Raw genomic sequence first — 71,768 nt, 5'->3', positions numbered from 1 at the left:
TTCCTTTTCAGAGAGAGACCTCTCTAACCGAAAAATTACGAGTTGTACTGACAAGTGGTTCTCTCATTCAAGATGGTTTTCCACATCACCTACCTACCATTGGCTTTATCTCTGCTGTGCCTTCCATGGTCTTAAATTTTAGGGCTCTATGCTGACATCACTAGCCCATGCTAGGAGGCAGATTTACAAGCCCCTTGCGCCTCTTTTATGCCGCTGTTGTGTCACTTTTGTGATGCAGCGGCGGCGCAAAAGATGCGCAATACTGTGGGGTATTTACAACCTGACGCATCTGGGAGATGCGTCACATTGTAAAGCCCTGCGCCAGAAGGAGGCATTACTGCGAGGGGGGGGGGGGGGGGGGGCTCCGGCACAGGAACTCCTCCTGAAAGTGGCTGAGTGAAATCTACAAGATTTCACTCAGTCACTTTGGAGCCCATGCTGCGTCAAAACCCTGGGCCTGCTTGAAGCATGCATAAGGATTGATGCAGCATTGTAAAAATAGGGCCCCCCAGAGCATTGCTATAGCTGCATTGCACTTGCGACGCAACTCCAGCCTTTCCGGCACAGATGCGTCACGCATTTGTGCCGTTTTTGCCCCATGGTGCGCCGCATCTATGGTGGCGGAGGCATGGAGCACAATAACTGGCGCCTCCCTGTTGATATGCAGGGATGTCCCAGTTATTGTAAATCTGCCCCTAGATGTCTGACTCCATTTTTATCCACAGAAGTGCTGTTTTAAGGCACTCAGCTGTGGTACATTGTTGTGTGCGAAGTGTGCTGTCGATATTAGCTGTTTTCCCAATGAATACAATATGTAGGGCTCTCTCTCTTCTCACTCTTTTTGCTTTGTTCTTTCACTTTCTGTCTGTTTTTATCTCTCTCTCGGTCTTTCTAATTTCTCCTCACCCTACCCTCGTGGGTTATAAAGTTGTCCAAAAAGAAAACATAAAATATTTTCCAACAGCAAGAACACTCAATGCCTACAGAAGTAGCACCAAGGCCGGAGTGAGAACCAAAATCAGGCCCAGCAAATGTTGTGAGACCAGCCCTATTCCTGCATGTAACCAACAAGCGCAGCGAGCGAGCCTCACCACTGCAAGGAGCTTTTTTGGGGGGGCGGGGGGATTCTCCCTCCAAGAAATGTTTGAAACAAATTGCAAATATGATATTTTTAAAACACAATTTTCATTCCAGACCTTGACCGATCATTGAATAGATGAATGGAGATAGGAGACAGGGCTGTATGGCTCTAAGAATGAATAGTTGAATGATGAGGAGTGGCTGAAACAATTCATGAATGGATGACAATAATAAAGATGTTTAGTGATGTGGCGTAAATGGTCTTAATGCACTGACCAAGGGTGGATGCTCTGGTTTCCATTTTAGCTTCTGCATTAAAAAAATCACCCTCCCAAAAAACACTACCACCACCAATCCTTGTGAAACATGCTTAGCCTAGATGTGTTTAACAGAGCGCAGTTCTTTAGTGTCTAGAATAAGGATTCATAAAGAATTAAACTCTGATCTCAAACATAAAGAATGAGAGAACCATATAGTAGCTGAATTACACAATGTAAAACCAGGAAATCTTGCTTCAATACCAACTTCCACTTGACTGTATTAACCCCTTAATTGCTGCGAACGTTCGGCGGCCGACGGCACCACTACCTCCGTAGTGCTGCAGTCGGCCATTGAACGTTCGAACCTCACCTGCACAATGGAACGTCCAGCACTGGAGCTGGACGTTCCATAGCTTCTATGAGGTTAAGTGATACTAGGCAATGACGTGTTTTCACAGTGCTTCCTTTTCCTTCATCCTCACATAAGAGCACCTTGAAACATATCAGGGTCTGTGCCAAAGTCTATAATATTACTCCACCTTAACTAACACCCTAGGCCACCCACAGAGGGGGAAACACAGCTGGCTTACCTCTTGGTTCCTTAATAGCATCGTCCTCAGAGCATCGTCCTCAGAGCATCGTCCTCAGAGCAGTGGTAGTGGAGGCATGAATGTTTCTAAGTTCATGATTTAATACTGTCACTTATAACAGGTGCCACTCAATGCAATGGCGTACTTTAATAAACAGATCACGTTATAAACAGGGCACCAGTCCCAAAAAAGAAGTGGGTGGCTAATTAAGTTACGCAGCATGCAGGTGACATCAAAGCACATGACATCATGGCCCAGGACATAACAGGTGCGTGACATCGCATGTGGCATCACAAGAAGTGACTTCAGAGGAAGTGGTATCATAGCCATGACTTTACAAGAAGTAACGGCACAAGAAGTGACATTATATCTTAAGACATCACACATATCTTTAGCAGGTAAATCATGAGTACATTTAGGCACATTAAGAGAATACACACAAACACTCCTGAATTAGGAAGAGGACTTAAGCTTTTGTAAACTACACATAAAACAATGTTGCCTTTTGTCAGCGTACAGATTCCTTTACCCAAGGATCGAACAAACTAACTCTGCTGCCAGTCTACCCCACCAGGCATAATATTCCATATGTAGCACATTTTTATAGGAATAGGAATAGGATGTGAATTTGTAGAGCGCGAATTGCTGCCCGGAGGCGTCCAAGCACAATGAATACCGTGAGTCCGACCCTGAGGACCCAGAGGGGAGAGAGTGGGAGTTAGTTAGACTGGGTGAAATAGGAATGTTTTCAGCTGTTTACGGAAGACCGTAAGGTTGGAGTTAGATCTTAAATGCAGTGGAAGGGCGTTACAGGCCCTGGGAGCATTGTAGGAAAACGTCCTACCTCCAGATCTAGATCTTTTAATTCTGGGGGTCACTGCGAGAAAGGTCTGATTAGATTGTAGGTTTCTGTTGGGCATGTAGTGGGTGATTAGATCCTGCGTGATCCTGGGGCCAGTGTTCCAGAATGACTGGTGAGCTATGCACATGGCTTTGAACATAACTCTCTGGTGCACCGGTAGCCAGTGAAGGGTTGCTAGTCCGGACCTTACTGACTGTCTGCGGGGAAGGTCAAGTAACATGCGTGCTGCGCAGTTCTGAACTATTTGGAGCCTTCTCAGAGTAGATTCCGGAGCCCCGAGGTAAAATACATTATTAAAATCAAGGCGGGATTGAATCAAACCTTGTACAGCTGTTTGTTTGGCTTCCATGGGAAGGAGAAAGAACATTTTCTTAAGCATCCTATGATGCCGAAGCAAGTAGCTGAAAGTTTTGTGGCTTGTACATTGAAGGACAGAGATCTGTCCATCCAAATTCCAAGGCTTTTAACGCTGATTTTAGGGGTGGTGGAGGGCCCATACTGGGCGGCCACAGGGCGACGGGGAAGCTGGGGTCCGGAAGGCCTAGGACCATGAGCTTGGTTTTGTCCCCATTTAGTTTTAAGGACGATAGGGACATCCAAGTCTTCACTTCCTCCAGACATTCTCTAAGCCCGCCCGCACAGGTAGATTGGCTTCCTGCGTCATGGAGACCACCAGCTGCGTGTCGTCCGCATAGGAGATGATCTTAATCCCGAATGGGCGGACGACATCGGCCAGTGGCCTCATGTACAGGTCACTGGCCGATTAATGTAGATGTGATTGCTTTACCTGCCTGCGCTTTCTGGGGGTGAGATTGCTCTCCTATGCAACTTATGGTTACTCAGCCCTACCCACCACTTAATGTGCCTGTGGTGGGCACCTGCACTCAGAGTGTGTGATACGGGCTCATTTTTCACCAACAGACCATGAACGAAAGCAAGATAGCAAGAGAGAAAGGTAAGAAACAAGAAGGAGGAATAGCAAAACAATGCTTAAGGCAGAAAATAGAACCAGCAAGAATAAGCAAGTGTAGAGTAGTGAAAGAAAAAGGTTATGGCAACATTGGCATTCAGCAATAGGATGCCAAGAGAAAGTTTGGGGCTCTGCATTTATGTTTTTACAAATTGCATTATCTCCCCTTCCCAAATACCACCTCCACATTTAGCAGCAGACATCTCTCATGTTCCTATTGTTGGCATAGCTATATCTAAGACTATAAGTATGATTGAAAAGGAGCACTCACACTGAATAAGATTTAGTCTACTTATGTTTTTTCTACAGGCGTGCTGATGAAGCATGCATACTGTCCCTGTGTGCCTATAAACTGAACAAATATGACTTCAAGTGTTGCCACTTGGCTTCTGCGCACCGTTGCCTATAGGCAAGTGGCAACACTTGAAGTCATATTTGTTCATAACTATATCTAAACCACTCTCATTCACCACCGCAGTCTTACAGCTCACCCTGGAATTATTACCACCAGAATGCCCACACCAAGAATGGACCATAAAGTTCACAGTAAGAGGTATCAACTCATGATCAAAATAAGTGTCTGCCACCCGATATCCAAAGAGGAGAAGAAAATGGTGACAACGAAACTGACAAGGAAAAGGCACATGCAATTCCAATCCTAACTAGCATCTTCAAGAAAATATTGGTCTTCACATGGATATTTTGCTAGTGTGTATAGAAAAACTAAACAAGTCTGGAGATATAGGAAGTGAGAGACACTTAACTATGGCCAGTAATCAGAATCTACACTAGACTACACTCACTAATAAGAACTTGGTATATCATAGACATGTTACACCGCCGAAATAGTGCACTGGAGATGGCTTACTTGACCTACTTGTTTACAATAGCACTAGCCTGTAGTCTCGCCCATTCAATGTAAACTCATCCTGCAGGAGCCAGCCCTAAGTATGCACCCATGATCTTTCATTTCATATATAGCATAACTCCAAATTGCATCAGTTTCCCAAACCTAAGAGCTTCATGACAGCAAAGCTACCTTTTATAAGGCAGTACATCGCAAAACTTTACAGAATCAAAGCAGTAGGTAGGTGTGAGAAGGGCAGAAAACAAGACCACCCATACCCCGGCTGGGTAACAACTAGGGAAAATTTAACACAGCCATATACAGTACTATCAAATTTCCAGAGCTACAAAAAAGCAACTTGTCTTTCTTTCATGGAACACAGCACCTCAACATTTAGTGATTGAAAATGGTAGCTAAAGAACACAATTTTGAATTCTCTCCGCTTCCCTTCCCAGCCAAAGTCATCAAGAAAGGCGTCAGTGCCCAAATCACGGAGTTCATAAAAATGAACCACATTCTGTCCTGGACATCTATCAATCGGCTTCAGAAGCAACCACAGCACAGAGGCCGCTCTCCTCGCCACTACAGATGATATCCGCACCCTCCTCGACCAAGGCAAAAACGCTGCCCTCATTCTATTGAACATCTTAGCCGCCTTGGACATTATCTCCCACTACACCCTTTGCACCAGACTCCACAACGCCGTCATCCACAACAAAACCCTAGAATGGATCCACTCCTTCCTTACCAGCCGAACACAGAGAGTCAGACTTCCAAAGTTCAACTCAGAACCCACAGAAATCAGATGCAGAGTGCTTCAGGAATCCTCCCTGATCCCCACCCTCTTCAACATCTACATGGCCCTGCTGGCAGCCATTGTCGAAGCCATGGACTAAACATAGTCTCCCACACCAATGATACCCAGATGATCCTCTCCCTCACGGACAAACCCACGGCCCCCAAGAGCAACTTTCACAACAGGATGAATGCAGTCACCACCAGGATGAAGGACAGCTGCCTCAAGCTCAACTCAGACAAGACTGAAGTCCTCATCCTGGGATCCACCTCCTTCGCTTGGGCCAACTCCTGGAGGCCTGCCGTGCTGGGAACCCCCACCACACCCATGGACCACGCACTAAACCTCTGCATCATCCTGGACTCATCGCTCTCAATGAACCACCAAATCAACGCCATTCCTTCCTCCTGTTACTGCACACTCCCCCTGCTTTGTAAGATCTTCAAGTGGATCCCCGCCAAATCCAGGAAAAGGGTCACACATGCGCTCATCAGCAGCAGACTCAACTACGGCAACAGACTCTACACCAGCACTTCCCAGAAGCTCCAAAAGAAACTGCAGAACATCCAGACTGTCTCCGCCAGACTCATCCTGAACAACCCATGCCTCAGTTACATCACCAGCCACCTGAGAGTCCTTCACTGGCTACCTAACACCAAAAGAATTACCTTCAAGCTCCTCACGCATGCCTACAATGCCATCCACAATGCTGGACCTGCATTCCCAACCAACGCCTCTCCTTCTACACTCCCACCAGACATATCCGCTCTGCCAAACTTGCCCTGGCTACCATCCCACAGATCCACAAGACCACGGCTGGGGTTAGATCCTTCTCCTACCTCGCTGTAATGACCTGAAACACTCTGCCGCTGTGCCTCAGGGAATCACCATTGCTGCCACAGTTCAAAAAGTACCTCAAGACCTGGCTTTTTGACTGAACCACAGATCCACCCTCCACACCCTCACAACACCTTGAGAACCTGAAGGTGAGTAGTCGTACTTTATAAGAATACAGATTGATTGATAGAAAGTTTGGAAACCATTTTTTGTTGTGGTGTGACAGATTTAGATGTTCTGGAGGAGCAAGCATGGTTATGCAAAGCAGCCCTCATTTGAAGTGAAAAATGCTGTTGCGGCATCTGCCGTCCACCCACGCTCCAACCTCATGTGCCAAGATTTAAAGGCAAAGCATTACCTTTTGATGTAAAACAGGAGACATAAAGAGATGCGCATCTAATGGTTGAAATGAGCAACGTGAAAGCAGAAAACCTTTGATTGATACCAGCTTGACCAAATTGTGTGATCCAAGGCAAATCCCTCTCTTGTGTTTGGCTGTAATGTTGTACCATGTGTAATAAGAATCTAGGCCACATATATGAGGCACTTGACTTTTATGTGGCTTCTACCGCTCAGGCACATTCTAACCTCATGCACAAAGAATTTAAGACAAAACATTAACCTTTGATGTGAAACAGGAGAAATAAAGAGATGCCCTTTTAGTAGCTGAAGTGCACAAAGTAAATGCAGAAAACCTGTCTGCTGCAGATGGATTCCATATGTAAGGTGGAGGCAGCAGTGATGATTGAAGGCTGTCGCCCTGGAGCATTGGTCTATCGAGAAAAAGGTTGTTGCCTTATGGGCGTGGCCAAGCCACGGACCAAGATGGCCACACAACTTTGAAGCTCTGTGCCGTGGACCTGCATTACTCCGTCTATCTCAGCACCAGAGGCTAACTGCGCCGCTAACATGCTGGGAGCTTTATTCCCACTCTACTGCACTCCCATTGTGCCCTTTTGCAGTCCCAGGATCCGACTGCAGCCGGCGACTGGCGGCTCCAGATGAGTAGAGGGCGGGGCTGGCTGCGGCCTGGTTATGCGGCCAGTCGGAACATTTGCGCTGCCGCCCTCCGGACCGTGAAGATTACCCCAGAAGCTGCCTGCCGGAACTCGCCTGGCCTGCCCTGGAGTTGCGGTGAGTCCTTCGCAGACCAACCCTGCTATTGCCTCTGTGCCATTGGAGCTGTTGCAGGACCCCTCCCTGCCATACCTGCGGGGGTGGTGCCCACCCGAGATGCTCCTGCAGGCCACCGGAGGAGACATGGTCTCCGGTGGTGTCAGGGAGGCGGCCCCCCGGCTGCGCGTAGAGACGGTCTGGGAGCGGTGACATCAGACATCCCTGGGCCGAATCAGGACTGAATAGCTGGCCGCAGGGGTAGGGTGAAATAAGAACAATGGGACACCCCCTGCATGCTGACTCCCATCATAGCAGCCCCTTCTGCATTCTTCTGAATCTGCGCCACACCATGAGGAAACAAGGCAGCATTATCCTCCTGCCCCCTGTGGCTGCTGTATCTCCAGGATCCATCCTTTGGCTGCCTGCTGAGGCCTTGTAGGGCCTCATACACCTAGGGCATAGTGCCCACACCGCCATTCACTCCCGCCCGCTTGTACATATACACAATTCCTACCCAATGAAACTCTGGAGACATATTTATGGGAAAGAACTGCTGCAGGTTTATTTCATACAACACACGTATGAAGTTTTAAGGTGGGTCATCTTACGGGCGATCCAAAGCAGGCAGCCCCTCGCTGTCTCGCATGCCTAAGGAGCCATCTAGCATGGCGAGTCGATGCTCTGACGGTGCAGCACATTAGCAACTTCGTTATACTCCCGCCCCCCCTGTCAGGGCGGAGCTGTGTGGCACACCCCCGGTCGGTTCATGCCCCCCGACCGCCCGAAGGACTAACGGGGCGCCGTCGCAGTTTCCCGGTACCAGGGCCGGCCCTAGGCATGTGCAAACTGTGCACCTGCACAGGGCCGCCAAACCCCAGGGGCCGCCACATCTCCAGTCGATGAAGTGGGCCCCTCAGCTGAGCTCTCCGGTAGAGAGCTGTGTCTCTCTCTCTAAAGCAGCTGCTGCTGCCTGCAGCCTGCTCCTCTCCTCGCGCTGCTGACCTTTGACTGAAGAGAAACAAAGTATCAACTTCCAATGTTTCTCTTCAGTCAAAGCCACGAGCCAGGCCCGGAAAGAGGAGGGGGTGGGGGCCCTGAGATAGTGCATTCTCCTCAGGGCACTACTCCTTTGAGAAGGGAGGAGGCCAGGGCTGTGAGGGGTGAGGGGTGGGGGTTCAGGGTTTGGGGGCCTGCATGGGCTGGGGACCTCTTAATGTGATTGTGGCACCCTTAAAAAACTGCTTCCCTGCCACCCCCTACAAGTTATCTAAAGACACAATTACAATGTTGATGCTGCCTCTGTGTTTCCACATCAGCATTTTAAAAGCATGCTCACCTTTTCTGGATGATTTCACCCAGGCTCGACTACGCATGTCTAACATGCGAAAGTGAAAGCGATTTGCACACCCCTCTTGAGTGGGCCTCATGTGGAGAGCTGGCATGCTGGCATGTGGCGAGGGCGCAGTGTTCTGCTGTGTGATTGTGCACAGGTTGGCCCATGGTGAATTATAATCATTAGAAAGAACGCTCCAGAGGCAGAAGCACTTCTTCAGCCACCAAGTTTGGGACAAGGAACGAGACAGTGAGTAAGTGTATTTTTATTGTTGAAAGGTGAGGGATAACGGGCCTGCAAGGAAAGGAAGATTATCTGATCTCTGTTCAGACAGCCTGTAGGTCCTTTCTCCAACATACGTGCCTGTGTAATATAGTTTGTAATCACTCTGACATTTTTAGGAACTTTTATACATAATAGAAACTGTGTTTTTCGACAAGTCATGGTTCTTTTAAACAAAATACAATTTTAATTGCTTGCTTTATCGTAGTCCGTTTCACTCTCACCCTGACATCTGTTTAAGTCCTCCGAGTCATTTGTTATTCTCTCGGTGTACCAAGTCAACCTTCCCTCTGAGTTCGGTAAGCTGAGTTACAGTGACAATCGTTATGTACAGCACATAGAGGTGTCAAAATGGCATTTGTACAAACATTAATTTTATTGTGAGAGAAAAGCATCCTCATTAAAACAAGAATGCATGTGAGGGTGATGTGCTCTCTGCCCACCCTTGTTTGGCCGATATATTGTTGGTAGTTCTTAGTATTTAGTGTGTATCCTTGGCTTGGGATGGTGGCACTTTCCTTGTATAGCCAGAGTACATATGGATACTGGATGGAAACTGCAAACTGATAGTAGAGCACCTGCCATGCATTTACTAAAAATAAAAAGCTTGTCTATTAGGACAAAATTATTTTGTTTGAAGAAAGTGATCAGCTTACGTTTTGGAGTCCAGGCGGAGGGGGAGAAGGGTGGCAAGGCAGAGGGGAGAAGGGTGCAAGGCAGAGGGGAGAAGGGCGGAAGGCAGAGAGGAGAAGGGCGAAAGGCAGAGAGGAGAAGGGCGCAAGGCAGAGAGGAGAAGGGTGCACGGCAGAGAGGAGAAGGGTGCAAGGCAGAGGGGAGAAAGGTGGAAGGCAGAGAGGAGAAGGGTGCAAGGTAGAGAAGGGTGCAAAGTAGAGAAGGGAGCAAGGCGGAGGGGAGAAGGGTGCAAGGCAGAGGGGAGAAGGGTGCAAGGCAGAGGGGAGAAGGGTGCAAGGCAGAGAGTTGAAAGGGTGCACGGTAGAGAAGGGTGCAAGGCAGAGGGGAGAAGGTTGCAAGGCAGAGGGTAGAAGGTTGCAAGGCAGAGAGGAGAAGGGTGCAAGGCAGAGAAGAGAAGGGTGCAAGGCAGAGGGGAGTAGGATGCAAGGCAGAGAGGAGAAGGGTGCAAGGCGGAGGGGAGAAGGGTGCAAGGCAGAGGGGAGAAGGGTGCAAGGCAGAGAGGAGAAGGTGCAAGGCAGAGGGGAGAAGGGTGCAAGGCAGAGAGGAGAAGGGTGCAAGGCAGAGGGGAGACGGGTGCAAGGAAGAGGGGGAGAATGGTGCAACGGGGAGGGGGAGAAGGGTGCAAGGCGGAGGGGAGAAGTTTGCAAGGTGGAGGGGAGAAGGGTGCAAGGCAGAGGGGAGAAGGGTGCAAGGCAGAGAGGAGAAGGGTGCAAGGCAGAGGGGAGAAGGTTGCAAGGCAGAGAGGAGAAGGGTGCAAGGCAGAGAGGAGAAGGGTGCAAGGCAGAGAGGAGAAGGGTGCAAGGCGGAGGGGAGAAGGGTGCAAGGCAGAGGGGAGAAGGGTGCAAGGCAGAGAGGAGAAGGGTGCAAGGTGGAGAGGAGAAGGCTGCAAGGAAGAGGGGAGAATGATGCAACGGGGAGGGGGAGAAGGGTGCAAGGCGGAGGGGAGAAGGGTGCAAGGTGGAGAGGAGAAGGGTGCCACGGGGAGGGGAGAAGGGTGCAAGGCAGAGAGGAGAAGGGTGCAAGGCAGAGAGGAGAAGGGTGCACGGTAGAGAAGGCTGCAAGGCAGAGAGGAGAAGGGTGCAAGGCAGAGGGGAGAAGGGTGCAAGGCAGAGGGGAGAAGTGTGCAAGGAGAGAGGAGAAGGGTGCAAGGCAGAGGGGAGAAGGGTGCAAGGCAGAGGGGAGAAGGGTGCAAGGCAGAGGGGAGAAGGGTGCAAGGCAGAGAGGAGAAGGGTGCAAGGCAGAGGGGAGAAGGGTGCAAGGCAGAGGGGAGAATGGTGCAAGGTAGAAAAGGGTGCAAGGCGGAGGTGGAGAAGGGTGCAAGGGGGAGGGGGAGAAGGGTGCAAGGGGGAGGGCGAGAAGGGTGCTGCAAGGCAGAGGGGAGAAGGGTGCTAGGCAGAGGGGAGAAGGGTGCAAGACAGAGAGGAGAAGGGTGCAAGGCAGAGGGGAGAAGGGTGCAAGGCAGAGGGGAGAATGGTGCAAGGTAGAAAAGGGTGCAGGGCGGAGGTGGAGAAGGGTGCAAGGGGGAGGGGGAGAAGGGTGCAAGGGGCAGGGCGAGAAGGGTGCCTCAAGGCAGAGGGGAGAAGGGTGCAAGGGGGATGGAGATGAAGTTAAAAATGTGCCCCCCCGGAAACATTTCTGCGGATGCCCATGGAACGCACACTACTTTGTGAGAGTGGAGTGGGAGAGAGTGGAGAGAGAGAGAGTGGAGAGAGAGTGTGGAGAGAGAGAGTAGAGAGCGAGAGTAGAGAGCGAGAGTAGAGAGAGAGAGTGGAGAGAGAGTGAGGGTGGAGAGAGAGGGTGGAGAGAGAGAGTGGAGAGGGAGTGGAGAAAGAGTGGAGTGAGGCAGTGGAGAGAGAGTATAGAGAGAGTGGAGAGAGAGAGTAGCGAGAGAGTAGAGAGAGAGAGTCAGTGGAGAGAGAGTAGAGAGAGTGGAGAGAAAGACAGTGGAGAGAGAGTAGAGAGAGAGTGGAGAGAGAGAGTGGAGAGAGAGAGTGGAGAGAGAGTAGAGAGAGAGAGTGGAGGGAGAGAGGGTGGAGAGAGAGAGTGGAGAGAGAGCGTGGAGAGAGAGTATAGAGAGAGAGTGGAGAGAGAGTAGAGAGAGAGAGAGTGGAGCTAGACAGTGGAGAGAGAGAGAGTGGAGAGAGCATGGAGACAGTGGAGAGAGTGAGCAAGAGAGTGGAGAGAGAGAGAGTGGAGGGAGACAGTGGAGAGAGAGTGGAGAGAAAGACAGTGGAGAAAGAGTAGAGAGAGAGTGGAGAGAGAGTAGAGAGAGAGAGAGAGTGGAGGGAGAGAGAGTGGAGGGAGAGAGAGTGGAGGGAGAGAGAGTGGAGCGAGAGAGTGGAGAGAGAGTAGAGAGAGAGAGTGGAGAAAGAGTAGAGAGAGAGTCGGGAGAAAGTGGAGCTAGACAGTGGAGAGAGAGTGGAGAGAGAGAGAGAGAAAGTGGTGAGAGAGACAGTGAAGAGAGAGAGAGTGGAGAGAGAGAGAGAGAGAGAGAGAGAGAGAGAGAGAGAGAGAGAGAGAGAGAGAGAGGAGGGAGTGGAGCTAGACAGTGGAGAGAGAGAAAGTGGAGAGAGAGACAGTGGAGAGAGAGAGTGGAGAGTGGAGAGAGAGATTGGAGAGAGAGAGTGGAGAAAGAGAGTGGAGAGAGAGAGAGAGTGGAGAGAGAGAGAGAGGAGAGAGAGAGAGTGGAGAGAGAGAGAGGAGAGAGAGAGAGGAGATAGAGAGTGGAGAGACAGTGGAGAGAGAGTGGAGAGAGAGTGGAGGGAGACAGTGGAGAGACAGATAGACGAGAGAGAGAGTGGAGAGAGAGAGAAGAGAGAGAGGAGAGAGAGTGCATAGAGAGTGGAGAGAGTGGAGGGAGAGTGGAGGGAGAGAGTGGAGGGAGACAGTGGAGGAGACAGTGCAGAGAGAGAGCGTGGAGAGAGTGGAGAGAGAGTGGAGAGGGAGTGGAGAGAGAGTAGAAAGAGGGTGGAGAGAGTAGATAGAGGGTGGAAAGAGAGTGAGACAGAGAGTGAGAGAGAGAGTGAGAGAGTGGAGTGAGAGAGTGGAGAGAGAGAGGGAGAGGGAGAGAGCGGAGAGAAAGAGAGAGTGGAGAGAAAGTAGAGAGAGAGTGTGAAGGGAGAGAGGGTGGAGCGAGTGGAGAGAGAGAGTGGGGGGAGAGTGGAGAGAGAGTAGAGAGAGTGGAGGGAGACAGTGGAGGGAGATAGTGGAGAGAGAGTGGAGAGAGAGTAGAGAGAGAGAAAGTGGAGAGAGAGACAGTGGAGAGAGAGTGGAGAGACAGTGGAGATGGAGTGGACAGAGTTGAGAGAGAGAATGGAGAGAGAGAGAGAGTTGAGAGAGAGAGAGACTGACTGACTGACTGACTGACTCAGAGACTGAATACTGACTGACTGAGAGACTGACTGGCTAGGAAACTGACAGAGAGAGAGAGCAAGATTGGCTGACTAAGAGAGTGACTGACTGACTAACAGAGAGAGAGAGACTGATTGAGAGTGAGACTGACTGGCAGAGAGAGAGACTGACTGAGGTAGAGAGATACTGACTGACTGAGGTAGAGAGATACTGACTGACAGAGAGAGAGACAGAGAGAGAGGCAGAGACTGACTGACTGAGAGAAATAGACTGATTGACTGCGAGAGAGACTGACTGACTGAGAGAGACTGACTGACTGAGAGAGACTGACAGAGAGAGAGAGAGAGAGACTGATTGAGAGGGGGACTGACAGGGAGAGAGAGAGAGAGACTGACTGAGGTAGAGAGAGAATGACTGACTGAGAGAGACTGACTGACTGGGAGAGAGAGAGACTGACTGGGAGAGAGCGAGACTGGCTGACAGAGAGAGAGACTAAGAGAGAGAGAGAGAGACTGGGAGACTTACTGGCTGAGAGACTGTCAGAGAGAGATAGACTGACAGAGAGAGAGACTGACAGAGAGAGAGACTGACTGAGAGAGAGATTGACTGACAGAGACTGACAGAGAGAGAGACTGACTGACAGAGAGAACAGAAACTAAAGAGGGCCCATGGAGCTTTGTTTACTTTTCTGTTGTCTCCATTTCTTGCTCTTTCCATAACACCTCAAGCAGTAAATAAGAGGCCGTCGAAAGTCCAAGGTTAGACACGCCTGTGATGTCACTGGGTGTGAAAGGGAGTGACATGTCGCTTTTGTCACCCATAACATTTTGGCGAATCGATGTCCGTGAGGGTCCGGACCCCCTCTTCCGGGGCCCCCACCTACGCTCCCTGCACAGGGCCACCATGAGCCTAGAGCCGGCCCTGCCGGAACCTCCTACGGCTCCTGGTCCTTGGCTCAGGCACCCTTACTGTGCCAGGCAGAGGTACCCTTACTGTATCCTTCTGCCGCAGAGGTACCCTTACTGTACCCGTCTGCTTCCAGATCACCCAGTACTCCGCCACAGCTCTGGAGGAGGCCCCCATCGATGACAGAGCCCCCCACCCACTCAGCTACTTCCCGTCGCTGTTTAGTGCCTCTTGTACGTCCAGGAGGGATATGTCCACTCCCAATCTAGACAAGTGTACCCTGTCGTTATCATAGTACCCTTCTCTTGTATTGGTACTTGCCTAATGAAACCCAGGCCTCTCTTCCCATGAACTTCTGCATGGATCTGTTGACCCCCTTTTGGGAATGTTCTACCGCTACCGGTGATCTAGCCCTGCGAGGGACAACCTTTGAGCCTCAAATTGCTTAATTACATAATGGATACAAAGATTTTCGCATGGTAATGACCCCTTCTGAACAACTGCATGCACTTGATTATGCTACAAGAGCAGGTCTCAATTCTCGCAGGACTGGTTACCATCAACATTCATTAAGCTTACAGAAAGGCGGGCTCGACGACCGTGCATAGGAAATAAATTATGTCCTTTTTGCCGGGGTTTAACTGTAAGCTCACCGCCAGGTGCCCAGTATCTTACATTTTCTAAACAGGATCAAATTGCAGGAAGGGAAGGGAACTTGTTAATGCAATAATTTCTACGCACGTGTCTTATCTTACGGGAATCTTCCCCTAAATTGACATTGTTCCCTACTCTATGTCTTGTCTAAATTATTAAGCAATAGCTTAAGCCTGTAAAGCCAGGGTTATTACCCAGACACCTCTTCGGTCTAATCTAAAGTGGCATTCCTCCTAACACCTTTGCGAGTTGGAGTCAATTTTAACCTGTCATTCCCTTCGCCTACCCCCAAAATAATTGGGGTACATTGAAATCCAGTGGTTGCAAGTATTTTCGGTTACCCCGGTCAGAAATCAAACACTCCGAAACTCACTGGCCCACCTAGCGCTAGCTGCCCCTATCCTTAGCTGCCAAGTTTCAACCGCCATGTGTTACCTTTCAATCCTCGCTGTGCACTATGAGCGACCTTTAACAGACTCAGAATGACACATTCTTGCTAGCAATGACCTGGCAACTATCAAAGTCAATTTGAACTGCCTGGCACCGCAAGTACAGGGGATGGGCACATGCAACTACGCCTTAAGCTATACACAAACCCTCCGCCGAGGGAGCTGATTTGTGCCCCAAGTCCAAGTCTCAATTCCCTTATCTAAACCAGTGACAGCAAAACCCAGCCCTGGTCGTGCTGCTGACCCACCGCGGTCTGGGTACCGCGCCCAGTAAGCCTCCTTACAACACTCACCCTGTGCCAATTAGGCCCTGTGTTCCACCCCTAAACACCACTAAAAGGTTTCTTTAGATCAAGAGGACCTCCTATATGCTAGATGTTTGAGTCACCCCTAATTTGATTACTATTTGTTGGCGGCTGCTGTGGAATAAATCCCTGGCCATGCTGGTACCTTTCCTGTAGTTAAATAGTAGGCAGCCTGCACGGAGCTCAAATAGCCAATGTCCACACCGTTTGTGCTTCCACTTACTTGACAGTGGAACCTATATGCTTGACTGTAGGTGTAAGCGTAATATACAATGTGTAGTCAGGATATACGTACCGTATTATGCAACGTACCATTATTTGCCTGAGAAAAAGGGGGGACCAACCCTGTGTTATGCCTGAACCAAATTAAACAGCAGTGCATTTTGGCCTCCGAGGCAGGGTGCCCTTAGTAAGCAAGAGACCCTGAACTAACCGTCCAGGCTCCCACAGGTGGGTCTCAATAACCCAAAAAAGCATTAACATTTCCTACACTGCATGCAGCGGCATAAGGTTGACATAGCATTCTTACAGGAGATGCATTTGTCTCGGTCAGACATCATTTACTATGCAACAAGCTAGGGCGCGCAACGCTACCTCTCTAATGAAAGCAACTATGCATGCGGCACTGCTATCTTAATTCAGAAGCGAATCACATTCTCCTTGACTTGCTCCTACACGGACCAAGAGGATCAATATGCAATAGTAGTGGCAGACTGATGGGTCACATAATTACACTAGCGTGTGTTTATATCCCAAATGTTGACAGTCCAGATTTTTTCTAGGAATTAGACACCACACATACACGTTTGGGCTCTGGCAGTTTTTTACTGGGTGGGGATTTTAATTTTCTCCTGGACTGTAGTGTTGACGAATCCTTCAACGCTGCAGATTCCAAGCCCCGGGCCTGACAGGTATTGTTAGACACGTGTGACTGATTTCAGCTCTATGATATTTGGAGACTTCGCAACCCAACGAACCCGGTTCACACACATTACTCAGCTCCACAAAACACTTGGACCAGGTTGGATTTTTGGCTGCTTTCCCCATGCCCCCTCACCTGGTACACCACAAGTGGGATTCTCCCTAGATCCTATTGTGATCACGCCCCTGTCGTGCTTAAGCTCCACATCCCTAGGCCCGAGGGGCAGGAGCGCCAATGGAGATTCCCAAACAGGGCTCTAAATGACGAGCTCTTTCACTCAAAAATAAGGGAAGCTATTGACGACTACTTTGATCTAAACACAGGATCAGTTGACACTTTGGCGACATTATGGGAAGCCTTCAAAGCGTATATCAGAGGCATAGCTATAGCCAAACACGCTGGGGTCCTGAAGGACTTGAGGAACACTCTTGCCAACATTGAGCAGCAACTACTTGCCTTAGATGCCTCGTTGCAGAGTATATCGGACACCACCGAGGTCACATAGCGCCGGTTGGCACTATTGATCAGAGTTTCGGGAGGCGGCTGATAGAGAAACACACTTCCATAGCAAATACGTTAAGGCACACAGGTATGGTGAGGGCAAGAGGCCAGGATGCACGTTAGCTCAACAACTCAGACCCCGGTATTCTGCAGCGTGCATCACTGAGCTACGGTCTGACGAGGTGCCACGTTAACTGACACATCTGATTTCTGGGATGAATTCCTGGCATATTATGAGCACCTTTATACTTCTAAGCAGAAGCGCAACCAGGTGGAGCCGGAAGGCTATTTTGACGAAATTGCACTGGTATGCTTGGATAAATATAGGCAAGATTTCCTCGCCAAGCCATTTTTGAAGGACAAAAAGACATGCTGGCCCCAAAGCACATAGAAGTCTACCATTAATCTTTAGAACGGAACCAGTTACCTCCTGCACTATGAGAAGCAGTGATAGTTTTATTACCAAAGCCTGGTAAGGATCCCTTGCACTGTGGGTTATATAGACCACTTTCCCTATTAAATCTTGATTATAAAATACTAGAGAAAACAATCTCAGAGCGCCTTGCACTGTTGATGGACAAAAGAATTTCTCTCGCCCAATCGGGATTCGTGCCCCATAGATCCACCTCCCTAAACCTGCGCATGCTTTTTGCAGTCTTTGACAGAATCAACTTCGATATTCCGGCTGCAGCCATCATGCTGGATGCGGAGAAAGCTTTTGATTCTCTGGAGTGGCCATTCTTGTGGACAGTCATGCACAGGATGGGCATGCCCTTCGGGTTCATTAGACTCGCGGCACTGCTATACTCGCTGCTATACTCGCCCCCTACTGCCAGGTTGCACTTAAACGGCACGCTCTCCCGCTCCCAGGGCACAAGGCAGGGATGCCCCCTTACTCTTTATCTTTGCCATGGATCCGCTCGTTCGTCATTTCCAGGAACGCCACCTAAACAGAGGGATAAAATTTAACACAGGCCACTACTGTTATCTCTATATGCGGATTATACTAATTTATATGTTGGGTACCCCAAAACAATTTAGATCCACTTATCCGAGGGATCATTAGATTTGGCGGATTTTCATGCCTTGGCATAAATTGGCATAAATCAGTGATCTTCCCCCTTACTCAGGGTACTCTCAGGTGGGAGGTAAAGTTCCCATTGACCTGGTGCTCAGATTCGGTCAAATATCTGGGAATCACCATACACTTAGACACCACTGAAATCAAAGTCAAAGTCAAAATCTTCTTTATTCGATTTTCGTAGAAAACCATAAAAGTACAGTAAAAACATGTTTTCATTATGTTAAAAATTGATTAAAAAAAGAAGATAGATTCATCAATTTTACACAAAGTTCGATAACTGTAATCATGCGATCTAACTATGGAACGGCGATCCGTGATCAAAATGATTGTACTGCCCAAATTTCTCTATTTATGTCACAATATACCTAAACCGCTGCGAAATCTCTTCTTTCGCACCATAAACTCCCATCTTATTTGCTAGCTTGGGGCGGCAAGTGCCCAATGGTCTGCTGGGAGATCATTGGAATTCCCAATTTACAGATATACTATCTGGTAGCTCAGTGCTGCTATGTGCACGCCTGCTTTCACCCTGACGATAGGGTCCCCTATTTAAGACCTGAAGCTGACTTAGCTCTACCGGACACGCTGAATACGCTGTTACCTCTGGGTTTCCCCGAGATCCTCTGGATATTCAGATGGTCTCAACTACGAGTTTGGCCTTGCTAAAATTGGTCAGGATGATGGGGTCGCTGATTCTATACTCCCCAAGTCTGCAGCTACCAAATCCACGATGGCTTCCCATAACTGGGGAGACAATAGTCCAGTGCACCCTTTCTCGGTTTGACATGGCCATTAAAGGGGACCTCTATGTTGAGGGCCAGGCTTTCTCGGTCTCAGATGAAGGGAAATTCTCTGATGCATCCTTTATGGGTTCGTTTGTGCTCACCCGACTTCGCTCCACCTTGCGTGCCAAGATCTCCGGGTTCCCCCTTGAACCTAGCCAATTCCCTGCCCTGTCCACCGTAATAGATGGTGAAGCAGGAACACATCTGATTTAAAAAATTTACAGATCATGTGCTGGGTTTATTCCAATCAAAGATGCAACCGTACGTGCTGCCTGGGAGGCAGATCTCGGCCACCCAATCACTGATGACCAATGGGAGGCGTGCTGCCAGCAAACTAAGTCGGTCTCCCTCAATAGTCACCACAAACGTATCCACTTCAAGTTCCTTCGAAGGATTTACATCATGCCTGAAAAGGCGCACAACATAGACTCAGACAGACCACATTGCTGCCCAAAATGTAAATCCCCACACGCAGACTTCGCACATCTAACTTGGACCTGCAGTAAAATCAGCAACTACTGAACTGAAATACACCATACACTGGGGGAAATGATAGGGCTAGATCTGGTCCCTACCCCGGAGTTGGCACTGATGGGGTACGTGAACAACATCCCAAAGAAGGTCAGGAGATTTACAGCACTAAGGGCCAGATGTAGGTAAATGTGAAATACCGATTTCTTAATACCGAATTTTACCGAATCGGTATTAAGAAATCAGTATTTCCGATGTAGGTAAAAAATCGGTAATTTTTACAGATTCAGTAAAATTTGGAAAAATAAATACCGAATCCTTAATACTGATCAGGATTACCAAATCTGTATTACTGAGTCTGTAAATACCGATTTTGTAATTCAAAATCCCTGCAATTGAGGAATCAGCCAATCCTGTGCATCCACACCACCCCCAAACAGGAAGTGGCCACACCCATGCAGGTTCACTGAATGCGAATCTGCTGGAGAGGCAGGGACTGCAGAGGAGAACACAGGAGCAACTGAAAGAACTTTTCCTGGCACAAACTGCAGAATGGCCAACAAGGAGAGTGAAAATGAAGGTGCAAAAGGGAAAAGGAAACTCAAATTTAGTGAAAGGGAGCTGGAGTTCGTGATTGAGGAGGTGGCAAGAGAACACACAAAGCTGTTTGGGAAACAGTCCTGCAAGTTCCAGAATCCCAAAAAAGAAATATATGGACCGGAATACAGGAACATGTAAATGCCATTGGAGTGACCCACCGTGAAATCGACGAACTCAAGAAAAGGTGGTACGACGTCAGGAGCCTGGCAAAGAAGAAGATGGCTAAAAGAAAGAAGCAAGCCTGCCTGACAGGTGGAGGACGAAATAGAGCACCTGCACTGACTCCATTGGAACTGTTGATGGAGTCTACCATTGAGCCTGAGAGCGTCAGCGGGATCAGGGATGCAGACAGCTCAGCAAGAGCTGGCAGCAATCAAGGTAAAATGCATGCACACTAAGCCCCCCCCCCCACTCCCTGACTCCATTCCCCAATGAGGCACTGTGAATCCCACTTCAGTACATATTGTAGTAAAATCAAGCAATGCATTCAGGGAGATGTAGTCAGTGTAACACCTATCATAACAGTCATCCCACTGAACACAAAGGCATGTGACAAATATCAGTTATAAGCAAGCAGAGGACAGTCAGATAGATTGGCAGACATGAACATTTATTGTTTCAAAATGCTGCCTGACAAGTGAGCTAATGTACAATTTGTGTCCACATCATCGCGCAGGTCTGCACATGTCAAGGCTGGAAAGGCACCCCGGAGGGAGAGAACGGAGGAGGCCATTTCAACTTCAGGTTACACCACACCACCACCACCACCACAGGCATCACCACCACCACCGGCATCACCACCACCACCGGCAAGAACACCACCACCGGCATCAACACCACCACCTGCATCACCAGCAGCGTCACCACTGGCATTATCAAGACCCAGGAGGCATGCAGTTGCCAGACTCCAAGATATGGAGTTGTCCGTGGAAGACTGCAGGGGTGGAGAACAGCCAACGGTGCCAGTGGATGGCAATAATGCAGGATCACAGTCCCACACAGAGCGATCACACACAGGTGCCAGATACCGCAGAGCTAGGGAACCCAGTCCACCTTTGCAGGGTGAGGAGCATGGTGTGTTTGCAGGTCTCGAGGCGAACATGTTACCGGTCCAGCATCTGCAAGGGAAAGCAATCCAATCAGTTCAGCGGCAGATAAGACACGTGACTGCAAACATGCAGAGTATAGAGAAGGGCATTTGCTCAATCAACACGACACTGCCTGAGGGCATGATGGACATGGCTGAGGGCATGAGGGACATGTCCCAGTCAGTGAGGCTGCTGTGCAGCAAGCTTGATGAGGACAGGATGGCACGGCGCAGGGAGAGGCAGAAAATGGAGTCTCATACAAAGGCAGTGAACTGTCTCTCCACTGCCACTTCCCTGCTCTGCAGGTGCTCCGTGGCCATGCAGGAAGGGATGGCACACTGCAGCTGTGATGTGTCAAAGGGGCTTGTGAAAGTGACCACTGCACTTGAAGTGCCCCTAAATTATCAGGCTGCCAATACTGGTGCAGGTGATGTGGGGGACAGTGAGGAGACAACAAGTTGCAGCAGTGTAATGCCCCCTGCAACTGAGTCCAGGAGGAGAAGCAGACATCAAGCTGCTGGCACTGGGTCTATTGCCAGTGCCGACAGTCTGCAAAGGGAATGCAGCAATGTTCCACGTGGCTGCAGGCGTTAATGTAGGCCACACATAGTCTAGCTGACCAGGGGCGTAACAAACGCCCCCGCAGCCCCCGCGGTGCGGGGGACCCCACTCTAAAGTAAATAAATGGGGGCCCCTCAGCTGTTCGGTGAGAGCTGTGAGAGAGGCTTGCGCTAAAGCAAGCCTCTCTCCCTCTAAAGCAGGTGCAGGCTGTCTGCAGCCTGCTCTGAGCCCCTCATTTTGACTGAAGAGAAACAAAGTATCAACTTACATTGTTTCTCTTCAGTCAGAACGACCAGCCAAAGAGGATGGTGGTGGGGGCCCAGAGACAGCATTTCCCACAGGGCTCTGTTCCTCTGAGAAGAGACAAGGACAAGGATGGGTGGGGGACCCCAGAGACAGCATTCTCCAGGGCAATGCTCATATGAGAAGGGATGAGGCAGCAAAATGGTGCCCTCAGATAAGCACTCTTGTTAGAACGCTACAGGGGCATCCGCAGGTGGGGCAAGGGGGGGCACTTTCCCCCCTGGATTGCCAGTATGTCCTGTGTGGGCCCAGTCAGGGCCGGCCCAAGTCCATCATGCTTTTGAAATAGTGCTATTGTTTCAGGTGGCAGCCCCATCCATTGGGTGGGAAGGGTGCAAGGGGGTGGAGTAGGGTACAAGGCAGAGAGGAGAAAGGCGCAAGGCAGAGAGGAGAAGGGTACAAGGTAGAGAAGGGTGCAAAGCGGAGGGGAGAAGGGTGCAAGGCAGAGGGGAGAAGGGTGCAAGGCGATGGGAAGAAGGGTGCAAGGCAGAGGGGAGAAGGGTGCAAGGCGATGGGAAGAAGGGTGCAAGGCAGAGGGGAGAAGGGTGCAAGGCAGAGGGGAGAAGGGTGCAAGGCAGAGAGGAGAAGGGTACAAGGTAGAGAAGGGTGCAAAGCAGAGGGGAGAAGGGTGCAAGGCAGAGGGGAGAAGGGTGCAAGGCGATGGGAAGAAGGGTGCAAGGCTGAGGGGAGAAGGGTGCAAGGCAGAGGGGAGAAGGGTGCAAGGCAGAGGGGAGAAGGGTGCAAGGTGGAGGGGTGAAGGGTGCAAGGCAGAGGGGAGAAGGGTGCAAGGTGGAGGGGAGAAGGGTGCAAGGCGGAGGGGAGAAGGGTGCAAGGTAGAGAAGGGTGCAAGGTGGAGGGGGAGAAGTGTGCAAGGCAGAGGGGAGAAGGGTGCAAGGCAGAGGGAAGAAGGGTGCAAAGCAGAGAGGAGAAGGACGCAAGGTAGAGAAGAGAAGGGTGCAAGGCAGAGGGGGAGAAGGGTGCAAAGCAGAGGGGGAGAAGGGTGCAAGGCGGAGGAGAGAAGGGTGCAAGGCAGAGGGGAGAAGGGTGCAAGGTAGAAAAGGGTGCAAGGCGGAGGGGAGAATGGGACAAGGCAGAGGGGAAAAGAGTGCAAGGCAGAGGGGGAGAAGGGTACAAGGCAGAGGGGAGAAGGGTGCAAGGCAGAGGGAGAAGGGTGCAAGGCAGAGGGGGAGAATGGTGCAAAGCAGAGGGGAGAAGGGCACAAGGCAGAGAGGAGAAGGGCGCAAAGTAGAAAAGGGTGCAAGGCGGAGGGGGACAAGGGTGCAAGGCAGAGGGGAGAATGGTGCAACAGGGAGGGGAGAAGGGTGCAAGGCAAAGAGGAGAAGGGTGCAAGGCAGAGAGGAGAAGGGCACAAGGCAGAGAGGAGAAGGGCGCAAAGTAGAAAAGGGTGCAAGGCAGAGGGGAAAAGGGTGCAAGGCAGACAGGAGAAGGGTGCAAGGCAAAGGGGAGAAGGGTGCAAAGCAGAGGGTAGAAGGGTGCAAGGCAGATGGGAGAATGGTGCAAGGCAGAGGGGAGAATGGTGCAAGGTAGAAAAGGGTGCAAGGCGGAGGTGGGGTAGAGTCAAGGCAGAGGGGAGAAGGGTGCAAGGCAGAGAGGAGAAGGGTGCAAAGTAGAGAGGAGAAGGGTGCAAGGCAGAGGAGAGAAGGGTACAAGGCAGAGGGGAGAAGGGTGCAAGGTAGACAAGGGTGCAAGACAGAGGGGAGAAGGGTGCAAGACAGAGGAGAGAAGGGTGCAAGGCAGAGGGGAGAAGGGTGCAAGGTAGAGGGGAGAAGGGTGCACGGCGAAGGGGAGAAGGGTGCAAGGCAGAGAGGAGAAGGGTGTAGGTAGAGAAGGGTGCAAGGCGGAGGGGAGAAGGGTACAAGGCAGTGGGGAGAAGGGTGCAAGGCAGAGGGGGAGAATGGTGCAAGGCGGCAGGGGACAAGGGTGCTAGGCAGAGGGGAGAAGGGTGCAAGGCAGAGGGGAGAACGGTACAAGGCAGATAGGAGAAGGGTGCAAGGCAGAGAGGAGAAGGGTGCAAGGCAAAGGGGAGAAGGGTGCAAAGCAGAGGGAAGAAGGGTGCAAGGCAGAGGGGGAATGGTGCAAGGCAGAGGGGAGAATGGAGCAAGGTAGAAAAGGGTGCAAGGCGGAGGTGGGATAGGGTGCAAGGCAGAGGGGAGAAGGGTGCAAGGCAGAGAGGAGAAGGGTGCAAAGCAGAGAGGAGAAGGGTGCAAGGCAGAGGAGAGAAGGGTACAAGGCAGATGCTAGAAGGGTGCAAGGCAGAGGGGAGAAGGGTGCAAGGTAGAGGGGAGAAGGGTGCACGGCGAAGGGGAGAAGGGTGCAAGGCAGAGAGGAGAAGGGTGCAGGTAGAGAAGGGTGCAAGGCGGAGGGGAGAAGGGTACAAGGCAGTGGGGAGAAGGGTGCAAGGCAGAGGGGGAGAAGGGTGCAAGGCGGCGGGGGACTAGGGTGCAAGGCAGAGGGGAGAAGGGTGCAAGGCAGAGGGGAGAAGTTTGCAAGGCAGAGAGGTAGAAGGGTGCAAGGCAGAGGGGGAGAAGGGTGCAAGGCGGAGGGGGACAAGGGTGCAAAGCAGAGGGGAGAAGGGTGCAAGGCAGAGGGGAGAAGGGTGCAACGGGGAGGGGAGAAGGGTGCAAGGTAGAGAAGGGTGCAAGGCAGAGAGGAGAAGGGCGCAAGGAAGAAAGGAGAAGGGGGCAAGGTAGAAAAGGGTGCAAGACGGAGGGGAGAAGGGTGCAAGGCAGAGGGGAGAAGGGTGCACGGCAGAGAGGAGTAAGGTACAGGGCAGAGGGAAGAAGGGTGTAAGGCAGAGAGGAGAAGGGTACAAGGCAGAGAGGAGAAGGGTGCAAGGCAGAGAGGAGAAGGGTGCAAGGCAGAGGGGAGAAGGGTGCAAGACGGAGGTGGAGTAGGGTGCTAGGCAGAGGGGAGAAGAGTGCAAGGCAGAGGGTAGAAGGGTGCAAGGCAGAGAGGAGAAGGGTGCAAGGCAGGGAGAAGGGTGCAATGCAGAGAGGAGAAGGGTGCAAGGCAGAGAGGAGAAGGGTGCAAGGTAGAGAAGGGTGCAAGGCAGTGGGGAGAAGGGTGCAAGGCAGAGGGGAGAAGGGTGCAAGGCAGAGGGGAGAAGGGTGCAAGGCAGAAGGGAGGAGGGTACAAGTCAGAGGGGAGAAGGGTGCAAGGTAGAGAGGAGAAGGGTGTAAGGTAAGGGGATAAGGGTGCAAAGCAAAGGGGAGAAGGGTGCAAGGCAGAGAGGAGAATGGTGCAAGGTAGAGAAGGGTGCAAGGCAGAGGGGAGAAGGGTGCAAGGCAGAGAGGAGTAGGGTGCAAGGTCGAGAGGAGAAGGGTTCAAGGCAGAGGGGAGAATGGTGCAACGGGGAGGGGGAGAAGTTTGCAAGGCAGAGGAGAGAAGGGTGCAAGGCAGAGGGGAGAAGGGTGCAACGGGGAGGGGAGAAGGGTGCAAGGTAGAGAAGGGTGCAAGGCAGAGAGGAGAAGGGTGTAAGGCAGAGGGGAGAAGGGTGCAAGGTAGAGGGGAGAAGGGTGCAAGGTAGAAAAGGGTGCAAGGCGGAGGTGGGATAGGGTGCAAGGCAGAGGGGAGAAGGGTGCAAGGCAGAGAGGAGAAGGGTGCAAAGCAGAGAGGAGAAGGGTGCAAGGCAGAGGAGAGAAAGGTACAAGGCAGATGGGAGAAGGGTGCAAGGCAGAGGGGAGAATGGAGCAAGGCAGAAAAGGGTGCAAGGCGGAGGTGGGATAGGGGGGAAGGCAGACGGGAGAAGGGTGCAATGCAGAGAAGAAAAGGGTGCAAAGCAGAGAGGAGAAGGGTGCAAGGCAGAGGAGAGAAGGGTACAAGGCAGATGGGAGAAGGGTGCAAGGCAGAGGGGAGAAGGGTGCACGGCAGAGGGGAGAAGGGTGCAAGGTAGAGGGGAGAAGGGTGCAAGGCAGAGAGGAGAAGGGTGCAGGTAGAGAAGGGTGCAAGGCGGAGGGGAGAAGGGTACAAGGCAGTGGGGAGAAGGGTGCAAGGCAGAGGGAGAGAAGGGTGCAAGGCGGCGGGGGACAAGGGTGCAAGGCAGAGGGGAGAAGGTTGCAAGGCAGAGGGGAGAAGTGTGCAAGGCAGAGGGGTAGAAGGGTGCAAGGCAGAGGGGGAGAAGGGTGCAAGGCGGAGGGGTACAAGGGTGCAAAGCAGAGGGGAGAAGGGTGCAAGGCAGAGGGGAGAAGGGTGCAACGGGGAGGGGAAAAGGGTGCAAGGTAGAGAAGAGAAGGGTGCAAGGCAGTGGGGAGAAGGGTGCAAGGCAGAGGGGAGAAGGGTGCAAGGCAGAAGGGAGGAGGGTACAAGTCAGAGGGGAGAAGGGTGCAAGGTAGAGAGGAGAAGGGTGTAAGGTAGAGGGGATAAGGGTGCAAAGCAAAGGGGAGAAGGGTGCAAGGCAGAGAGGAGAATGGTGCAAGGTAGAGAAGGGTGCAAGGCAGAGGGGAGAAGGGTGCAAGGCAGAGAGGAGAAGGGTGCAGGGTCGAGAGGAGAAGGGTTCAAGGCAGAGGGGAGAATGGTGCAAGGCAGAGGGGAGAAGGGTGCAAGGTAGAGGGGAGAAAGGTGCACGGCGAAGGGGAGAAGGGTGCAAGGCAAAGAGGAAAAGGGTGCAGGTAGAGAAGGGTGCAAGGCGGAGGGGAAAAGGGTACAAGTCAGTGGGCAGAAGGGTGTAAGGCAGAGGGGGAGAAGGGTGCAAGGTAGAGGGGAGAAAGGTGCACGGCGAAGGGGGGAAGGGTGCAAGGCAGAGAGGAGAAGGGTGCAGGTAGAGAAGGGTGCAAGGCGGAGGGGAAAAGGGTACAAGGCAGTGGGCAGAAGGGTGTAAGGCAGAGGGGGAGAAGGATGCAAGGTGGCGGGGGACAAGGGTGCAAGGCAGAGGGGAGAAGGGTGCAAGGCAGAGGGGAGAAGGGTGCAAGGCAGAGGGGTAGAAGGGTGCAAGGCAGAGGGTGAATCGGGTGCAAAGCGGAGGGGGACAAGGGTGCCAAGCAGAGGGGATAAGGGTGCAACGGGGGGGGGAAAGGGTGTAAGGTAGAGAAGAGAAGGGTGCAAGGCAGAGAGGAGAAGGGCGCAAGGCAGAAAGGAGAATGGTGCAAGGTAGAACGTGGTGCAAGACGGAGGGGAGAAGGGTGCAAGGCAGAGGGGAGAAGGGTGCACGGCAGAGAGGAGTAGGGTACAGGGCAGAGGGAAGAAGGGTGTAAGGCAGAGAGGAGAAGGGTGCAAGGCAGAGAGGAGAAGGGTGCAAGGCAGAGAGGAGAAGGGTGCAAGGCAGAGCGGAGAAGGGTAGCAAGGCAGAGGGGAGAATGGTGCAAGGCAGAGGGGAGAATGGTGCAAGGTAGAAAAGGATGCAAGACGGAGGTGGAGTAGGGTGCTAGGCAGAGAGGAGAAGGGTGCAAGGCAGAGAGAAGGGTGCAATGCAGAGAGAAGAAGGGTGCAAGGCAGAGAGGAGAAGGGTGCAAGGCAGAGGGGAGAAGGGTGCAAGTCAGAGGGGAGAAGGGTGCAAGGCAGAGGGGAGGAGGGTACAAGTCAGAGGGGAGAAGGGTGCAAGGTAGAGAGGAGAAGGGTGTAAGGTAGAGGGGATAAGGGTGCAAAGCAAAGGGGAGAAGGGTGCAAGGCAGAGAGGAGAATGGTACAAGGTAGAGAAGGGTGCAAGGCAAAGGAGAGAAGGGTGCAAGGCAGAGAGGTAAAGGGTGCAAGGTCGAGAGGAGAAGGGTTCAAGGCAGAGGGGAGAATGGTGCAACGGGGAGGGGCAGAAGTTTGCAAGGCAGAGGAGAGAAGGGTGCAAGGCAGAGGAGAGAAGGGTGCAAGGCAGAGGGGAGAAGGGTGCAAGGCAGAAAGGAGAAGGGTGCAAGGTAGAGAAGGGTGCAAGGCAGAGAGGAGAATGGTGCAAGGCAGAGAGGAGAAGGGTACAAGGTAGAGAAGGATGCAAGGCAGAGGGGGAGAAGGGCACAAGAAGGGTGCAAGCAGAGGGGAGAAGGGTGCAAGCCAGAGAGGAGAAGGGTGCAAGGTAGAGGGGAGAAGGGTGCAAGGCAGAGGGGAGAAGGGTGCAAGGCAGACGGGAGAATGTTGCAAGGCAGAGGGGAAAATGGTGCAAGGCAGAGGGGAGAATGGTGCAAGGTAGAAAAGGGTGCAAGACAGAGGTGGAGTAGGGTACAAGGGGGAGGGTTCGAAGGGTGCAAGGGGGAGGGGGAGAAGGGTGCAAGGGGGAGCAAGAAGGGTGCCAGGCAGAGGGGAGAAGGGTGCAAGGCAGAGAGGTAAAGGGTGCAAGGTCGAGAGGAGAAGGGTTCAAGGCAGAGGGGAGAATGGTGCAACGGGGAGAAGTTTGCAAGGCAGAGGAGAGAAGGGTGCAAGGCAGAGGGGAGAGGGGTGCAAGGCAGAAAGGAGAAGGGTGCAAGGTAGAGAAGGGTGCAAGGCAGAGAGGAGAAGGGTACAAGGTAGAGAATGATGCAAGGCAGAGGGGGAGAAGGGCACAAGAAGGGTGCAAGGCAGAGGGGAGAAGGGTGCAAGCCAGAGAGGAGAAGGGTGCAAGGTAGAGGGGAGAAGGGTGCAAGGCAGAGGGGAGAAGGGTGCAAGGCAGACGGGAGAATGTTGCAAGGCAGAGGGGAGAATGGTGCAAGGCAGAGGGGAGAATGATACAAGGTAGAAAAGGGTGCAAGACAGAGGTGGAGTAGGGTACAAGGGGGAGGGTTAGAAGGGTGCAAGGGGGAGGGGGAGAAGGGTGCAAGGGGGAGGAAGAAGGGTGCAAGGCAGAGGGGAGAAGGGTGCAAGGGGATGGTGATGAAGTTGAAAATTTGCCCCCTCGAAACTTTTCTGCGGACACCCATGGCAACGCATACTACTTTGTGAGAGAGAGTGGGAGGGAGTGGAGAGAGAGTGGAGAGGGAGAGAGAGTGGCGAGAGAGTGAAGAGAGAGAGAGAGAGTAGAGAGAGAGTGGAGAGAGAGAGTGGAGAGAGAGAGAGTGGAGAGAGACAGTGGAGAGAGAGAGAGTAGAGAGAGAGAGAGGGTGGAGAGAGACAGTGGAGAGAGAGACATTGGAGAGAGAGACAGTGGAGAGAGAGACAATGGAGAGAGAGTGGAGGGAGACAGTGGAGAGAGAGTAGAGAGAGAGAGTGGAAAGCGAGAGAGTAGAGAGAGAGTGGAGAGAGAGACAGTGGAGAGAGAGTGAAGAGAGTGGAGGGAGAGAGTGGAGAGAGAGTGGAGAGAGAGTAGAGAGAAAGAGTAGAGAGAGAGAGTGGAGAAAGAGAGTGGAGAGAGAGTGGAGAGAGAGAGTGGAGAGAGAGTAGAGAGAGTGGAGAAACATTGGAGAGAGACAGTGGAGAGAGACAGTGGAGAGACAGAGGAGAGAGAGAGTGGAGAGAGAGAGAGTGCAGATAGACAGTGGAGAGAGAGAGTGTGGAGAGAGTGTGGAGAGACGGTAGAGAGAGTGAGCGAGAGAGCGGAGAGAGAGAGAGTGGAGAGAGAGAGACAGTGGAGAGACAGTGGAGAGAGTGGAGAGACAGAGTGGAGAGAGTAGAGAGTGAGTGGAGAGAGTGGAGAGATTGGAGAGGGAGAGAGTGGAGAGAGAGTAGAGAGAGAGAGAGAAGAGAGAGAGGGTGGAGAGAGAGAGAGTGGAGAGGGGGTGGAGAGAGAGAGAGAGTGGAGAGAGAGTGGAGAGAGAGTGGAGAGAGAGTAGAGAGAGAGAGAGAGGAGAGAGAGTGGAGATAGAATAGAGGGAGACAGTGGAGGGATACAGTGGAGAGAGAGTAGAGAGAGAGTGAGAGAGTGGAGAGAGAGTAGATAGAGAGTAGAGAGAGAGAACGTGTATAGAGAGACAGTGGAGAGACAGTGGAGAGAGAGACAGTGGAGATAGAGTGGGCAGAGTTGAGAGAGAGAATGGAGAGAGAGAGAGTAGAGAGAGAGTAGAGACTGACTGACTCAGAGACTGAATACTGACTGACCAAGAGACTGACTGGCTGAGAAACTGACTGAGAGAGAGAGAGAGAGAGAGAGAGAGAGAGAGAGAGAGAGACTGGCTGACTGAGAGAGTGACTAACTACCAGAGAGAGAGAGACTGATTGAGAGTGAGTGACTGACAGAGTGAGAGACAGACTGACTGACAGAGACTGACTGACTGAAGTAGAGAGATACTGACTGACAGAGAGACTGACAGAGAGAGTCACTGACTGACAGAGAGAGAGACTGACTGGGGGAGAGAGAGAGAGAGAGACTGACTGAGGTAGAGAGAGAATGACTGACTGAGAGACACTGACTGACTGGGAGAGAGAGAGACTGACTGACAGAAAGAGAGACCAAGAGAGAGAGAGACTGAGAGACTGACTGGCTGAGAGACTGACTGGCTGAGAGAGAGTCTGACAGAGAGAGACTGACTGAGAGAGTAACCGACTGACAGAGACTGACAGAGAGAGAGAGACTGAGACTGACAGAGAAAGAGAGACCGGCCGACAGAGAGAGAGACTAACTGACAGAGAGAGACTGACTGAGAGAGAGAGATTCATAGAGAAAGACTGGCTGACAGAGAGAGAGACTGACAGAGAGAGTCACTGACTGAGAGAGAGAGAGACTGACTGAGAGAGACTGGCTGACTGCAAGAGAGAGAGAATGACTGACTGAGAGAGACTGACAGAGGGAGAGAGAGACTGTCTGGAAGACTGACTTACTGAGAGAGAGAGACTGAGAGAGAGAGGCTGAGAGAGAGACTGACAGAGAGACTGACAGAGAGAAGGACTGACAGGGAGAGAGACTGACTGAGAGAGAGTCTGAGACAGAGACTGACAGAGAGAGGGACGGACAAAGAGACTGACTGACTAAGAGAGAGACTGACTGTGACTAAGAGAGAGAGACTGACTGACTGAGAGAGACTAAGAGAGAGACTGACTAACAGAGAGAGACTGACTGCCAGAGAGAGACTTACTGACAGTGAGAGACTGACAGAGAGAGAGAGAGAGAGAGAGAGAGAGACTGGGACTCTGACAGAGAGAGAGAGAGACTGGGACTCTGACAGAGAGAGAGACTAACTGACAGAGAGAGAGACTGACTGAGAGAGAGAGAGAGAATAAGAGAGAGAGAGACTGACAGAGAGAGACTGACAGAGAGAGACTGACTGACAGAGAGAGAGAGAGAGACTGACTGAGAGAGAGAGACTGGCTGACTGAGAGGGAGGGCCTAACTGACTGAGAGAAAATGCCAGAGAGAGACTGTGAGAGACTGACTGACTGACAGAAAGGGAGAGCCTAACTGACAGAAAGAGAGAGACTGACTGAGACAGATACTGACAGAAAGAGAGAGATAGAGAGACTGAAAGAGAGAGAGAGACTGGCAGACAGAGGTACTGACAGGGAGAGAGAGACTGACAGAGAGAGAGAGAGACTGACTGACTGATTGACTGACTGAGAGAGAGACTGACTGACTGACTGAGAGAGACTGACTGACTGACTGAGAGAGATAGACTGACTGACTGAGAGAGAGAGACTGACTGACTGAGAGAGAGAGTCTGACTGACTGACAGAAAGAGAGAGATAGAGAGACTGAAAGAGAGAGAGAGACTGGCAGACAGAGGTACTGACAGGGAGAGAGAGACTGACAGAGAGAGAGAGAGACTGACTGACTGATTGACTGACTGAGAGAGAGACTGACTGACTGACTGAGAGAGACTGACTGACTGACTGAGAGAGATAGACTGACTGACTGAGAGAGAGAGACTGACTGACTGAGAGAGAGAGGCTGACTGACTGACAGAAAGAGAGAGATAGAGAGACTGACAGAGAGAGACCGACTGACTGACAGACTGACAGAGAGAGAAAGAGACTGACTGTCTGACAGACTGACTGAGAGAGACTGACTGACTAAGAGAGACTGAATGACAGAGAGACTGACTGACTGAGAGAGAGACTGACTGACTAACTGAGAGAGAGACTGACTGAAAGAGAGTGACTGACTGACAGAGAGAGAGAGAGACTGTGATGAAATTGGTGTCAAAGTATGTATGAAGCTATGCAATGCCTCTTAAGGATGTATGACGTTACAACGCATACTTTTACAACACTTACCTTTACAACACATTTTTTACAACGCAACATCCATTACAACGCATTCCATTACAACGCATGCCATTACAACGAATTTTTAAAAGCTACCTTTACAACGCATTCCACTACAACGTATACTACCTTTAGAATGCATACCATTACAACGCATACCATTACATTGCATTTAAGGTAAGTATTGGATAGTGTAGGGGTAAAAATGAGTATTCTAACTCCAGGGAGTGCAACAGTAGGGTAAGTGTTGGATAGTGTAGGGGTAAAAATGACTATTCTAACTCCAGGGGGGTGCAACAGTAGGGTAAGTGTTGGATAGTGTAGGGTTAAAATTTACTATTCTAACTCCAGGGGGTGCAACAGTAGGGTAAGTGTTGGATAGTGTAGGGGTAAAAATTACTATTCTAACTCCAGGGGGTGTAACAGTAGGGTAAGTGTTGGATAGTGTAAGGGTACTATGCGTTGTGATGGTATGCGTTGTAATGGTATGCGTTGTAATGACTGCGTTGGAATGACATGCGTTGTAGTGGTATGCGTTGTAGTGTCATGCGTTGTAATGGCATGCTTTGTAATGGATGTTGCGTTGTAAAAGTTTTGTTGTAATGGTACTGCATTGTATAAGTTGCTTTGTAAAGGTGGTTTCCCTATTGTCTACTGATAAAAATGTATTATCAAAATTTGCTCTTTGTAGTTACATCTGCTTTTGAAATACTGCATTGTCACATTGTCTAATGTTTTAAAACGGAAATGAGAAGGAGCAGTGGATGCACTTTTGTCAAAACTGAACGATGAGTGGTCCCGATGTATATCATGACAGGAGTCTGCATCAGGAAACCCACCTAAAATTAGGCAAACTTCCCAAGTTTACTGATGGCAGGGACCCTGTAATGACTGGACCACCACCTATGATAGCCTGCTGGCAGACTAAGCCCAACCTTTAACTCCACCATCCAGTGTTACTTATAACGGCTGTATTGGTGAAAGTGGCGTAACAATAGCCCGCATCCCCTGATGTATGGCGGGTCACTGACCTGAGAGCTCTAGACTGGCACGGAGGCATGTAGTTTTCAGGGGGCCCCCTCAAGTTTCGTTAGAAAGATTCCCAGCCCGGAAGGACGGTCGTTGCAGGAGCCCACCCGAGACGCAAGTAAAACCGCTCGAATAACTCAAGAGCGTTCAGAGTCTAAAGAAAAAGCCGCCCTTCAAATAAACAGTGCGAGCATATAGACAAAGAAAACAAATATATACACGAGTATTTCACAACAAAACGGCTGGGCAAGAAGCTATAACGACCGTCTACTCCAGGATCGCAATTGAATGATCCAGAGAACATGACTTGCTGATTCAAAGAACTCGCAGGGGTACAATAAACGTATACGTCACCCCGATTGAAAGATATAGCAACAAGAATCAGAATTTTATTTTAAAGAATTACGGATATCGCCCATTGACAAAAGCGATTTACTGAACTACCAAGTAGTGATTTTAAATTTGAATTCTTGTCCTGAAGAAGGTGACAACCCACATCACCGAAACGCCGCGTCGACACATTTCATGTTTTTTGTATTTTTAAATTGTAATTGTGATGATTGAATAAATGTGAAGGACTTTGTTTTTAAATCTATATGGTCGGTAACATTATCAAATAAAGAAATTCTTTTTTCTTAACAAAACTCTCCTGTGTACATGCATATTATCACTAGTTTAGTGTTGGGTAAAAAACCATGAATGCACTCTTTTACATTGCTTAGGCCTGAGGTGACATAGATAGGAATTTTTTTTAAAAAAAATTGTTTGATTTGTAAATTTGTCAATCTTGATGCAACTCTGGTTACAACATACGGTTCATCCTTGATATTGGTGGTAAAAATCTTTGAGAGGGGCCTATACCTCTATAAAATGTAAGAAAAGGGAACTGTTGTTTTTCTTAAAATGTACTATTACCACTCCAGTGAGTCCAACAGTAGGGAAAGTGTTGGATAGCGTAGGGGGAAAAATCACTATTCCCACTCCAGAGCGTGCAACAGTAGGGAAAGCATTGGATAGAGTAGGGGTAAAAAATACTATTCCAACTCCAGAGAGTGCAACAGTAGGGAAAGCGCTGGATAGCGTATGGGTAAAAATTACTATTCCCACTCCAGAGAGTGCAACAGTAGTGAAAGCGTTGGATAGCATAGTGGTAAAAATTACTATTCCCACTCCAGAGAGTGCAACAGTAGGTAAAGCGTTGGATAGCGTAGAGTTAAAAATTACTATTCCCACTCCAGAGAGTGCAACAGTAGGGAAAGCGTTGGATAGCGTAGGGGTAAAAATTACTATTCCAACTCCAGAGAGTGCAACAGTAGGGAAAGCGTTGGATAGCGTAGGGGTAAAAATTACTATTCCATCTCCAGAGAGTGCAACAGTAGGGAAAGCGCTGGATAGTGTAGGGGTAAAAATGACTATTCCCACTCCAGAGAGTGCAACAGTAGGGAAAGCGTTGGATAGCGTAGAGGTAAAAATTACTATTCCCACTCCAGAGAGTGCAACAGTAGGGAAAGCGTTGGATAGCGTAGGGGTAAAAATTACTATTCCCACTCCAGAGAGTGCAACAGTAGGGAAAGCGTTGGATAGCATAGTGGTAAAAATTACTATTCCCACTCCAGAGAGTGCAACAGTAGGTAAAGCTTTCAATAGCGTAGAGGTAAAAATTACTATTCCCACTCCAGAGAGTGCAATAGTAGGGAAAGCGTTGGATAGCGTAGGGGTAAAAATTACTATTCCAACTCCAGAGAGTGCAACAGTAGGGAAAGCGTTGGATAGCGTAGCGGTAAAAATTACTATTCCATCTCCAGAGAGTGCAACAGTAGGGAAAGCGCTGGATAGCGTAGGGGTAAAAATTACTATTCCCACTCCAGAGAGTGCAACAGTAGGGAAAGCGTTGGATAGCGTAGAGGTAAAAATTACTATTCCCACTCCAGAGAGTGCAACAGTAGGGAAAGCGTTGGATAGCGTAGGTGTAAAAATTACTATTCCAACTCCAGAGACTGCAACAGGAGGGAAAGCGCTGGATAGCGTAGGGGTAAAAATTACTATTCCCACGCCACAGAGTGCAACAGTAGGGAAAGCGTTGGATAGCGTAGGGGTAAAAATTACTATTCCCACTCCAGAGAGTGCAACAGTAGTGAAAGCGTTGGATAGCATAGGGGTAAAAAATTCTATTCCAACTTCAGAGAGTGCAACAGTAGGGAAAGCGTTGGATAGCGTAGGGGTAAAAATTACTATTCCATCTCCAGAGAGTGCAACAGTAGGGAAAGCGCTGGATAGCGTAGGGGTAAAAATTGCTATTCCCACTCCAGAGAGTGCAACAGTAGGGGAAGCGTTGGTAGCGTAGAGGTAAAAATTACTATTCCCACTTCAGAGAGTGCAACAGTAAGGAAAGCGTTGGATAGCATAGGTGTAAAAATTACTATTCCAACTCCAGAGAGTGCAACAGTAGGGAAAGCGCTGTATAGCTTAGGGGTAAAAATTACTATTCCCATGCCACAGAGTGCAACAGTAGGGAAAGCGTTGGATAGCGTAGAGGTAAAAATTACTATTCCCACTCCAGAGAGTGCAACAGTAGGGAAAGCGTTGGATAGCGTAGGTGTAAAAATTACTATTCCCTCTCCAGAGAGTGCAACAGTAGTGAAAGCGTTGGATAGCGTAGGGGTAAAAATTATCATTCCCACTCCAGAGAGTGCAACAGTAGGGAAAGCGTTGGATAGCGTAGGGGTAAAAAATGACTATTCCCACTCCAGAGAGTGCAACAGTAGGGAAAGCATTAGATAGCGTAGGGGTAAAAATTACTATTCCAACTCCAGTGAGTGCAACAGTAGGGAAAGCATTGGATAGCAGGAGGGTAAAAATGTCTATTCCTACTCCACGGAGTGCAACAATAGGGAAAGTAAATACTTCATATATAAATAAAAATAAAATAAATAATAATACCAATTACAAATTAATTAAAATACTTAACACTTTTATATACTATATTAATTGATCAATTAAAAATGCAAATAAAAATTAATAATAAAAATAATTACCTACTAATACAAATTATTTACCAATTAACAATAAATTAATTAACAATTAGAAAATAATTAAACATTTGATAAAATAAAAAGAACAATTTAAAAATAGAATTACTTACAATTAAATTACTCCCTACCCTATTCCCCTATAAACCCACTACAGAAACTAAATTATTAAAATTAACATAATTATCAATTAATACATTAATTAAAATTAATTACCCATTATATTTTAATTAATTGCCAATTAATAATTAATTAACAATTATTCCACAATAAATACAAATAAATGAATTAACATATTTAATTATTTATAATTAAATAACTTCCCACCCTATTCCCATATAAACCCACAACCCTCTACTGAAAATAAATTACTAAAATTAACATATTTATCAATTAATCTATTAATTTAAGTTAATTACCAATTATATTTTAATTAATTACCAATTAATAATTAATTAATAATTAATTCAAAATAAATACCAATAAATAAATTAACATATTTAATTAATTATAATTAAATTACTTCCCACCCTATTCCCCTATAAATCCACAACCCGCTACAGAATTATATTACGCAAAAATTAAATACCATAAAAATAATTAATTAATATAAATAATAAAATAAATATACACTTTTCAAACATATAGCAACATAAAAAACACTTTAAAAATTGATATTAACTTACCTACCCCAAATTCGATATTTTTGTAGTCTATATTCTGTCCATTCTATATTTTTGTAGTCTATATTCTGTCTATTCTATATTTTTGTAGTCTATATTCTGTCCATTCGATATTATGTTCATTCTATATTTTTTAATTCGATATTAATGCTATCCTATTCGATATATTTGTAGTCTATATTCTGTCCAGTCGATATTGTGTCCATTCTATATTTTTTAATCGATATTATTGCAAATCGATAATAAAAACTCGATATTTTGACTGTATACCCTCAGGTAGTTTTATCACTTTATTGCTAACCAATGTTACACTTCTTTGTAAATATAGGTTTGCATCAAAATACATGGGTGAATGCACAGGAACGCCAACTCACCGCTCCCATTTAGCTTACATGAGACAAGGTAAAGCAAGGCCGGGCAAAGTTCTGCCTTGTCTTATTTTTTAATTTTTATTTTTTAAACAAAGCCACACAAACAGGCTTTGTGTTGCACTGTAGATCCCAAACCAGTTTTGGGTCAGAGTTGTGCCAGTAAAGCTACAAAACCATAGCGCAAAATCTGGGACTCAACTTATATATTTATTTTTTTAACTCTGCAACAAAGAATTTGGCAACAAAGAGACACATGGCATATAGGGCCATATGTATCAAGCCTTTTTCAAGTTTGCAAAAGGCAGATTCTCAGAATCTGCACATTTGCAAATGGGAAAAAGCCTTTTGGGATGCATCATCCCAAAAGGACATTGCAAAATAGAGAATCGCAAAATTTGCAATTCTCTATTTTGCGAATGCAATTAAGGAATTGCAAATTGCGATTCTTTAAATGGAATTCTGGAGGCACCAGACATTTGCTATTTGGCCTTAAGGAATTGCAAAATACTACCAACTTTAAGTTGGTGGTAATTTGCGATTTTCTTTAAAAAGCACTTTTGATTTTTTTTAAAGTGCCACATGTCGCGCATAAATGCCCTTAGGGCATGTATGTGCGCAAAATGTGCACACATGCATATTTCTGGGGTGCAACAGAGTGTCCTTTGGGCACCCTTGCAACCTTGAAATTGCATTCTCAAATTGCAATTCTCTAATTATTAATTGCAAAGTGAGAATGTCTTCCCATTCATTCCTATGGGCACCCTAGCCCATAGGAATGAATGGGAAGGTATTCCTTATTTGCGATTCTCAATTTGCGATTCGCAAATAAGGAATATGTCGTATTCGCAAAAAAGTTTGCAAATCCTGCATACATTGCATTTTGCAAATCTCTTATTGCAATTTGGGAATCACAAAACTCTTTTTTTATACATATGGCCCATAATCTTTTCTGATTAATTGGTTGCAAAGTTAGAATTTTTAAATTTCTTATGGGGTAAAGGCATCTGCTACGGAGATCTTTGTGTTCCTAGTAAATCTGAGGGAATAGTAATTATGGTAAGATAAATCTGGTGGTTAACAGATTTGCTGGAAAGAGCTGTGTTTTGTCTAGCCCCAGTTTTGACTCAAATTAGCATAGAGGGTTAATGCGTGTCCTGCAAAGCACATCATGTAACATGCAGATGGCAGAATTTATTTTATGCAGATAGGTAAGTGGGATACTGCTTTGAACACAGAGATCCTGTTTTTATTGGCAGTTGTATTGTAATACTTCTAAAATAGCACAGTGAGCTATGAAGGCTGATATGCGACTTCAAAATTACACCGGAACGAGTTCAGCATATTTTTCAGTGGGGCACAACTACTTGGCAGGTTGGATGGCATCCACCCTGGGAAAACAGTGGGTGGATGCCGCCCACTTGTGTGTACCCTCGACTTGTGCCCTGGTTATAAAGAAATACACTGTTTTGAATTTTGAAGAGTCTTTATCATGTATGTATAAGACTCTTTGAGACGAGCAACAGCAGACCTCTACTATTCCTGCTCAAAGTCCTGAAGGTCTGCGCTTCTTGTGGTGACCTTGCAGAAAACAAGAACCACCTCAATGCAAAAAGATTGTCTTCAAGTTTGCTTTGCAACCATTTGTTTTGCATTGTTTACTTTTAAAGTGCTGCCGGCAGGAAACACAGTCAACCATTCTCCAACAACAAAACTGGCCCCCACCCTCCAAGAACACTGGGAAAATGCATGGCACCCTGTAGTGCCAATCAGGATCTGAGTAGTAGTTAGGCAATAAAGTTACTCAGAACTTCAATTGTAGATGCATCTTAACTCCATCACTTATAGCAACTGTCTACCAGATCTTGTTTCACTGGTCCCTGATGGATGAATGAAAACATAGGGAAGGATCACTTGTCCTGCATAACCAGGGTATGCAGGTTGTGTACTGAAGTGTCCCAAATAAAAAACCCTCATTCACGTGCAAAACTGGTGGAAAAGCGGTATATCTTGTTTCTCCGCTATTGATCACGTGTCTGCATAATCATAGGATTAGTGGTTATACATCCTCCAGCCGGAGGTTTACCCTTGGTTAAAAACAGTAGTGATCAGTGATGTGTTCGGTGTTTTAACTAGGAGTTAACATCTCGTACAGCCAGAAAATGCTCTTTATTAGGTCGGCATTCGAGATAAGGATAAACAATTAGTGTGGTGTGTAGGGAGAGTTGATTAGGACTCTCGCACACTTCAATTAGTGCTTAAAAGAGGTCGACATGTTTCAGCCCTTGGTTGCCTGAATAGGTCAAGTGGGCTTTCATCAGGACCGGAGTGCAGGATGTGTAGAGACCGAGGGCATCTCTGTGAATGTGATCTCCTATAAATGGTATTGTCTACTTATATGGAGAGGTGAGGGAAGGGATCTATTAATCCTTCTCCTGATTAGGTCACAAGGTACCTGCAAATAAAAACACATAAACAGACAAGGGGAGTGGGAAATTTATAATGAACTCGTGTACAGAAGGTTCTGTTATCTCTTAAAATCGCTATTATAGCGAAGCAACTGGAAAATGGCAATACTTCAATTGGACCACACACAATCATGGCAAGGATTCACTCCCTCACTTGTTACTTTAAAGATATTATATTGCCTTTAAAATGATTGAGTTGAAAACTGGCAAAATTTCTCTACTCTTTCTATGGGTATCAATTTTATCTTGCATTTCTACATTCTGGGTGGCCCAGGTGACGTGATCTCAACTATGCATCATTGCCCTTGGGACCACGCTCACACTTCAGCGAGGCCATCGCAGACTTCATCAGCCCACTCGCCCTCGCCTCCCCGACTACATCCTCCTAGGAGACCTCAATTTCCACCTGGAGAACGACCAGGACAACAACACCACCGCCCTACTAGACAACCTCGCCAACCTAGGATTCAAGCAACTGGTCAACATCCCCACCCATTACGCTGGCCACACGCTCGCCCCTGTCTTCTCCTCCAGCAACCACATCTCCTTCAGCCACACCACCGAGCTCCACTGGACCCACCACAGCTGGGTACACTTCAACTTCAGGAAAACAACGACCCACCACCGCCCTCAACAAACCCCCCGAAGATGCTGGAGCAAGATCACCACCGACCAACTCACCACCTCCTTGCGCCTAAACCCTCCCACCAACACCACGGACCCCAGCGAAGGAGCCCGCAACCTCACACAGTGGATCACCGACTGCGCCGACACCCTTGCTCCACTGAAAAACCCTCCCAGCAACCTCAACAGCAAGAAATCTGAGTGGTTCACCAAAGATCTCAAAGACTCTAAGAAATCCTGCTGTGACCTCGAGAAAGCCTGGCGCCACAACCAGTCAACGGACAACATGACAGCCCTCAAGAACGCCACCCGCAAACACCACCAGCTGATCCGCGCCACAAAAAGGTCATCCTTCAGAGAACGACTGGACAACAACACCCACAACAGCAAGGAACTCTTCAACGTCGTGAAAGAGCTCTCCAACCCCAACGCCAGCAACAACGACATCACGCCTTCTCAAGACTTCTGCAACTCTCTCGCTACCTTTTTTCACCGTAAGATCGTCGACATACACGACAACTTCGGTGCTCAGAACACGTACCCCACCACCGAACCTACACCTCCCACCACCACCATGTGCGCCTGGACTCAGGTCAGCACGGAAGATACCACCCACACGATGAACACCATCCACTCGGGCTCCCCAGCCGATCCCTGCCCACACCACATCTTCAACAAAGCCGACTCCATCATCGCGCCCAAACTTCGGGACATCATCAACAACTCCTTCATATCCCCCACCTTCCTGGACAGCTGGAAGCACGCAGAGATCAGCGCCCTCCTGAAGAAACCCACCGCAGACCCTTCAGACCTCAAGAACTTCCGCCCCATCTCTCTCCTCCCCTTCCCTGCAAAAGTCATCGAGAAAACTGTCAACAAACAGCTGACAGCCTTCCTGGAGACGAACGGCTCACTCGACCCATCGCAGTCCGGATTCCGAGCGAACCACAGCACCGAGACCGCCCTCATCGCGGCCACCGACGACATCCAGACCCTGCTGGTCAACAGAGAAACTGCCGCCCTCATCCTGCTCGACCTTTCGGCTGCGTTCGACGCGGTCTGCCACCGCACCCTGACAACCCGCCTCCGCCACGCCGGGATCCAAGGAAAGGCTCTGGAATGGATAACCTTCTTCCTCTCCGACAGAACCCAAAGAGTCAGTCTCCCGCCCTTCCTCGCAGAAGCCACCAAGACCATCTGCGGCGTAACTCAAGGCTCCTCTCTCAGCCCCACCCTCTTCAACGTCTACATGAGCCCCCTCACAGCCATCGCACGCAAGGACAACCTCAACATCATCTCCTATGCCGACGATACCCAACTGATCCTCTCCCTCACCGACGACCCCACCTCCGCCAGAGCCAGCTTCCAGGATGGAATGAAAGACATCGCAGACTGGATGAAGCTCAGCCGCCTGAAACTGAACTCAGACAAGACGGAAGTCCTCATCCTCGGCCCACCCATCTCGGCCTGGGATGACTCCTGGTGTCCCCCTGCTCTGGGCCCCCCACCCAAGCCCACGGACCACGCACGCAACCTGGGCTTCATCCTTGACTCCTCCCTCACGATGGCAAAGCAAGTTAACGCCGTTACCTCCTCCTGCTTCAACACTCTCTGCATGCTCCGTAAGATCTTCCGCTGGATCCCCACTGGAACCAGGAAAACGGTCACCCAGGCCCTCGTCACCAGCCGTCTGGACTACGGGAATGCCCTCTACGCTGGGACCACCGCCAAACTACAGAAAAGACTCCAGCGCATCCAGAACGCCTCAGCACGACTCGTCTTGGACATCCCCCGACACAGCCAAATCTCCGCCCACCTGAGGGACCTGCACTGGCTACCCGTCAGCAAAAGGATCACGATCAGACTCCTCACCCACAAGGCTCTCCACGACTTGGGCCCCGAATACCTCAACAACCGCCTCACGTTCTACACGCCAACTCGCCAGCTCTGCTCCGCCAGCCTCGCCCTCGCCACCGTCCCACAGATCCGCTTAACCACCACCGGAGGAAGATCCTTCACCTACCTGGCGGCCAAGACCTGGAACACCCTCCCCACCCACCTACGACTCACCCAGGACCATCTCTCCTTCAGGAAGCAACTCAAGACCTGGCTTTTTGAGCAGTAGCAGCCCCCCCACTCCCCCCCAGCGCCTTGAGACCCTAGCGGGTGAGTAGCGCGCTTTACAAATACTCTTGATTGATTGATTGATTGATTGCGTTTAGGTTTCAATGTTAAAAATCACTCTCAGATGTACTCTTTCACACTCACAGACATAAATTCGTAATTCAAACCCCTAGTTCTCAGTGCCGGTGAATGGTCCGTTATTCAGTGAAATGGCGGCAATTTTGCGTTCACTCATTCAGCCTCAAGTTCTAAGTACTGGTGAATGGGCTAATATTCAGTGAAATGACGGCGACTTTGCGCTCACTCATTCGGTTATGCCTATACATTAGCTTAAGCCACGTGAACACATACCTTAGACAGTTTAAATTTTGTGCCTCATTGGGGTCCCAGTGAGTCAAGGAGATCTTCTAAAATAGTAGTACAAGTTTAGCGATACAAAGGTTAGGGTAATACGTTTCGATTTTAGGCGGCGTTATTCTGTCCAGCTGCTACCTGCGGTCTCGCTCTCGCCACAACTTGTGCTGACTCCCCCACTCTGGGCCCGGGTGACGGAAGCTGTTCCGGGTGCCGTGATATCTTTAGTAGGAAGTCAGCCATGGTAGAAAGACTAACGGACAGGAACAGCAGTCTTTTCTCCGTTTCTGTGTCTTAGTTTGGAAGCAAAGTTAATTATTTGAATACGATTTATTAATTACGCCTCTGTAATACAATACAGGGAGTCTTTCTGTTTTAATTGTGATCTATGTTCTGGAGATGGAAAATGGTACAACTTGCACGAATCTGTTCCAGGTGCCGATATATTTATGGAAGTCTGTTCTCCATTTCTTTGTCTTTATCAAAAGTAAAAATAAATATTTTTAAACAATTTATTAATTTCGCCAACACTTATGAAATTTGCCTCTGTTAATTGACGAGTTTGTCAAAAAAAGAAAGAGAGAGAAAGAGAGGGTAGTCTTTCTATTTTTCAAAAGTAGTCTGTGTTCAAAGATGTGAACTGGGGCTAATTGTGCAGAGTGAAGAGATGATTAATTAGCATCGAAAATGTGGATTAGACAAGTCTTTTACTTCCTATTTGTTGAGACTCAACCAGGGGATGTTGTCGTTCAATCCCTGTGAGTCAGTTTTGAGTCTGTGCACCCACCTTTGCTCTTTCTCAAAGAGGATTTTTTCGGCATTGTGATCATTGTAGTTTAAGGTTTCTAGAACTATCCAGTTGAGGTCTTCAATGGTATGTCTTACTTCTAAGTAGTGAGTTGACATTTTAGTAGTGCTCTTTTTGCATTTGACATTGCTGCGATGCTCGCAGATGCTCTGTTTTACTTTTCTGCATGTCATGCCTATATAGCGCTTCTCGCAGGGGCACGTGATCATATAGATCACATGACTGGTGTTGCAGTTAGTGTTGGACTTGGCCCTTAGTGCGGGTTCCCCCCTAATCTTTTTGCTTTTATTTGTGACCCTGTGTTAGTGATTTTTGGGTCTCTGCGCACTTTTCCCTGGGTCCCAGAGTGAAAGTGCGTGGGTGTAGTATGGCTGGCCTGCCCTCCCATAGGAATGCATGGGGAATGTGTGTGTCCCTGGTAGTTCCTGATGTGTGAGGAGTGCAGGCTCGAATTTGATATGTGCGAACTCGTGAGAGTGAATGCTTCGCAATGATATATGTGGCATGAGTGTGCCATGTGTACAAATGGCACTTCTAGGACTTGGCATATTAATGTAAAATATGCCTGGAGCGTGATTGGCTGGAGCTGGCTGGCATGCCAGGCTCCAGGAAGTCTGGATGGGTCTGCCCGGTGGTGAGTGTGAGATTAGCATGAGTGATGTGTGGGAGGAGTGTACCGGTGTCCTGGATGGGCTGGGTTTTCCCCACACAATGCTGGCTCCGCCCCCCTGTGGTGTGTCTAACGAACCTAACCTCCCCAGTGAAAGAAAGGGGTGGTTGGGCCATCAAGGGTACTCCCAAACCAGCTGCGACTGGTTTCTCCCCCACCCTGCACCTCCAAACAAAGGATTTAGCTGTATAAAAATGGGGCTGTGTCCCCATGAATGTGTTCTCTTTTCTGATCCTGCCAGAGGGGGCTGTTGCTGCTGCTGGGGCCAGGAGGACCGCCACTTGGACTGTCTCCCTGCCTGGAGACCCAGTGTGCTGGCTCTGGCCCAGCCTTGCCCCCCTGCCTGCCTCCAGCCCCTGCTGGAGCTTGTGCTGTGCCTACATCCGTGAGAGCGCTGCTCTCTGCCCTTCAGCGCTGGGGAGCACTGGAATCCCTTGGCTAGCGCTTGAGAGCGCTTTATTTGGCTCCTAGCGCTGTGAGCGCTTTATTTTGTCCTCTGGCGCTTGGGAGCGCCTGTTCTTCGCTGCTAGCGCTGTGCGTCCTTTGGCCGGTGCCCACCCGGCATTCGCTGGCCTGGCTGTGCTCGTTATTTATTCTCGAGTGCCCACCTCGATTCCTTGAGGGATCTCACCCAGCCGGAGCCCACCCGGCATTGCCCTGTGGTCGTGACTTCATTATCGAGGGAGCCCACCCCTCGTTTTGCCCAGGAGATCACCGCCACAGACCCGGGACCGAGAGAGTGCAGCCGCTGACGTCACCCGGAGAGCCGCGCTGTGATTGGTTACAGCTGCCGGAGGCTCGCCGGGTGACTCGCGCTGTGATTGGCTGCCTGCCTGAGAGGCAGGAAGCACCCGAGGAGCCAGCGTCGTCATTCTTCCCCCCCCCCCCCCCTTTCTGGGCTCCGAGGAGCGAGAGGAGATCCCCGGTGCCGAGCGAGGAGGCCGCGACTGAAGGAGAGTCCCGAGGAGCGGGAGCTCTCCTCCTCCAGCCGCCATCAGACCGGTGAGTGGGGCAGGGAAAGCGAGTGCAGGGAGGAGGGCGTCGGGGCACATTGTCGGTGCCCGCCCCTCCCCTGCAGTACACGGGCCTGAGAGAGGCCAGTAGCGTTCGAGCCCAGAGAGGCTCGTGGGACCTTCCCTTTTGTGCTGAGTCCCCCGTGAGGGACTCCAACGAAGCCCGGCTGTGAGAGCAGGTGCCCCGAGGCTCCTGGGGGGCAATTTGTTCTTTGAACCCCGAGTGGCTCTCCAGTTGTTCTGGGGTCCCCCGAGAGGGGCCCCCCCTGGCCACATTCGTGACGAGCCCTGAGAGGCTCAGAGCATTTCCTGTTCTTGAGCCCAGAGATGCTCCCCCGCCCAGTGAGGCGACCTTCCTTTGTTCTTAGAGCCCAGCGAGGCTCAAAGGTGCCACATTCATGTTTAGAGCCCAGAGAGGCTCAGGGGGACATTTTGTTTATTCAGAGCCTGCGAGGCTCCAACGTTGGCCCAAGCCCCTTCACACAGCTGCCCAACACTTTGTGGGCAGCTGCCACGTTTAGGCCCTGACATTGGGACACAGGGACTGCCACAGGTGGTGGCGAATGTGGATTTTGCGCTATTGTGTTGCTGTTCCTTGCACCTCTGTTTGTATGTTATGCTTCATGTGCTTTACCTTTACACCTCTGAATGGGTAGTTTATTCATCATGTGTGTTGTTGCTTTTACACCTCCGAATGTATTGTGATGCATCATGTGTTTCCTTCCTTAGACCCCTACAGGTATAGCGATACTTAGGTGGTTGTTTTTCTCCTAGTGCAGGTGGTGCTAGTGAGGTCCTGGTTACCAGTAGTTACTGGTTGTGTACTTTATATTCTATGTTCTAAGTGCTAATTCTACCAAGTGTTAAGTCCTAAAGTGCTGATTCCTGACAGTGGTCCATGTGGCCCTGTCTTGTACATATCCCCTGTAAATTCTGCCCGTGCCTCTGGCTCATTGTAAAGTGTGTGTTTTATCTAATGTGTTTTGGCGTAATACAAAGGCTATTTTTATATATAACCTTGTGTGGAGTTTCCTTTGTGGTGGCCCTTGGGTGTTGTTGCTGGGGTGCGTGTGCAAATACTTAACTCATATCGTGTTGCGTGTTTATCTAGGTTCCTGATCGATACTGCGACCTTATGCCCCTATTCGGCTATAAATCCATTTATTCCCTATATTGGCATAACCGTTCAAGTGCGATATTCAGAAAGTCATCTCTGGCCTCACACGAACAGAGCCACATTCCAGCATAGTTCTCTGCCACTTCCTTTGCAACCAATTAGTGCAATGACAGAGCAGAAGTCACTATCTGATATTCCTAGATTAACACTCCGAGTTCTTCAACAAGATAAAAACTCAGCAAACCTGGAAATCCCCGCTTGCTGTGTTTTGATTAGTAATGGAACTCTAATGAGCAACTGATAGCTATCACTTCCTAGTGACATCTTTAATTGACGTCTTATGTCCAGCAAACTTGCGTCAAACCAGGCACCTGTCAGGTATAAATACTACCAACGTTGCCTTAAGCAATTGCTGGTGTCCCATTGCTGTTGTATGCTGTATGCAGTACGCTGATGCTGCTGCTGTCCCTTTGGTGGTGAAGCTACTGATACCATTATCGCTGCTAAAGCGCGAACGATGGTGTGGTGAGCTTAGGAGCTGAACAGCCGTCCCTCTGCGAAGAGCCCAGCAGATGCCAAGCTGCCCGCGGACGCTGTCCCCCCTCCTTCCTCGACGCGCTGAAGAGAGACGCTGCATTTCTTCTGCTGAGAAATCCAGCTCCAGCGTTTCCGGTCTGCCCTCGCGGGTTACTGGGATACCGAGTGCCTCCTGAAGGAAATACCAGACTTCCATCATTCTATTCAGAGGTATGGTGTTGACTAAAACCTTAGATGAGAATTCTTGAAGCAAACCTTGGCAAAACCAACTTAACTTAAAGCTACTTACTTACTCCCCTTCCACGTGTTAGGCTTAGGTCAGGCACACTGGGGTAGGCGTAGTTAGAAGCACCAGTTGAGTATTTTAGCCTAATGTATATATGACTGTATATATGTTTTATTACTTTTAAACCATTGTATGGCTAAGAAACCATATCAATGCTTTTACAGTATTATTTCGCAATCCTTATCTTACTGTACGTACTTTTTATAATAACAAGTCTTGCAATTGTGGCAATACATTTCTCTCGTACGAGAAGAAAGACTGTTCAATAAATGTTAACCTTTATTGGCAAACGCCCTTCTCTCTATTCTCTACATCTCGTGAAAGTAAACTGCACTAACCTGACTGAGTGAAATACATGTCTATTGTTTCACACGACCCTAGAGATTGACTCTTAATCTGAGGAGCAAAGTTGTCATGTTGCACGGTTGTTGGAAAGCTGAATCCCTTCTTGTCTGTGCCAGGGAAGCTGATCACTTCCCATGCAGAGAAGAAAGTTTCCAGTGACCTCTGAGATAGTTGGTAACACACCCAATTAAGTTTAGCATAGTCAGTGGAGGCCTGGAATATCCGCAGTTCCACGTCGATACTACTGTTTATGTTATTCCAATGCGCAGGGCCTAGTGGGAAACTAGGAACTACACTACATGGCGCCCAACGTTTGGTAAGGCGATAAACTAACGCAAGACGTTAGAGTAACTCAGTGCATATTTCACAGACCCCTTTCTCCCGTAAATACTCCAATAGACGTCTGGAGTGGGTGAAAGGTTAAAATCCGCCCGACCTTAGTAGGAAGAGATTCCTATGTAAAGCTCTGGTTTATTCAACGTTGAAGGATACAGTGTTCCAAAATATTGTGCACCTAATCTTTGTCTCCTTGGAGACCAACTCTGCAAAACCTGCATTTATAAAAAATGACAGACAGTGAAGAAGAAAGGGAAGCAGTTGGACTGGCAACCCTACTAATAGAGGAAGACTCGAGTCTCCTAGAAGCAGACCCGGATGCAATTATCATCCCGGTCCACTTAAGAAAATCTATAACTTTAAAACTTATAGAAAACGGACTGACACCTCAAGGTGGTACAGTAATTTTCGTGATAGAGGCTCACGAATATCGGCAGACAGAGGTATTCTATTCATGGATAAACTTTCCAGCGGCAAACGCTAGAACAAAAGAGTTTCACTATTACAAAATAGAGGAACCTCCGGAAGAGTACGCTCCTTTCGAGGAGATTGAAATTCCACTTAAATTTCAAGAGCACCTGCTCTGGTTTAATGGCGCCCTAAAACACAATGATCACATTACCAGGCTCGGTCCACTAGGTAGACCAGGCGCAACGTGGCCGGTTCTAGCCAGCTACACACCACATCCTGACATTGTAAAAATGTCTAAAGAAGAGCTGTTAGTACAGCTAAAAACACTAATTAAAATACATAGGCAATTAGTCCAATATGTAATGCGGACTGCAACAGTCCAGCCAGCTGTTAATGTACCACAGGTGACCCCTCATCAGGGGAACACAAATAAAATCACACCACAGAACATACAGTCATGTCTTGGTAAAACACCCGTAAAACGGGAATAAATTCCTTTCTGGTTAGCACAGAAAATCACTCAAATAGAGGCAGTATTTCCTGATACTACCCCTATAGAGAAACACAGAATCTTGACCATCTGCCTTCCTACTGGAATCGCACCACACGTGGAGATCTGCGACACTTGGGGTACAGTCTTTGCTTCCATTTACACAAAAACACACGGTGTTCCGTCTATGGCGGTAATACCAGAAGTGCTAAAACAGATTCAAAATGAATACGGTCCAGAGCCCGCTTTAAATCTAGGCATGAAATTACTGAAAGACTTCAAGCAGGTCTCGGCTATATTACTAGCCAACATTAAAGGAGAAGCAGCATCTGTGGCGATTCGCCAGAAGTTGAAGGAAACAGATATAAAAGATCCAATTGAGCTTGCCAAAATCATAGAAAAATGCTATGAAGAATTAGGTAGAGACAGCTTGGGTGAGAAACCAGTAAAGCCCCAACTGCTCGAAAATCCTGAAAAATTATTTATTAAAAATAATTCAAACACTCCTAAAAAGAGCTGGGATGGAAATAAACAATCCACTCCCAAGGAAAAAGTTTTCCAGTCCAGAGGAAGGTCTCCTCGACGGAGGGAAAGAACTCCGACTCGAGAACACCAGTCTCCCCAGAGGGAGCCCTCTGAGAAAAGATATAACCTTAGAAATAGGGATAATCTGAAAAAACCTGATAGATATCAAAGTATTGATACACGTCCCTCTCGATCTTTTCCACAGAAATCGGAAAGAAGAGGACGGTCAGACCCAGGAGAGCACACCAAGTCCAAAGACAAGGAACCTGCTCAGAGTAAAAAATCTCAATTTTCAAAAAAGAAGGTAGCCAGTATTAGAGTAATCAACCATGCCGAGAATACTGAGGACACAGTTGAAAAACGGGGAGTGGGCATTGACAATGTTGGACAGTGCAGCAGAAATCAGTATAGCGCGCAAGATCTTGATGAGTCATCTGGAGACAGTGGACACGAATGAATACATTCAGGTTGAAACTGCCGACACCAGACTTAGCGAGCCCCATAAAATATACGAAATAACATTGCGTATGGAGGGTGATAAGACTAGGAAAATAAGAGGTCTATTTTGGGATAAGCTCTCAAAAGGCTATGATATTCTGTTAGCTGAAAAAGATTGGCCCCCAGAGTTTGTCAGGGAGTGCCCTCGTGGCGAAGAAGTGATTATGCCTGCCTTCTCGAATCACATTCCGATTCACAAAAAATATACATATGCAAGGAAATGGGCAGTAGCCCAGGCTCCGGCATTGTATAAAAATCATGTAGGATGGGATGAGGACTCTCCTCCTCACAAAATCCAATTAAAAAGTGAACCAACTGCCCAACGGCAGTATCCCATAAAGCAAGAAGCTAAAAAACAGGTCAGGGAGATCTTAGATCAACTTGAATACCAGGGGGTGATTGAAACATGCACCTCTCAAATGAACAATCCTTTGTTTCCTGACTCCAAGCCAGACAATTCATATCGTCTAGTTTTGGACTACAGACATCTTAATGCATGTTGCAAAACTTTTGCAGTACAAAACTCGCATAGTGCAGCCCTAATGAATAACATAGTTAGAAAAAAATATAAAACAACATTAGACATATCTAATGGCTTCTTTTGTCAAAACATTGCACCAGAAAGCAGATATTTGACCGCTTTCTCTGCATTTGGGTCGCAGAAAAAATTCTGTCGACTCCCACAGGGGTTCAAGAACAGCCCAGGACTATTCTCAGCTAGGGTAACAGAGTTACTACAAATCTATGATGATGAGGCATTATCTTACGTAGATGATATCTATCTCACAGACGACGACTTGGATACTCACTTGAAAAGAGTGAACACCATTATACTTGGGTTCGCAGCAGAGGGTTACAAATTCAACTTTAAAAAGTCCCGAATTGCCCATCTGACAGTACTATTTTCAGGGTACGAATTATCAAGTGAAGGGAAAAGCGGACAACTTCTTAGAGAAGTGCGCTGTACTCCAAGCTCCAAAAACGCTGAAGAATTTACAATCCATTCTAGGTTTTCTGAATTTCGGAAGAACTTACATCCTAAATTACGCAGAGAGGGTTAAACCTCTCTACGAATTAATTAAACCTGATTTTAAACAAATCAATTGGACTCAAAAACACACAGAAATTTTGAGATCACTGCAAACAGACATGTTAGCTAAAACAAAATTAGATACACGTGACAACACACGTGATCTTGTAATCCGAGTCATCCCAGGAAGATGCGGATTCACGTACCTAACCTCTAATGAGGGAGAAAAGGTACAAATAGCTTACAAATCACATTTGTACACAAAGGCTGAAATAAAATTCAGTTCAACTGAGAAAATTCTAACTGCGGTTCAGACTGCTGTAGCAAAAGAAAGGCCCCTAGCACAAGGTAAACGAATAATAATCGTAACACCTATACCGGCTTTAGAAGCGGTAACTAAAGCAAGCATTCCTAATGCTAAAGCTTTGCATCCGAGATGGATTCAGAGGGTTAATTCTCTTGCTGCAACAGACGTAGTTTACGAATTTGATCCTAACTTAAAAACACAGGAATTTTTACAATATGAATATGAAGGTCCTCTGCCAATTGAAATCCTGCCTCTCGAAGAATACGGAAGTATTATATATACTGACGGATCAGCACAACCCGCAGTTAGGGGTAAGCAAGCTTACAGTGCTGCGTGCGCGATTGTTAAAGGTCGCTGGCACAAAGGTAAATTTAGACCAATGGTCACCAAAACACAATCTCTAGGGGATTGCTCGGCTCAACGAGCTGAATTAGTAGCATTTAAGATGGCGCTAGAAAATACCGATCGCGAATTCCCCACAATAATAGTGTGCGATTCTTTTTATTGCGTACAATCTTATAATGAATACTTGCAGAATTGGGTGGAAAACGGTTTCAAAGATGCAAAAGGTGGCACAATAAAGCATAAAATGCTTTGGGAACAGGTAGTTCTTTTGCAAAAAGAACTACAAAAGACTCACGTGATACACACTCTGAGTCATCAACGTGATGGCGTTCACGTTGCAGGGAATTCATTGGCTGATGAAGCCGCGAAGGCAGCTGTGCAAACGGCTTCCGTAGCTGCGATAACTCGGTCACAAACAAAAATAGACAGCGATATTCTACAAGCTGTCAGTGCGTCAGTAAAAAATGATAAGAAAACACTCCCAAAAGGCTTTCCTGAAAAGTACTTGTACTTAACAGATACGAATAATGTTCCTTTTGCTCGAATCCCTGGAGTGGGGGATAGAGTAATTCCAAACAGGGAACACAGGTTAGGACTAATCAAAGCGGCACACGAAGGGCTTGCTTCTGCACACGCTGGCGTTACCGCAACAATATCACTATTAAAACAGAGATATTGGTGGCCTCGCTTGAGAATACAAACTAAAAAGTATGTATTAGAATGCGACATATGCCAAAGGATAAAAGTATCAACAGTAAAACGACCAGCGCAGACACCCCTTCTTATCTCGGATAAACCATTTGCATGTGTTTACCTGGACCACTGTGGTCCCCTACAAAGGGACGGCAACTATAGATATATCATGGTAGCAGTGGATTCCTGTACGAGGTTCATATGGATGTGGCCCCAGCGCTCGGCTGACGCTAGAACGGTTATAAAAGATTTGCGAGTCTTTATCGGCACATACGCAATTACCACGTTCCATTCTGACCAGGGTCCTGCTTTCAGCTCTCGAGCTTATAAGGAGGCCATGGCCAGCATGGGAATTGGGTTGCGGTATTCTTGTCCGTCGCACCCGAAGGGAATAGTGTGGTTGAAAGAAAAAACCGGGACATAAAGCGATCTATAACAGCGAAGGTATTAGGTTCAGGCGCTGGGTGGGTCAAACATTTAATAAGTGTCCAAACTAGTCTTAATAACTTGCCAAGAAATTCTCTAAAAGGTTTCAGCCCATACGAACTATTGTTCGGAATTAGAATGAACATTCAGGACCTCGATAGTCAGATGTCAGTGGTACAAGAAAAAACAACAGACTTTGACATCAAAGATCGTTTGGCTGTTTTACAGGAACTGAATGAAACAAGTAAATCCATAAGCAACATAAAGTTAAAACAGCAGCCAGATACCACTGACGAGGCACCACAAGCAACAGCCCCAGCAAGGCCTGTCTGGATTCCAAAGATTGGGGATCTAGTCAGAGAAAAGATTGCGGTGAAGAAGGAATTTGGGCCTTCTTACAGAAAAGCAGTACCTGTCTTGGCAGTCACCGGAACAAGATCAGTTGTGCTACCGCCCCTTGCTGGTAAAAAGGAGAACAGAGTCGTGTCCATCGACCTGGTAAAAACACAAGCATGTGGCCTATAATCAACAGTAGGCCCAGTGGACTCCCAAGAAACAACAGAATACCCAAACTTGCAACAATCCAAGAGGTTCAAACTGAAAGACTAATCACATTCGATCAGCCTGCAGTGCACAGTGAAGGACTATGCAATAATGCCATGGAACTCGTGCCTCTTGAGACACAGATTGAAACAGTTCGTCAAGAAACAACACCGGTCTACACTAATGTGGCATCAGAAAGTGCTACTGGGAGACAGATTGAAAGAACAATCCCATCAATTGACAGAACTGCCTCTGATTATTTCATCAACTTCGACAACTTCTCTGAAGATCAAAACGACCCCGAAGTGATGTCAGAAACTAAAAAGACTTTTAAAGAAAAAGCAACGGAACTCTTTCATCAACTAAAGGAAATCTACCTTATTTCACCTTGGCTAGAGTTCTGGTTCGGTCTAGGTGTATTTTTCCTCCTGCTTTGGCTCATCATGGTACTGTGTTTGGGAAAATTCATTGAGGGAAAATATATTACAATGGACACAGCAAGTCAGAACATCAACCTAGTCCTGAAACCACACAGATCATCCCACGTGAAGAAAAGAGAACTGTCAACAGTAAATGTCACAGCAATTCCAATACCTGGTGGGGTAGTATGGGAGAAAACTGACTATGAGATATATGGTCCGGTCGAAATCCTGAAGTATCCTCATCAACTGAAGGTTTTCTTAAGTGACTTTGTAAAACCTAGCACATTCTCTGATGATTGGGACTTTAACAGTATTAATGACATGATGTCTGATTTAGTAATGTCAGCTAGATTCACAGATCATGATTATTTACAAGGTTCATCTAGTTATGAGCAGTTATTTTGCTACACACATTATGGTGATCATTACTTGCATAAATCTGCACAGCCTAGAAATGTTTTTATGTATAATCAATGGGAACATTGTGCTACACCACCTAAAAGCAGTTCTGAAGCCTTTTTGAGAAATTCAAATACTTCTCAGGGTTTAACACCAGTGATGCAGAAACGTTTTATTACAAACTGTTAGATAAAACAGGAATGAAAACAATGCTGACAAATTCTAAATTGATATATTCAGAAGCATTTTATGATAAAATGATGACATTTGGTTTTGATTATTGGAAAGATAACATTGAAACGAAAACAATTTGGGGTACAAAAGGTTGGCAGGTACAAGGCATTGAAGCACTATTTAGAACCTGCATGACACCAGAACAAATGTTGTTTTTAAATGACACAATACACCAAACATCTTGTCTTGGCCTAGCCAAGATCAAAGACCTTAAAAAACCGTCTATACCAAAGCCAATACCTGAAAATATAACTGCAGATATTGAGTTAGACGTAACACAAATTTTACATTTTAACAGAACACATCCTGATTGTAAAAAGTGGTTAATCTGGCCTACTGACACAAACAGCTGTCAAGATAGATTCCTGAATAAAACACAGGGGTTAAAAATGACCAGACTAGACTCAAGATATTCCCAGAGACAACATCCAGGGATAATAACAACATACAGTGTAGGGAAACTCTGCCTCGAATGGCTAACATCATCCACACTGGCTGAAATTAAGCAACACTTGTCTTTACTAAAAGATGGTGCTGATTTGCGCGATTTCATTCTTGGACCACGCAAACAGCGTCAAAAGCGTTTCATAGCGACCAGTATCTATGCTGGGTACAACGAGGCTTGGAAAGTCAAACAAATTGAAACAGCTGAAAAAATACGAGAAATTGATCGTATTAATTCGGAGAAATCTCTTTCTGTAGTAGACAATGGGTTAATGACTCTGTCTTCCAGAATATATTCGTTGGACAATATTGTATCCTCTGCCTTTGATGTGATAGATAGAGACTTGCTAATGTTACAACATGGCCAGTCGCAATTACGTTCTATTATACAATTAGGCTGGACGCTGCAAAATCTTCGTTCAGGCTATGTGCCATGGCGTTTAATCAACACAACGTCATTATTTTCCATTTTTAACCTTACTGATAAACAGATCAGTTTGGCACAGAAAGGAGCAGACTATACAATCCTGAGCATCGAAAAACTTGAGAGATTACCATTGACAATGTCAGAGAGTCCTGTCATTGAATGGATAATACACGGAATTATCACTTTTCCGATAACAACTTTCCGATTTAAAAAGTGCCTTGAGTACATACCTACTGGCCAGTATGAACAATTGGGTAAAGGATATGTAAAATCTGAATGGAAATTACCATACACACATTCTTGCTATAGTGACAGCGACAAAAATGTATTTCTTAGTGGTGACAACTGTAAACATTCACTAAGCGGTATACTTTTGTGTCAGGGTATTAATTTACACGGAGCATGTGATGGAAATTCTAACAACCTTTCATGCCACCAGCTAGTCACACCTGCAACTCAGATAGAGCCCTTCTTTATGCAACTCGCAAACGGGAGTTACATTCTTAGAACGGATCACAGATGTTGTGGCCTAGCGCCAGGGAAAAGTTATCTAGTAAGCGTAACATCCATGGTCAAAGGCTGTATGCAAGCATTGTTCCCGAGTGGGCCTGCAGACACAGTGACTCCCATCTGGCCTCGTCTGAATCTCTATTCTATACGAATTGATACTTTAAGCAAAATGAAGTCTGTGCTTTTACAGACAGCAGTGCCTATAACGTCATCAAAAAGAGACGTATGATCTTCTAGTTGCAAGGACAGCTACTGAAGTTCATGAACTTTTATCAACAAATTGCCCCGTGCATTTCGTAGAAATGCTTAGCCAACTCCTTAACATGTCTAGTGCCCCGAGCATCCCAGGCATATTTAAGACGATTTTTCCTGGACTGCTAACACCCTTTCAAGCAATTTTGGGAATCGTTCCTAATTTTGTTCACTCTGTTTTTGGCGGCATACCACTATTTTTGGGACTCGTTGCAGGGATTTTATTTTTGACCCTCCTGCTTTGTTATGGCTGGCCAAAGCTCAGACATAGCTCCCATGAGAATGGAAGAGACAATCCTAGCAATGCGCTACCGGGACAGGATAACTAACGTCCTTGGATTGGCCAGGCTGAGAGATCTAAACATGACCTGGTTCCTTGCATTCAGACCTATATGGCAGAACTGTATCTTACCGGTACTAAGATGTATGCTATGCGGAGATGAATGCGTGTTGGACATCTGTCTTTCACTTCCATCAGCAGTACCAATGGACGTCGATACTTTGCTCAATCCAATAACGGCTCACGCATTGTGTTGTCCCCAGCGGCTACCAATCCTGATGACAGCATTCGTTGAGACTCCTGTGCTATGACTAGGTGGTAACAGTGGAGCGAGTGACAAAAGCAGCATCACCCAGGTACGACCTTCTGTGAGCATTGCTGAACCCGACTATGATGACAGCAATCATTCTCACACCTGCCAAGTTACAGCACTATCGAATTTGGTTGAACTGTCACCTGATTTTGTGGACCAATTCTTTGAGAGCCTGTCTGATACGATGTTCTCACCCGTACAGAAACAATAACTTTTGAGAAGCTTTCCGACACACAGCGTTCCCATGAACTCTGAATTCGGCCTTCAGTTTTGATCAACAAAAACTGCAGAAAGCGTTGGAACTCTATTTCCCCGTTCAAACATTAATTCTTTTGAATTGGATATTTTTTAATATTGACCCTTTTTTGGCACGAACAATTCTTTGCTTAACGTAAAAACTATTCTTAGAGAACAGAAGCTTCACACTTCTATTTCTAAACACATCTAGAGACATAACAAACTTACATCAGCCTCTAGCACATTTATTGCAATGCATTTATATGTGATGATTTATCTCGCCCTTCTTCTGTTTCAGAGATACTTCATGTGTAATTCTTTTTGCATAATCGTTCATTGATTTCATATGCAATAATTTTTGAATGATTTCTATGCTTCAAAAACGTACAGTACCTAAAATTTCACGTATGACAAATACGCCTATTTCAAATGCATTTATGTATTTTGGGGTGGGCAATGTTACACATGCATCTAATTGCTCTAGTTTTAGTAATTTGATGGACATGAAAACGTGGAGTGGGTGTTGCGTGTTTATCTAGGTTCCTGATCGATACTGCGACCTTATGCCCCTATTCGGCTATAAATCCATTTATTCCCTATATTGGCATAACCGTTCAAGTGCGATATTCAGAAAGTCATCTCTGGCCTCACACGAACAGAGCCACATTCCAGCATAGTTCTCTGCCACTTCCTTTGCAACCAATTAGTGCAATGACAGAGCAGAAGTCACTATCTGATATTCCTAGATTAACACTCCGAGTTCTTCAACAAGATAAAAACTCAGCAAACCTGGAAATCCCCGCTTGCTGTGTTTTGATTAGTAATGGAACTCTAATGAGCAACTGATAGCTATCACTTCCTAGTGACATCTTTAATTGACGTCTTATGTCCAGCAAACTTGCGTCAAACCAGGCACCTGTCAGGTATAAATACTACCAACGTTGCCTTAAGCAATTGCTGGTGTCCCATTGCTGTTGTATGCTGTATGCAGTACGCTGATGCTGCTGCTGTCCCTTTGGTGGTGAATAGGCATGGGCGGATTTTGCAGATTCGCAATCTGCGAATTTGCGGATTTGTGGATTGCGAAAATCCGCAAAATCCGCGAATCCTCGCAGATTTTTTTTTTGGGGTGTTCGCACGGGTTTCTGCAAGTTCGCGAGGGTTTTGTGCAATTTCGCAAATTGCGAACTTACTTGTCAGGTCGCCAGTTTTGCGAACTTGTTGTTTCTACGTGCCCAGCCTGTTTGCAAGCCTTTCTTCATCACTGCCACCCTCTGTCACCACTGGCACTCTCTTTGTTCACCCATGCCACCCTCTGGCTCACCAATGTCACCCTCTGTGTCATCACAGCACCCTCTGGTTCACCAGTGTACATTATTGGGGCAAACAAAGCACTGCCATCCTCTGTCAACACTGGCACTCTGGTTCACCCATGCCACCCTCTGGCTGTCAGACCCATGCCACCCTCGGTGTCATCACAGCACCCTCTGGTTGACCAGTGAGTGTGCATTATTGTGGCAAAGTAAAGCACACCTGCTAAGTGACTTAAGTTTTGCATAATTAAATTACAACAACACCTGCCCTGCCGCAACTGACATTAATGAAGGCTGGCACCTGCTTGTCTGCTCCCTTTCCTTTCCTTTTCCTGTTTGTTGCAATGTAATTTTTCTTTAACAGGAACCTAACCGAATTCTGGAGGGCCCCTTCAGGAAGCACTACAGGGAATGGTTACAAATGATGAGGTTGAACTTTTGCACCTGCTCATAGCTTTTCCTTTTGCAAAACTCGTTTTTCGGTAATTTCGCACTATTCGCGAGGCGCGGCGTTGTGCGAAATCGATCGTGTAAGCCGCGAACTCGTGCGAGTTACCCCAAGGTTTACGGGCGCCGCCATTTTGTTTGCGTGACGTATTTCCGTTTCCGCCCGCTATGTGTAGTCTTGCGCGAAGAGCGCCTTGCGAATACAAGTTTGCACGAGTTCGCGAGAGAAATCGCGTGAGAACCTACTTACGCTCACGTGATCGGCCGCCATCTTGTTTTTCATTCATTCCTATGTGTCTGGGCATGGTGTTTCTATCCTCTGTATATCTCTGCCATCCTTTGCTTATTATATTTTGTTTTTGATCTATTAAACTTTTTTTCTATCCCTCTTGTTTTTTAGGTCTATATTTTTGTGTTTAGGCTACTTTTGTTTACTTTTCAAGTACTTTTTAAACTTTTATTTCCTTCTTCTCTACTCCTATTCTTTTTCATTTTATCTCCTTACCTGCCCAGAACATGGTGAAGACAGCTGTCAAGCTGCCCAAGCCGGGCACCGCAGCCCGTGCCCGGCTCCCGTGTGGCCGCTTGAGGGCGGAAATGGTGGTGCCCAGGGAGATCTTCAGCCCTGAGGAGGTGGGCACACTCGTTTATTTTGTGCAGCGCCGTCTCCCGAGGACCATCGCAGCAGGCGGCAGGATTGCTGCCGGTTATACCAACAGCCAGGAGCGTCGGAAGCGGTGGGGGCAGGTGTGCCGGGCCCTTTTTAAGATCACGGGGGTCCAGCGCACCTATAATCAGGTGACCCACCGCTGGACCGATATTCTGGAGCGGGAGCACGACCTGCTCGATCTGCTGGGAGTGGAGGTCCCCGGGCTTGGTGAGTAGTAGTAGCAATTTTTTCATCACTCACTACTCTGTTTTTTCTCCTGCTCTGTGTGTTAATATTGCAAATGTTTGCTTTAACTTTTTTACAAAGAGCAATAATGCTGCTGATTACATTGATAAGAGAGCTAAATTAATATTTAAAAATCTTCTGTGCATTTCAGGTGCACTGCTCTCTTTCTCTGTGGCGGTGCCACTGCTTATTTGTTTTCTATTTTGTGTTCATTTAATTGGGCTGAGTAATGTATGAGTGTACTTTACAGAACTGCGTAATGCTAGACACAAAGGGGCAGATTTACAAGCCCCTTGCGCCACGTTTACGCTGCCTTACCTGACGCACATCGACGTAAACGTGGCGCATCCCTGCGAGTCATGTACAACGTGATGCTTCTAAGGAGATGCACCACGTTAAGACCTGGGCCTGCGCCACAATGGGTGCGTTCCCACGCAGGGGGAGGAGGGGTGGCGGTCAGGCAGATGTGCGCCTCGCAAAAGTGCCTGCGTGAAATCTACAAGATTTAACGCAGGCACTTCCGCGACGCTGCTACGTAAATTCTTTATGCCTGCTTGCTTGAAGCAGGCGTAAGGACTGATGCGGTATGTTGAGTATTGGGCATCCCTGAGCATTGCTATAGTTGCATCGCGCCTGCGACGCGACTCTAGAGATGCGCCCCTCTTTCGTCACGAGATGCATCACGCATCTGCCTACCCTTGCGCCAGGGTTTGCCGCATTGTAATTGCGGCGCATCTGCCGTGACGCAAGGTTAGTTTTGAGTTACGCATTTTGTTCTGGTGCACCTCTGGAGGTGTGCAGCCCAGAACTCGTAAGTATGCCCCTAAGTGTCAGATTAGCAATTACCTGTGCATCCCTGCAAAGTGTGAGGCACGCCAGCACCACCCATGGTGCGCCGTATTTTCAATGCGGCACGCCATGGTGCCAAAACGTCACCGAAGCGTTACGCATCGGTGCCGTAAACGCGGCTCATTGATGGAGTTGCGTTGCAACGATGGCGCAGCTCCAGCAATGCTGCGTCAAGCCGTAAGCCTGCTTCATGCAGGCGCAGGATTTCAGTGACGCATCATTGTCCTAAATGACTGAGTAGAGGCGCAGGTGCAGTCCTTCCTTTGTAGCCCTCTTTTTGGCTAAAATAGTTGGTTCTTGTTCTTTCTAAATGTTTGATTTGGTTGACAAGGACATCGACAAGCAGCAATCATCAATTTTTTCTGTTCTTTCTTTCATGTTGTACGTCAGGTCCGCCCAGGGGCAAGCGGACAGAAACAGCGGATGCAGTGGCTCCAAAGGAGGAGGATGATGCAGGCCAGGGCGGCGAGTGCTCCTTTGCTGGCCCCAGTAAGTTTTCATTTAAATATAGAGGACCTATTGTTGTCCAAGCGTTCCTAATTTAAATTTTTCGAAACAGTGTTTAGATAGGAGCAAAATCAATAATACTACTGTTGCAGGGACAATTCTCTACAAACCTTACTATGGACACCAAAGACCAGAGTAATAATATTTCAGAGTGGCGTGTTTGGCACACTGTATACTATAGTATAAACTTGGTAGTGTCAGCGGCACGGACTCCTCCTTGCAAAAATTACAAAACCTTTTGCTCAGTCACTCTAGCTTGGAGGACCAAAAACCACAGAGTCTATTCAAGTTTAAAAGCTTTATTAAAAAAAGTAAAAGTAAACACATATATTAAAATAAAGTTAGCTGGAAAAGGAAAAGTGCTTGGTGCTGAGTTGATGAGTAATGGAACACATGTCTTGTGGTCGAGCCGAGCTTTCACCTGGTTTAGTTGATGTTGCTCTTGTCCGTAGAAGTCCAGCGTCTGTCTGTTCAGAGAAAAAAGATGTGTGTTAAAATTAAGCAAGCATTCATCAATTGTGACAAAAAAGTGCAGCAAGACAACAGCCTTCCCTGGAAGGAGGGACATTTTTACTTTAGACTAGAGTAGACAGTCAATTATTTTTTCTGTTTTCAAATTTCTTCATTCCTAGACCAAATACTAGTGAGTGGTGTAATCTAACAGTCTTAAATATATTTTTTAGGTGGAACAGCTGGTGGCGGGGCCAGCTCGGACGTGATCGTCATCGACTCGGAGTCTGAGGGCGACTCTGGGGAGGATGCGGCGCAAGTGGACAATCAGACTGTGAGGAAGCAGGCAGCGGTGGTGTGGAGTACAGGTAAGCTGGATCATGGTACTATCTGACTCTTAGATAGCATATGATGTGTATCTAGTGCTGGACCAGTGACAAATTACAATATGGTAATTACAGCAGGCTGGGACCGACAGACAGATAGAGGCAGAGAGAGAGGAAGACAGAAGGAGAGAGAGAGGGAGGGAGCCAGAGGGAGGGTGAGGGAGGGAGACAGAGAGAGAGACAGCGAGGTAGAGGGAGACAGAGGGAGACAGAGAGAGAGATAGAGACATATCGCCTGGGCCTGGTGCAGATGATACTGTTGCTGGTGTGGTTAACGGCTCAGAGGAAAAGTCACTCACTTCTGCCAGATCTCTTTCATATGAAAGAGCACCAAACCAAGGATACAAGTGAGTTGTGGGAAGGGAAATGGTGATTCAAGCGCCCCCCCTTGCCCCTCCATGCGGACGCCCATGATACTGGCCTCAATAGTTTTGTACTGCGCTGGCTAGTTGCTAGTTGTACTGTGACACAACTTCCTGCTGAATCATTTTGTGTTAATCATATTCTTAAAGAGCATTCGTTACAGATTATGTTTTTCTTTCTTCTTATAGTTGGTAATACTAAAACATCAAAACCGAGCAGGAGTATGCGGGCTGTACTTGCCCGGCAACGGAGGCTGGATGCCACTGTTGCGCAATATCGCCGGCTGGTGGAAATGGAGGGGGACGACACGCACTCCAGTGTAACATCTTCTGCATCCTCCTCCGTGACCCCACGTTCTGCCGGTAAGCGCAGTGCTCCAGCCAACCGGAGCCGTGCTGGAAGACGCCACCGCCGAGCAGCAAAGGCTGCACCTCCTCACAGTACTGTAAAGGCTCGCTTGCGCCTTGCACTCCGCAGAGTGTCCAACCTAGAGGCGGAGGTCCAGAGATGGAAGGAGTATCATAATCTGGTGGAGGGCCTCCGTTTAGATCAAGCCATCATCCAGGAGAAGTTTGATGCCCTGGAGGCCAAATTCAACAACCTGCATCCGTAGAGTGTCCTTTGCCCCTTTTTTAGAGACTTTTGGGGGGTGGGAATTGGGAGTTGGGGTTTTTGGGGACTTTTGATGGACTATTTATTTGTTGGGGTTAGGGAGGGTCTTGCGGGAGTTTATTTTGTTAGGGATATAAAAATATACTTTTTCAAACTTTATCTGAGCATAGCTGTTTTTTACTACTTTTGAGCCTGGTGGGTGGTGGTTTTGCAGTAAGTTTGTTTTACGGAACACTGTCATCGTGTTGATTCACCTGTAATTGGCCAAATGTTTTCCAAAGTTAAATGCCTGTCACAGAGTTTCCTAAATCAAGAGTCCTAGGAGTTTACTAGTAGTACCACTGTCACTCTCTCGCCTCTCCTCCTAATACTCCATTATGCTACCTCCCATCCAAACGCTTATCTTACCTGTAATTTGTGTTTGTTGAGGGCTGTCTCCACCTGGAATTCACAGTGTCCTAAAGCGTTCTGCAGCAGGGCCCCAACTGGAGTTTCCTGGCGTGGATTTTCTGCAAAGCAAAAGCAACCTGTAATTGGCCAAATGTTTTCCAAAGTTAAATGCCTGTCACAAAGTTTCCTAAATCAAGAGTCCTAGGAGTTTACTAGTAGTACCACTGTCACTCTCTCGCCTCTCCTCCTAATACTCCATTATACTACCTCCCATCCAAACGCTTATCTTACCTGTAATTTGTGTTTGTTGAGGGCTGTCTCCACCTGGAATTCACAGTGTCCTAAAGCGTTCTGCAGCAGGGCCCCAAGTGGAGTTTCCCGGCGTGGATTTTCTGCAAAGCAAAAGCAACATGTAATTGGCCAAATGTTTTCCAAAGTTAAATGCCTGTCACAGAGTTTCCTAAATCAAGAGTCCTAGGAGTTTACTAGTAGTACCACTGTCACTCTCTCGCCTCTCCTCCTAATACTCCATTATACTACCTCCCATCCAAACGCTTATCTTACCTGTAATTTGTGTTTGTTGAGGGCTGTCTCCACCTGGAATTCACAGTGTCCTAAAGCGTTCTGCAGCAGGGCCCCAACTGGAGTTTCCCGGCGTGGATTTTCTGCAAAGCAAAAGCAACCTGTAATTGGCCAAATGTTTTCCAAAGTTAAATGCCTGTCACAGAGTTTCCTAAATCAAGAGTCCTAGGAGTTTACTAGTAGTACCACTGTCACTCTCTCGCCTCTCCTCCTAATACTCCATTATACTACCTCCCATCCAAACGCTTATCTTACCTGTAATTTGTGTTTGTTGAGGGCTGTCTCCACCTGGAATTCACAGTGTCCTAAAGCGTTCTGCAGCAGGGCCCCAACTGGAGTTTCCCGGCGTGGATTTTCTGCAAAGCAAAAGCAACCTGTAATTGGCCAAATGTTTTCCGATGTTAAATGCCTGTCACAGAGTTTCCTAAATCAAGAGTCCTAGGAGTTTACTAGTAGTACCACTGTCACTCTCTCGCCTCTCCTCCTAATACTCCATTATGCTACCTCCCATCCAAACGCTTATCTTACCTGTAATTTGTGTTTGTTGAGGGCTGTCTCCACCTGGAATTCACAGTGTCCTAAAGCGTTCTGCAGCAGGGCCCCAACTGGAGTTTCCCGGCGTGGATTTTCTGCAAAGCAAAAGCAACCTGTAATTGGCCAAATGTTTTCCAAAGTTAAATGCCTGTCACAGAGTTTCCTAAATCAAGAGTCCTAGGAGTTTACTAGTAGTACCACTGTCACTCTCTCGCCTCTCCTCCTAATACTCCATTATACTACCTCTCATCCAAACGCTTATCTTACCTGTAAGTTGTGTTTGTTGAGGACTGTCTCCACCAGGAATTCACAGTGTCCTAAAGCGTTCTGCAGCAGGGCCCCAACTGGAGTTTCCCGGCGTGGATTTTCTGCAAAGCAAAAGCAACCTGTAATTGGCCAAATGTTTTCCAAAGTTAAATGCCTGTCACAGAGTTTCCTAAATCAAGAGTCCTAGGAGTTTACTAGTAGTACCACTGTCACTCTCTCGCCTCTCCTCCTAATACTCCATTATACTACCTCCCATCCAAACGCTTATCTTACCTGTAATTTGTGTTTGTTGAGGGCTGTCTCCACCTGGAATTCACAGTGTCCTAAAGCGTTCTGCAGCAGGGCCCCAACTGGAGTTTCCCGGCGTGGATTTTCTGCAAAACAAAAGCAACCTGTAATTGGCCAAATGTTTTCCAAAGTTAAATGCCTGTCACAGAGTTTCCTAAATCAAGAGTCCTAGGAGTTTACTAGTAGTACCACTGTCACTCTCTCGCCTCTCCTCCTAATACTCCATTATACTACCTCCCATCCAAACGCTTATCTTACCTGTAATTTGTGTTTGTTGAGGGCTGTCTCCACCTGGAATTCACAGTGTCCTAAAGCGTTCTGCAGCAGGGCCCCAACTGGAGTTTCCCGGCGTGGATTTTCTGCAAAGCAAAAGCAATCAACATTTGAAATGTGCCAGCGGGGCTCACAGACCCCAAAACCCTAGAAGCCCCACAGACAGCACCCCTAAGACAGGCAAGTGAGCAATAACGCCTAAACGTTTTCATCTCCCATTTCCTCCTAACCAATTTCATCCCTTAATAGACCTTGCCAGCAATGGCCCAGCCAAGACCCATAAACCCAAGCGCAAACAAGTTTGACACCCCCCAAACAGCCAAAAAGCAAATCCGGGAAAAAAGCCACACTTAGAAAAATGTATTTAAATGAGGACTCACTACTTCCAGTACCTCTTTAGGGGACTCGTCAACGTAAGTTTCTTCATTGTGCGGAATCCAGGCATCAGCATTACGGGAAATGGATAGGGTGAGTCTGGAGGAGGAGGATAGACGACCAGGACTGAGTTCTTGGCAACTAACTTGTGAACCTGATGAATGCTGCGGCATCAAAATCAAGACAGTTCTGCTGATGGGCTTGTTCTTTGATTGGGTGATTACAGTTTTGTTGTGAATGGGATCAAGCACTTGGTAAACAAAGAAAGACAGACACACAGGAATAAAAGTGAATAAGGAGTCGGACTAAAAATAAAGTTAATGAATCATTGACTCATTTTCAGAACTCGGTGTCAGGGAAAATGAACTCGTCCTCATACTCTGCAAATTCAGTTGGTAGTACTTGTGGTAACTGAGGAGAACTTTCCTCAGGTAGGTCGGTGTCCTCTTCTTCCTGCGTGCATTCTCGTACTTTGTAATCTGGTGGTATGAAGTGCTGGTTCATCTTTATCATGGTGAGCCGCTCCACATTTGCGGGCAAGAGGCGGGACCTTTTGGAAGTCACAATGCCACCAGCAGAACTAAAAACACGTTCTGAAGACACACTTGCGAGTGGGCAAGACAAGTAATTGATAGCCAGGTTGGTGAGCTCTCGCCATATGTTTCTTTTCCCATGCCAATACGCCAATGGGTCCTCAGTAATATTGACCGCTGTTGAGTCATCCAGGTAGGCCTGCACCATTGAAACAATGTTCTCCCGCATTCCTGTACTTTGCACTTCTGTGTCCTTTCTGGGACAAGCAAACCCTAGCTGACTTAGCCAATCCTCTTCAGACATATCGCCTGTGCCTGGTGCAGATGATACGGTTGCTGGTGTGGTTAACGGCTCAGAGGAAAAGACACTCACTTCTACCACAGGCACAGAAGTGCTTTTATCCGACGCCTGTTGGCCTGCTGATTCACTAGTACTGTCTTCTCCTACAGTTTCCTTCCTCTCTCTTTCAAAACGAATGGCTGACCGAGCTAGCCAACCTTTGTACTCTGTAACATCTGAAGTTTCAAAAGGAATTAATACTTTTCCTAACAATGGCTTTCTGTAACGTGGATCCAGAATAGTAGCACAAATGTAGTGCTGTTGTTTCTTGATATTTACAAGCCGTTTATTGCTAACTAGGCGTTGTAATAATCTCTGCGCCAACTCATATGCTTCATTCTTTCCCGCATCCTTTAATTCTGAAGACACCACCTTGACTTGGTGCTCGAGCTTCAGCAACAATGGGATAGCTTTGCTCAAAGAACAGTCCTCCCTGCTGACTTCACGCGTGAAGACCTCAAAAGGACGAAGCATGTCTGTCAGGCTTTTAACTAGCTGCCATTGCTCCACCGCTAGCATCATTTCTGTCGTATCACCACCCAGGTTGTAGAAATACTCATTGACTACTGGAAACAGCTCATGCAAACGCTCAAGCATGTAGAAGGTTGAGTTCCAACGTGTTGCCACCTCCTGGATAAGTGCTTTCACTGGCATTCTACGTACATTTTGCTGGCGCCTCAGCTCCTTCCGGGCCTTAAAAGAATGGTTGAAATGTGTGCATATTCTTCTGCAGATGGTCAGTATTTTGTCGACTGCAGGTTCTTTTTTCAAGAACTTTTGCACGACAAGGTTCATACAGTGCGCCAAACACGGCACTCTGAAATAGTCACCATCCGCCATGGCCTTAACTACATTGCTGCCATTATCAGTAGAAACATAACCAACCTTGCAATTTCTTTTGGGCAGCCATTGCAAGACCTTTTTGTTAAAGTCATGCAAAATGTTGTCTGCAGTATGAGTTTTCTCCATGCCAAACATGGCTAATGTTGCATGTTTACGAGCACCCTTAAAAATGTCGACCAAGTCACCACCTGCATTTATCCGTTTTGCAACCCCTGAAAAAGAGACCCAGTGTGCAGTGATGCACATGTAATCAAGGGCTTGGCAACTGGTCCACATGTCTGTTGTCAGGTGTATAGTGTGAACAGCACTCTTCTGCAAAGCTGCCCCAACCAACTCAAGCACCTCTTTATGTAGTGCTGGAACAGCAACCCTGGCAAAATAGAACCGGATAGGAACCTTCCATTTAGGGGCCAGTGTTGCCACGAGTTCAAGAAAACCCACACCTTCGACAAACGAAAAAGGGAGAAGGTCCACCGCTAGCATTTTAGCCAGCTTAGTGTTATACAGGCGCACAATTGGGTGGTTGCGTTGAAATGGCGCATCTGAGGAGAACATGTCTGTAATGCTGCGCTGGACAAGTTTAATGGATGATGCTGATGCCTTCTTCGACCCACTTCTGCTCAGTGTTGACATTTTCCGCATTGGTGTGTCTCCCAGACTCTCAGTGTGCCTCCTATGTGTTCCGGAGGGTGTGGTGCTGCCAGGGGTACTGGGTGCGCCCGGATAAATGTCTGACGCTTCTTCTACCTCCCCGTCCTCTTCAGATGAAACACCTAGTACGGGTTTATTTTGGCCACTTGCCCTTTGGGATTCCTTTGCCTTGATGTTTGCTAGGTGCCAAAACCATTCTACAGCGTGCCTTCTTTCAAGATGACCTATCTGGCCTCCGGTACCATAGTTGGTACCAATCTTACCGCGGCTAACTGTAGTCGTACAAATGGAACAAACGGCTAGGTTATCATGCTTTGCATGGACACTAAAATAGTTCCAAACTGGGGACTGGAAACTTCTGGTTTTGCCGCACGAGGTGATGATACTGCCAATGCCAGATGAAGCAGTGGTGGATGAGCCTTGCAGACATCTACTGGGTTGTGCAATTATTGCAGCAACCCTACTTGAGGGAGTCGAGCTGGATGGAGTTCCCCTCTGGGGAGAAAATATGGGAGCTGTAGGTTTTGGTGAACTTGTACTACATGACTGCGTTGGTGGTGCTACCAGTGCCACATCGCCAGGGTCACGCTCAGCATGACGTCGGGATAGGGTATAAATGTCTGTCTGCTGCATGGCCGGTGTGGCTGGAATGACGTGTGTGATGACTAGGTCATTGCTGTCATCCTGTTCATCAACATCAGAATGCACCACTTCATCAAGTCCGACGTTCGGATCCATAAGTATGAGCTTTCCGGGGCCCTTCCTTTTAACATTTGATACCTTTCTCAGCTCATGGTGTGCCTCCCTCTCAGACGTCGGAGATGGTTGCCAATCTTGATCCAGATAATCTGAGGGAGCGGGGCTTGAAGAGGAACTTCTACACACCCTCCTTGATCTTTTCCTTGCTGGGGAGCTGGGAGAAAATGAATCATCAGGAGGAGTGGCTTCGTCTTCCTGACTTGATACCCCGGGTCCAAAGTCAATTTCCTCCTTTGCCCCGACTTCGGGAAGAACAACCATTGTGGCCACTTGCACCGCTCCATGCGCCGCTACATGGCCCTCTTCACTGACCTCTACTTGCAACTCTCCATGGACCTCTCCTTCTCGGCCTTCTCCTTCTCGGCCTTCTCCTTCTCGGCCTTCTCCTTCTCGGCCTTCTCCTTCTCGGCCTTCTCCTTCTCGGCCTTCCCCTTCTCGGCCTTCCCCTTCTCGGCCTTCCCCTTCTCGGCCTTCCCCTTCTCGGCCAGCTCCTTCTCGACCAGCTCCTTCTCGGACAGCTCCTTCTCGACCAGCTCCTTCTCGGACAGCTCCTTCTCGGACAGCTCCTTCTCGGACAGCTCCTTGCGCATGTACTTGTGCTTGTACTGTTAGCTCATGCAGTTGTTGTTGCGGCTTTGGTTGTTGAATAGTACTTGAGCCAACATCACTGGTCGTTGGTGATTGAACCAATAAACAGGCTACCTGTGCAGCACTCATGGTGGACTTTGGTTCTTTTTTCCACATAAATTTAGTGGTCGAGGCACCAGACTCCTTGGTAAGTGGTGCCACTTGCTTCTTCTTCTCCTTAGTAGAGACATCTTTCTTGCAAGAGGAGCTACGGGCACCTCTTTTCGGACCCATCTTCTGATTCTTCTTCAGATGTCGGAACAGCAGGCCTCAGCAGGACTTCTTCCTGGCACTGATGCTCAACGATGATGCGGAGTTCTTGACTTTGTGCACCTAAAGGCAAACGAAGACAGAGGAACATCAGTTAAATATATGTTGCATATGTGGCGCTTCAATTAATAGTTTGCAAGTAGGCATTTATGAATACACACGTGCACACCACAATATGGAAATATCAAAAATAAGAATTGCTACATTTTTGGGAAACAGGAATTCAACATTGATCCAAGAGAGCCCACAGAGAGGCTTGTAGTTTCATGTACCACTGACTCAACCTGGGCACAAGGGGTGAAAGCAAGGAAAAATGGGTGCAGGCCTATGGCACAAAGCTCACTGCCTGCCTTCAAAATGGCCGCTTGACCCCCATCCACATGGCCAGGAGGACCATGCCTCAAAATGGCCCCACCCAACATAGCCAGCCCCCAACCCCTACTCCAAAAAGTCAAAAAAGACAACACAAATCACCACAATCCAATGCCATCCATCAAGTTTCAGAAGGTTTATGCTGCCTGCTGGTGGTTTTCTGGTGTAGAATTGCACTTTTTGCAATTTAGCGAGTGCGAGATTGTTGCTTCACGACGCGAACGCGGCAAAACACCCGCTAAATCACCAAAACAACCGCAAAAGTCGGAAAACACACACAAAAATCACCACAAAGAAAATCAACTTATCAACTTACTTGTGAAATCAAATTTCGAATACACACGTGCACACCACAATATGGAAATATCAAAAATAAGAATTGCTACATTTTTGGGAAACAGGAATTCAACATTGATCCAAGAGAGCCCACAGAGAGGCTTGTAGTTTTATGTACCACTGACTCAACCTGGGCACAATGGGTGAAAGCAAGGAAAAATGGGTGCAGGCCTATGGCACAAAGCTCACTGCCTGCCTTCAAAATGGCCGCTTGACCCCCATCCACATGGCCAGGAGGACCATGCCTCAAAATGGCCCCACCCAACATAGCCAGCCCCCAACCCCTACTCCAAAAAGTCAAAAAAGACAACACAAATCACCACAATCCAATGCCATCCATCAAGTTTCAGAAGGTTTATGCTGCCTGCTGGTGGTTTTCTGGTGCAGAATTGCACTTTTTGCAATTTAGCGAGTGCGAGATTGTTGCTTCACGACGCGAACGCGGCAAAACACCCGCTAAATCACCAAAACAACCGCAAAAGTCGAATCCAAAAGTAATACAAATGGCCCACCACCAACATAGCCAGCCCCCAACACCACCCCAAAAGTCGAAAAACACACACAAAAATCACCACAAACAACATCAACTTATCAACTTACTTGTGAAATCAAATTTTGAATCCAAAAGGCCTCAAATCCAAATATGCAGCAGCATCCACAAAAAGTAATCCTTCCCAGTCAAGATCGAATCCAAAATGGCCAGGAAAGGAAACAGGAACAGGAAGTTGGAGACTGGGGCACTTCCTTCACCCCTCCCCAATGGGAGGAACTTGCTGGACAGGAACAGGAAGTTGGAGACTGGGCCACTTCCTTCCTTCACTCCTCCGCCATTTTAATTTTTTTTGTAATTTCGGGAGTGCAAGATTGTTGCTGCCCGCGCCGCGGGCCGCGGGCAGTGCGAACACAAGCAAAAAATCCGCAGCGCGCGGATTTGCGGATTTTGCGGGAAATCCGCGAATCTCGCGGATTGCGGATTTACCAAAAATCCGCGAGCGGAACGGATTTTACGCACATGCCTAGTGGTGAAGTTACTGATACCATTATCGCTGCTAAAGCGCGAACGATGGTGTGGTGAGCTTAGGAGCTGAACAGCCGTCCCTCTGCGAAGAGCCCAGCAGATGCCAGGCTGCCCGCGGATGCTGTCCCCCCTCCTTCCTCGACGCGCTGAAGAGAGACGCTGCATTTCTTCTGCTGAGAAATCCAGCTCCAGCGTTTCCGGTCTGCCCTCGCGGGTGACTGGGATACCGAGTGCCTCCTGAAGGAAATACCAGACTTCCATCATTCTATTCTGAGGTATGGTGTTGACTAAAACCTTAGATGAGAATTCTTGAAGCAAACCTTGGCAAAACCAACTTAACTTAAAGCTACTTACTTACTCCCCTTCCACGTGTTAGGCTTAGGTCAGGCACACTGGGGTAGGCGTAGTTAGAAGCACCAGTTGAGTATTTTAGCCTAATGTATATATGACTGTATATATGTTTTATTACTTTTAAACCATTGTATGGCTAAGAAACCATATCAATGCTTTTACAGTATTATTTCGCAATCCTTATCTTACTGTACGTACTTTTTATAATAACAAGTCTTGCAATTGTGGCAATACATTTCTCTTGTACGAGAAGAAAGACTGTTCAATAAATGTTAACCTTTATTGACAAACGCCCGTCTCTCTATTCTCTACATCTCGTGAAAGTAAACTGCACTAACCTGACTGAGTGAAATACATGTCTATTGTTTCACACGACCCTAGAGATTGACTCTTAATCTGAGGAGCAAAGTTGTCATGTTGCACGGTTGTTGGAAAGCTGAATCCCTTCTTGTCTGTGCCAGGGAAGCTGATCACTTCCCATGCAGAGAAGAAAGTTTCCAGTGACCTCTGAGCTAGTTGGTAACACACCCAATTAAGTTTAGCATAGTCAGTGGAGGCCTGGAATATCCGCAGTTCCACGTCGATACTACTGTTTATGTTATTCCAATGCGCAGGGCCTAGTGGGAAACTAGGAACTACACTACAATCGCCTCCAAGTTTAGCCTTGCTGCTCGCGCCACGTTACCTAGAGGGTGAGCAGGGGTTATCTTGGTGTGTAACTCCCTTGCCCTGACTTAGGAGTGGTGGTCTCTGACTGACTTTGGCGCAAGCCCTGGCCAGCCAGGGATCCCATTTCTAACAGTTAGTATGGTTCCATATTGCCCATTTCTGGTCAGGTAGCAGTTGTATTTCTTTCACTGTCTTAGT

The 71,768-nt window shown here is 47.8% G+C and overlaps 1 protein-coding gene across 1 annotated transcript; it reads left to right on the top strand.

The window, feature by feature from the left end:
* The first annotated feature begins 19,912 nt into the window (after positions 1-19,912).
* Positions 19,913-62,093, top strand: LOC147733411 (uncharacterized). Its single transcript, XM_086956423.1, has 4 exons — positions 19,913-20,072; positions 60,165-60,263; positions 60,965-61,099; positions 61,669-62,093. The coding sequence occupies exons 1-4, from the start codon at positions 19,913-19,915 to the stop codon at positions 62,091-62,093; spliced, it is 819 nt and encodes a 272-aa protein (XP_086812549.1).
* Positions 62,094-71,768: the final 9,675 nt, after the last annotated feature.

This window comes from Lissotriton vulgaris, chromosome 2_1 (assembly GCF_964263255.1).
Source record: "Lissotriton vulgaris chromosome 2_1, aLisVul1.2, whole genome shotgun sequence".
NCBI classification, from domain to species: Eukaryota; Metazoa; Chordata; class Amphibia; order Caudata; family Salamandridae; genus Lissotriton; species Lissotriton vulgaris.
The sequence above is the reverse complement of the archived record's forward strand: the minus strand, read 5'-3'. Positions and strand labels throughout refer to the sequence as shown.

Coding starts and splice junctions, on each gene's coding strand:
- LOC147733411 (XM_086956423.1), top strand. CDS start 19,913: ATGGCTAAAAGAAAGAAGCAAGCCTGCCTGACAGGTGGAGGACGAAAT. Junction 60,264..60,964: donor GTGCTCCTTTGCTGGCCCCA/GTAAGTTTTCAT, acceptor TATATTTTTTAG/GTGGAACAGCTGGTGGCGGG. Junction 61,100..61,668: donor AGCGGTGGTGTGGAGTACAG/GTAAGCTGGATC, acceptor TTCTTCTTATAG/TTGGTAATACTAAAACATCA.